The sequence below is a fragment of the Lycium barbarum genome, chromosome 5 (genome assembly GCF_019175385.1).
Source record: "Lycium barbarum isolate Lr01 chromosome 5, ASM1917538v2, whole genome shotgun sequence".
Lineage (NCBI taxonomy): Eukaryota > Viridiplantae > Streptophyta > Magnoliopsida > Solanales > Solanaceae > Lycium > Lycium barbarum.
The window spans coordinates 142,923,848-142,995,936 of NC_083341.1; the positions used below are offsets into that span (position 1 = coordinate 142,923,848).

General features: G+C 33.7%; 2 protein-coding genes and 1 long non-coding RNA gene across 3 annotated transcripts; 2 read left to right on the forward strand and 1 right to left on the reverse strand.

Annotated features, from left to right (window-relative positions):
- The first annotated feature begins 18,611 nt into the window (after positions 1 to 18,611).
- Positions 18,612 to 21,248, forward strand: LOC132642062 (cyclic dof factor 1-like). Its single transcript, XM_060359318.1, has 2 exons — positions 18,612 to 18,900; positions 19,955 to 21,248. Exons 1-2 carry the CDS (start codon positions 18,766 to 18,768, stop codon positions 21,023 to 21,025), a joined length of 1,206 nt encoding a protein of 401 aa, XP_060215301.1. The 5' UTR covers positions 18,612 to 18,765; the 3' UTR covers positions 21,026 to 21,248.
- A 4,230-nt stretch (positions 21,249 to 25,478) lies between these two features.
- On the forward strand, positions 25,479 to 32,821 carry LOC132642063 (uncharacterized). The gene is made up of 4 exons (XR_009583045.1): positions 25,479 to 25,665; positions 26,467 to 26,591; positions 32,343 to 32,423; positions 32,520 to 32,821. It is a non-coding gene; the product is annotated as an uncharacterized LOC132642063 (long non-coding RNA).
- A 6,268-nt stretch (positions 32,822 to 39,089) lies between these two features.
- Positions 39,090 to 41,544, reverse strand: LOC132642876 (transcription factor MYB86-like). Its single transcript, XM_060359890.1, has 3 exons — positions 40,850 to 41,544; positions 40,245 to 40,766; positions 39,090 to 39,639 (listed from the first exon to the last, which is right to left on the reverse strand). The coding sequence occupies exons 1-3, from the start codon at positions 41,292 to 41,294 to the stop codon at positions 39,314 to 39,316; spliced, it is 1,293 nt and encodes a 430-aa protein (XP_060215873.1). The 5' UTR covers positions 41,295 to 41,544; the 3' UTR covers positions 39,090 to 39,313.
- Positions 41,545 to 72,089: the final 30,545 nt, after the last annotated feature.

Consider the following 72,089-nt stretch of genomic DNA (forward strand, 5'->3'; position numbering starts at 1 on the left):
GTGTGATATTAAACTCATCAAGCTATTTTCAAAGAAACAAAAAAAAAAAGGAGAATGGCAAGGAGGAACCACTGCTCGTCCTCCCCTGTCACTGCCAAGAGCTCCGCCAGCCATGAAGGCGGAGGAGAATGGAGGTGGGGGGGAGCGAGGGTGGTGGTGGTGAAATGAAGAAGAAGGGTTTGGGGGTGGGGTAGGGTGGCGTGAAAGTGGAGGAGACGGGAGGGTGGGGTGGCAGTGGCGTGAAGCTGGAAGAGAAGGGGGTGGGGTGGGGTTTGGGAGGGGGGGGGGACAGTGGTGGTGGAGGAATTAGTTTTTTTATTATTTAAAAATTATTTTTTATTTTATTTTTGACTTCACTTGCCTATTTTTGAATTATAATTTTTGTTTTTGCCACATCAGTTTCTAGGGGTAAAAAATATCACTTTTAAATATATTAAGTGTGTAATGGATCGTCAGGATAGTTTAAGTGTGAAAATGACTTTTGGGGACAAGTTTAAGGGTCAATTTATGTCTTTTCCCAAAGGAAAATGAGCCTTAATTCTTGAAGTGGAGAGCTGCTATTTTTCTTTTAGGAAGTAAGGAGTTTTTTGGTCATCAATTATTTTTATTCCTTATCATTTTCCATGTGATTTGCATTCTTGTCCCTGCCAAAATATTTTATATTGATTTGCTTGATAGCTGACTTAACAGCTCTACTACAAAAGATGATTGACTGAGGTGAAAATAGACAAATTTTGATGTCATTCACCAAGAAATTGGTTGAAATAAAGGACAGAGGACAGAATCCAAAAGGTATGATGTATAGATTTGGTCTTAGACGTTTAACAATGCCTCCAAATTGAGCTGATCAAAATTGTCTTGGAAGCAAAAAAACTTCAAAAATATTTGTTACTTTAAAAAACCAAGAAGACAAGTATTAATTTTTCTCAATTTGACATTTAGTACTCCAAGAAGACTTACAGTCATTAATTAGTCATTTAAGGATGATATTAGGTAATTTAGTTAAACACTCTTTTGATCAATCATGAATTGACAAGTTTTTTATATTGATTGTTAGCTTACCGTAATCCTTCTCCTATATACGGGTTTGAGATCGGCAATATGAGCAAGCTACAATCACATAGGCGCAGTTGTTTAACGTATTTTTCATGTTTATTTTTATGTGGTATGATGATAACATGAGTCGTACTTAAATGGAAACATAGTTAGAGAAGATTCATATAGTCGCCCCAACTTATTTGGGATTTGAGGCTAATTATAACTTCAGCGGATCAGGCTAATGAACGGATTTCTTCAAAAACTATACTAGTTGAAAATTCAGATTGAATTCCTTAAAAAATAATGCAAGATATGTACTGTGATTCTAGGTATACATTTTGAGCACAAACAGTTGGGTAAAAATATGAAAAGGACTTAACAAGCAGTCCTAAAGTTCATTCACTCTTACATCTTCATGTGGTTTCTGTTTGGCCTTCTAATGTGTAGCTTCTCTAGTTCAAGAAATTGCAGTGTATCAGATTTTGAAACTTAACAGTTAACATCAAGTGAAAATAAGTTATTAGAGAATTCATTAGTCATTTCTAAGGCAAGACATTCATTGAATTTTGTCCAGACTCTCAAGTAAAATGACACAAAACTTGGAAAGTTTTACAACACTTTCACTATATGGTCATGTGTAAACGTGTTAACCGGTTTGAACCGGACCGGACCGGTAACCGGTTAACAAACTGGCCGATTTCCGGTTAAAAAACCGGAACCGGCCACCGGTTCCGGTTTACCGGTTAAAAATCCGAAACCGGAACCGGTCCGGTTCAAACACGTCCAAACCCTCTTTTTTTTTTCTATAGTATATATATATATATATTATAGTATTTATTAGTATATTGTAGGTATATTTACATATGTTATATAAGTTTATAAGTAAAGTTTATATATTTACTGACTAACAGGCTAACAGCAAGTCAGCAATACAGCATATACGTATATATATTAAGTTATATGCTTAAGTTATACTACATATACCTAAAATATAGTAACAATATACTTATATATATCAATATACTTAGGTTATATAACTTACATATATATATATATATATATATATATATATATATATATATATATGTGTGTGTGTGTGTGTGTGTGTGTGTTTAAGTTATATATAACTTATATTTAACTTATAACTATATATAGTATACATATAACTTAAACATATATATATGGGTGTGTGTGTTTAAGTTATATGTATACTATATATTATAAGTATATTCTTAGTATATTTCAGTTATTTTTCAAGTATATAACTTTCTAGTTTTTAATTTAAGTAGATGTATATTATAAGTATATTCTTAGTATATTTTAGATATATTTCTAACTTAATATAAGTAAAAATATGAACACAAGTAAATAGAAGAAAGCTCAATGAGCCATATATTTTATTCATTCTTGGATAACATTTATTTGCAAGTTGTAGTATTTTTTAACTTGCAAATAATACATGAGTTGCAAAGAAATAGTAGAATAATAAAATCACCAATTCTCAATCATTTGGTTAATTGCTATCAAATCTTCAATCTCTTCCTCTTCGCCTTCCTTCGCTTCTAAGTTTTGGTTGCGTCGCTCCGATCTAATCCAATCGCGAATGCACACTAGTACTTGTAAGCTAAAGCCGGATAATGAGTGTCTATGGTCTCCAATTTGTTGTCTTCCTTGGCTAAATGCACTCTCCGAAGCCACGGTTGATACTTGAACCGTAAGGATATCTCGAGTCATTCTTGAGAGTATCGGATGACTTGCCTTGTATTTCTTCCACCATGCTAAAACGTCCCACTCATCTAGTTCCTTGATATCCACATTTGGCTGCATCAAATAAAAGTGATATTCATCAAAGTTTGCACTACAAGAAAGAGTTAGATGTGAATGTAAAACTTTTAAACCCGACAAGCCTTTTTTGCTACTTTGAGAAGTAGTAGGGCGTGGAGCAACGGGTGTAGCATGTTCTTCCAAATTATAATAATGAGTAAAAACTTTTCTAAACTCGTCATCAATAGCGAGTTCGGCTTCAGCTAAAGATGGTTGAACTCCCTCTTCAATTTCTAAAAATGTATAAATTTGACCAACCAATGCTTTAGTATAAGACACTTTTAAACAAGGATTTAAAAGAGAACCCAATATAAATAAAGTTGGGATGCGAAAAAAATACTTTTTAAATTTTGTTGTCATATCAAAAATAGCCGCTTGATAACCGGGTTTATATTTATACTCTTGTAAAACTCTAGCTATTTCCGCTAAGTAGGCTAAAATTCTGGTTATCGTGGGATAGAATTGTTTAGAAAAAGCAAGAGTTGCATTATAAAAAATTTCTAAGAGTTCAACACATTCCTTAACATCTTCTCAATCCGTAAAATTTAACCAATCATCACTATTAATATTATATTTGTTGTGAACTTGCTGTATGGGAATTCTATACTCATATGCTTGTTATAGCATAATGTAAGTATAGTCCACCTAGTTTCAATTTCTACTTGAATTTTTCTAGGTCTAAGGTTATTTTCCACACAACAATTCTTAAAATCTCTAAGTCTTCCCCTATTAGCATTACAAAAAATAAACGCAACCGCTTCTTTAACTTTTTGAATAGAATCGTCAAAACGCACAAGACCATCTTTAACAATTAAGTTTAAAATGTGACAACTACATCTTACATGAAAAATATTTTTTAGCGGAGGGTTTAATTCTCTTTTTAAAAGACCAATCGCCTTTGTATTAGTAGAAGCATTATCTAAAGCAATACAAAGTGTTTTTCTATAAATGTTAAAAAATCTCATAATAGTAGACATTGAATTCGCTAAAATTTTTCCATCGTGACAACCTTTTTCTTCATCATATAAAAAAGATATAATTCTTTTTTGCATAACCCAATTGTCATCAACCCAATGACATGTAATAGCAAAAAAATCTAACTTGTTAAGACTAAGACCCAAATCAGCGGTAAGAGAAACATTACAATTTAAAGAATTAAATACATGGCGCAAATAAAATCTATATTTTTTTATACAAATCTATAACATCCGCTCTACAAGTACTTCTAAGAATACCCTCAAATAATGGATTATAACAACGTTGAATGTAAGTAACAAACCCCAAACCCGAAGGAAAGGAAAATGGTAAACAATCATAAGCTACCATTTTAGCTATTTCTACATGCTCTTTTTTCTTGTCATACTTAAAAATTTTACCGGTTCGTGGGTCTATCGTCATTTGAATACCCCCCACATTTGAACCCGTTTGCTCTCCCCAAACATCCATATGTTTCTTTCTCATATGAGCATTTAGTGTACCCGTTCCACCATCCTTACTAGTTTCTTACTTAAAAGTAAATACTTGTCCACATAGGGTACATTTAGCTGTTTGGCTTTCCCTATCCTTAGTCATAAATTTTCAAATTTTAGCGGTTGGCTTACGAGTTCTAGGCGGTTTGTCTTGTGTATGTGATTGTGCAGGACATGTATCTCCTATGGGATTTGCGGGGGCTTGTGTTTCATCATCATCAATTTCATTAAAAGTATCGGTATAATGTTGTTACATTGCCTAATGACCTAAAAGTGAATTATTTCCACCAACATCAATACCTAAATTAGGTGTTTCTTCCACAAATGTTTCCTCATTAAGCCCACGCCTAACAATACCACTACTACCGGCACCACGTCTAAATCTCTTCGCCATTATTAAATAAAATTAATTTAAATCACACTCAAATAAATCACAAGAAAATAAATTGCAACAAATTAAATTGCGAAAAATAAATATAGAGTTGGAACGAAGGTACCAAATTGCCGGACTAATTTCCAACAAAGTGAAGGCGGCTAGAATTGCAAATCCACCAAAGCTACTTCGAATTGTTGCAAAATCACCAACTCCACCAACAATATTATAATTGCAAAATTAATAATTGAAACTATAATAAGACTTTATAATATTTATTTGAGAGAAATTTAAAGTGGCTAATTGTTGCAAAGTAACTATAATTGAGAGATTGAGATTTGAGAGAAAAAAAAAGAGTGAATTGGTGTGGATTAAAATGGAAATGGAGAGGGGTTTATATAAGGGTGGGGGATGGGTTAAAGTGTTAAAAAAAAAAGTTTGGGGGGTTGGGGGGGGGGGGGGGGGGGAGGGGGCCAAAAAATGGGTTTGGGACCGTTTGGCAACGGCCATTTTTGCAAATGGACCGTTGCCCAACGGTCCATTGGGCAGCCCAACGGCTCTATTTAAAAAAAAAAAAAATTCCACCGGTTTAACCTGTCCGATTCCGGTTCCAAAAAAATTGAAACCGGACCGGTATATAATAAACGGTTAACCGGAACAGGTTAACCGGTTCAACCGATTCCGGTTCCGGTTACCGGTTTTACCGGTCCGGTTACCAGTTTGAACCGGTTGACGGGTTTAGTCATGTGCTTACAAAGAAATGCATAAAACCTCTGTTACACCAAAAATAGTAGAGGTGCGATGGCACAATAGTAATTAGTGGAAGCAGACTCTCTGTCTGGTTAGTAGGAATTTCATGCCTGCTAAGGAATTAGTTCAAGTTAGACAAGGAAGTATGTGTTTGTAATTGAAACAGGGGGAGCTGAATAGCTAAATTCTCTTCTCACGTAGTGCTAAGAAGCAAGTTTCCTACAATGACATAGCACAAAAAATGACTATAAGAATAACAGTGTTACCAGTTCGTGAGGCTAATTCACTGTAACACCATTCAGGTGGATTAGAATTAATAATTTCACTGTCGCGGGAATTGAATTCAAGCCTTCCTCAACCCTTTCTCATGAATTGACTCCTGACATATACAAAGGAGTGTGGTTCATTCAAATTTACCAGAACTCCATGAACATGCAAAAGAGAAATGATATCCCCATTCTGCCACGCGGAACAAGACAAAACTTTTTACTTTGTTGAAATAACAATTAAGGTGAACCAAGATCAGAAACGACGAATCTCTTTATAATTAACAGATTTATTTTGCGAGTTCATTGCTACGGGTAATTCTATAGAGGAAAGCTTCTTCTTTTCCAATTATAAAGCAAAAAAGTCGATTGTTTTTATTGAACTTTTTCTTAATTAACTTCCTTGAAATATATTGGTAATTATCAGTTACAGGTCATCCCTAAAAACTGCCATGGGACAAAGTTTGATGAGGAAAGAAGAGGTACTAATTTACTCCATCAAGATCACAAAAAAGAAGAAGAATAAAATGATGATGATGGATGAGAGCTAGTAATTGCATTATAAGTGGCTGACACCTCAGATCCACTTATTGCTATTATTATCTGCTTTCTTTCCCTCTTTGTGGAGTGTTCAGATGGTTTTACAGAAAGGGTCTTGCTTTTATATACTCTTTTGAATTATGTCAAAGATATTCCACCAATTTGATACCTGCCCCTGCTTCCCTTTTTCACTTTCTTTTCTCTTTTCTAGAGAAAGCAGAAAAAAGCTGAGGTAGTAAAAGGATCATAGATGTGACACAAATATGAACTCGACTTTGAACTATTCTTTCGTGTGACAAGTAAAAGAGTTGCTAAATTCATGTAAATAAATGGACTTTGAGCCTAATTCAACTCAAGATCTAGCTCATGAGAGAAGGATTATTCAAAACTATATCAGGAGACCATAATACATTTCCTCAACCTATATGTGACTTAACACCCCTTGCACGTTCAGACTTGGACAACTGCATATGGATAACATAACATGGAACGAAGCCCAACATTGAGAAACACAACAATAAGGATCAATGAGTCCGACCTTGATATAGGTGTTAGTAAAAAGAACTCTTGTTATGGAGGAATACCTACCCTAGTACTTCGATTACTGCCCTCCCTGAGAAGAACATATCATGAAGTGCACCAAAGATGCAATTTGTTGTTTTCATTGAGTTCTTTTGAATTTCTCTTAGTGGAGCACTTTGTCATTTTGCAACTGTCATTAGTTTCCAGCTTTCTGGTTTTCACTATTCATTTTGATTCTTTGGATCAATCATCAGGATGGAGGACTCACTGAAATACGGGATCACTGAAATACGGATGAAAGTGTTCATATATTTATTGGCCAATCGAGCCATTCATAACATACTCTCCGTTTTAGGCCAAGTCGCTTTCAAAAGGCCTCCCACTATTAAAACTATCCTATATCTTACAGTGTGTATCTTTTTTCTTATCAAATTTCAATGTAGGATTTTAATTGCACACTCCCAACAATATAATCATTCTTAGGAAATCAGTACCACGTTGCCCATCACCAAGATTCATGAACTTATCTGGAAATTCAATTTGTGCCGTTGGCCATGAAAGCCCACAAGCTTCTTCTTGTGTGTCTCCAAATTACAACAAAGGCAATAAAGCTACCCTCCACCATTTTCATGCTCGTCTTATCGAACCGTCGGCTCTAATACTAGTTTTGTAGGGATAAGTCAATCAAAGACAATCTTAAAATGTGCAATATAGTCCTCTCTGGGTTAAACAACACTGTTTTTTTTCTTTTTTTCGAAAGACCTCACCGTTAAGAGTATTTTTCGTATCGATCAATTTTCAATGTGTTACTTTATTCACACATATAATAATATGTATCATCTTAAGACTAAATTAAAACTGATTTCCTGTGAAGTTTCCTGGTTTTGACTTTTGAGCAACGGAAAATCAAACACTGGAGAATTATAGATCCAAGTTTGTCGGCCAACACCAAAAGCAGTATGTTTGTTTACAGACTATGAAGTTTCATATGAAGTACTAATTGATATCGCATGATGTCTTTTCTCGACTGAAAATTCCACTTCACTTGTTATCCACTGCAGGATGACATCGTTAATGGTCACTTTTCCTTTTCTCTAAGGTCCAAGAATTAGGTGAAGAAAAATCAAATGAAAAAGTAAGTCACTTTGGTTCATTTTACCCTTTTTTTTCTTGTACTTCTCCCCCAAGTAAATGCTGAATTTCTGCTTGAGTAAGTTATATATATCGTCAGTGTAAAAAAATTGTTTACACTATCTAAAAGGATATCAATATGTAGGCCTCTTTAGAATAGAAGGTTTGCAATTTTAAAAATAAGACAAGTTACTTGTCACAACAGGTAAAGATGATTTTATGGTAGCAAAATTTCTTGCACTGACTGTGTGTATAACTTAAATCTCAATGAAATGCATATTTACTTCATAGTAATTAATCCTTAGAACTCTGCCTAATTACAAGCTTTGGTATCTAGTCATGGAACCGGCTGGCATTCAAATTAAAAGAGTGTAGTTTAATTAATTCTTCTTCTTCTTCCGTGTTCTTATTTTCCTTTAGTCAATTTCACTATGGTTCAACACTGGCTTTGCCAAGAAAATCCTTTTTCCTAAACATCTGGCAACAGATATCTGTGTTTGGATGAAAGGGTAAATTAAAATGTAATCTCATGATAGACAGATATAAGATAATTATACAATTTACTTATATCCAACTGAAAATAAGTGACAGTGTGGGCAACCTTTTGGGCTGGTCAAGTTATACTGGTTAACAATCATTGTTGTTTACTAATTAAATCCTTAGCACTGGACTGGTTCGTGTGGCTAGTACTAAAATTAAGGGCCAGTCCTGACTCCTGGACTGGACTGAACTGGTTGCCAAGATATCTAAAATTTCTAGCTAGTTGCATTTTCCTATGGAATGTGTGTGAGCTCTGTTTATAGGTACTCTCTTCTTTCCGATCTATGTGAAGGTATTTGATTGGGCATCAAGTTTGAAGAAAAATGAATGACTATTGAAACTTGAATTACCAACCAATCAGAATGAAATAGTGACACGAGCACATTTGATTAGCCAGAACATGTCACTTGTACACGTGACATATTTTCGTTAGCCTTGTTATAATTTGACTTAGCACGTCATATTATTTTGGCAAGGGGCGTTATCCTATTAGCTTTTCAAAATATGTCATATCCTTTAAACGGACTGATAAGAAAATAGTTTAATTCCTCGTGAAATTGAGAGAATAATAAACTCTGAGTATTATTGTTCCCTTTCCTATTGCCTATATTCGTTCGTTTCTCCCCCAATGTAATAATACCAGTATCTTTTTGTTAGGAGAAAGAAGAAAGTATAATATAATAGCTCTAGAAAACTAGAAAAGATTGTGACTGGGATTGATCCCATTAAAGCTGTGTGCTTCTTGTCTACTCATTCATTGATTCAAACATGATGGCCTTGCCAAAAAGGTATATCTCTTATAACGTGATGTACACAAATCATCAACTAGTCTTTTTTACCTGCCTTTCAACTTTTAAGTTTTAACTTGCTAAGTTTTTTGAGTTGACCCCACTTTCTGAACTTGTGATCCACATTGTAAGGCATCTATATGTGCACTAACTTAAGTTGTTCGTTTCCCTCTTGTTACCTTTTATCAGCTTATTGGTTGTATCAGATTGGATTCACCACCTTAATTCAAACTTTTACTGATCCGGATATATTTTTAGGAAAAATATATTATCTATACTAAAACATGGGCGGATCTACTAAAACGAATCTTGTATGCTATCAAGTTAGCACTTCATTTTTTAATAAAAAATTAAGGTTTCCGATTGAACGCATTCATGTTATAATAAGTTAAATATTGGCACAATTTCTACGATTTTGTTCTTTTGAGATCTCTAAAAGCAAATAAGAGTAGTTGAGAAGAGTTGAGAAGAGTTCTTCAATAGCTGGATTCCAAATTACATGCTAAATCTAAGCAAACATTATTAGACACATCATATGACCGTAGGAAGAGCTATCTTAATTATGGGTTCAGCATAACCTCATAACTTTGATCTAGACCAGTATTTGTATTAAAAATCCACTTAATATATATAAATAATTTATTAGAACCTAAAAAATGGCTTTTTTATAATTCATGAACACAAAATTTTAGTTCCACCTCTATTCGAGACTAATATTGGACATAGTGCACGGTGTAACAAATGAAAATGCATTTATAAGTTGATATCAGTTAAAACTAGAAATTATGCAAGAACAATCAAGAAAAGTCTCAATTGTATTATCATGATTTCCAGTCCTAATAGATTCGTGACCAATTCATATTAGTTATGATCTTCGAGTTCCTTGTTAACTATCACTAATAAGAGAAAAAAAACCAAATTGAAAAGTATATACTCCTTCCTTCCGATTAATTATGTGGAGGTGTTCGTTAAAACAAAAACATTTTCAATTATTGTGGTTTAAAAATAATCACATAAATCTTATAAATTATCTCATTAAAATTATAATATGAAACTTGAAGTAAAATTGTTTCTGAATATAAAATTATGTCATTCTTTTTTAAATATAATAATAAAAAAGTGTGACACAAAAATTAGAATAGCGGATGAACTAATAATTAATCAATGACATTTCAATTCTAATAGAGCTAAGATCGATCATAGAATTCTCTACATCAATTCTACTATATACGAAAGAATTAGGGGTAATTTGATATGCTGAACAAGCAGATAAAAATTTAGTATTGTCTTATTCCTTATTTGGTTGCTAATCTAGCGATAACTTATATCAGGATTAGAAATAGAATCGGTATAAAATATTCCCACAAGATGGTGGAATAATAGTATCGGGACTAGTTATCTCTGTATAAAATAATGAAACTAACAAAAATATCCCTGAGGTATCTCAAAATTTTTTATTTTTTTTTACTAAATAAGGTGGAGAATATTTTTGTAAACAAACAACTTCGTCTTAAAAATTATTCAATACATATTAGTTTTAAGGGAAAAGGGTAAAAAATACCCCTCCCGTCATTAAAGTTTTTAAATATACCCCTGTCTTAACGGAAATTCCCAAAATAACCCGATTTCATTTTTAAACCGGCTCCATTTAAACTCGACCCAACTAAATAAAAGTTACCCGCTCCTGTGCCTAGTGGCTCCAAGTGTAAGACTCGAGAACAAGTTGGTCAAAAATGGGTGCTTTATGTAGTTGGATCGGGTTTAAATTGAGCGAGTTTAAATATAAAACCGGGTTATTTTGGGGAATTTGGGAATTTCCGTTAAGACATGGTTATATTTGAAACTTTAATGACGTGAGGGATATTTTTGAGCCAAATTTTTAACGAATGATATTTTTAGCCCTTTCCCAAAGTAGAGAAACATTTTTTACCCTTTTTCCTATTTTGTTTATACAATAAATCAAATAATCAATAAAAGATAGTAATAAAGGCGCCCAAGTACTATAACATAACTTGTTTGGTTGTCTTCAAACGAAATGATCCCTTAGAGTGAATAAAGGCACCCAAGTGAGTTCTTTTTGATACTATACTAAAATATAACAAAGTAGCTAAGGAACTAGTGGAAAAACTGCTAAGGGGAAAAAGAATAGTTAAGAAAAATGAAAAGTGAGCACTGGATAAAAGAAAAAGATACGATGATCCCAATTCTTATCTGTTAAAACACAAATAAATACTAAAATCTAGACAGCTGTCCGGTTGGCAAACAGCAGCCACGAAAACATTAGATTCTTCGTAGCTGGGCCCCACTGTCTTTTGGTATAACTTGGGAAATACAAGGTAATGGTTGTCTGTGCTACACGTGTCATTCACTGTGAGCTGGATTTTTCACTTTAAGCTTTTTATGATGATTGGGTCCCAGAATGCTGAGGTGGCAGGTACCCTCCTCTATGTTGGCTGGGTTTTTTCCACCTGAGCCATCTCTCACGAGCTATAATTATCCAATCCGCATGCCCCACGTGTTGAAAAAAAAAATCATATAATTAAATAAATACTTCCTCCGTCCATTTTTGACTTGTCATGTATTGACTTGACACGCTTATTAAGGAGTCAAAAATAAAATCATAATTTTAATACTCCCTCCGGATCAAAAAAGTGTCCACTTAGCCTTTTTTTCTTGGGTCAAAAAAATATCCACTTATTAAATTAAAAAATAATTAACCTAATCTTTTCAGATTTGCCCCTATTAAGTATGATGTGATCAAATCCCAATGTCTATTTAATTAGGGGTAATTTAGTCAATTTACATTTTTTTTGGAGTGAATAGTTTCTTAAGGGGCGTGCAAATAGCTAAGTGGACTTTTTTTTTTATCTGGAGGGAGTAGCTTATTATAATAAATGCAATGTTTTAGAAAATGCATTGATAATTGATTATAATAAATAAATAATAAGGTAAATTAGGAATTAAGTGTTAAATTCTGTCTTGATTTTCTAGGCCAGACAAGTAAAAGTGAACATCTATTTTTTATATATAGGACAAGTAAAATAGACGGAGGGAGTATAGTGCCCATTTTTAAGGGCATATTTGGTACTTTTTTTTATATTAATCATCTAATTAGGTTAATAGGTAGGTGCCGTAAAAATAAAAGCAATTTGGACCAAGAATTGGATAATAAGGGCATTTTTGTGCTCAAGTATCCGCCGGACATATTCCCTCAATTTCGCATAGTTTAAGAACATATTTGGCCCTTATCCATATTTCTTATAAGTACTGAATTACTCCCTCGATATTTATTTGTTATGATTATTAAAATACTTGTTATTTTAAGAAATTATAATTTTTTTTATTTGCACCTTTACGGTGAAAGAAAGAGTAGAATTAAATAGAAATCAAAATGAATAAGGACGATTCAATCAGATTATTATTTTAGTTAATATTTTTTCTAAGCATGTAAAAGCAATCATGACAAGTAAAATAAACTAGAACAAATATACTACTTCTCAATAATTCTGTATTTACTTATGAACATAAGATTTGGATACAAATAAATGAAATGTTGAAACTTGAAAGTACATTTCAAGTGAGATATTGATTTTCACTCATATTTCTTTTTTAATATAATTTAACTCTTTTCCCAACTGTAGTTTTACATCTAACACAATAATTTTGCTACAATATTTTTTCAACATTTCAACGCTAACTTAAATGTTGTCCATGGGCCGACCTCATAATTTCACATTAATTAGTCTTATCTAAAATAATCTCTAATTCAAACATTAGACAAGGAATGACGTGACAAAAAAATTATAGGATAGTGAAAGCGTGATAAGAAGTAGAAAAACTGAAAGAATATTAAATTTCAGAGGTCCCATCACTTTTAAACTTTTGGAAAAAGGAAAAGTCTACAATTTTTGTTCTCCATCTTCCATCTGTCAGAAAACGATATGAAATAGAAACTTATTAGGGAAAAGATAAACTGTTTTGGTTATATATTTTAAAGAAAGGAAGTACATTAATGCAATTGATTTAGTTTTCTATCTAAAATAAAGCTGTACTTTGACACGGAATTACGAGAAAACCAAAGGATAACATATTATCTAGATATTAAAGTATGAAAAAGGAATTGTTAAACGAGTACCGTTTTCTTGCTTTTACACTTGTATTTCGATTTTAACATGGGTATACAAAGAACAATATGAGCATTTTCTTTTGTACTTTGTCAAACATAGAGTCAATTAGTTAGATGGGAAAAGTTTAAAAGAATTAAAATAAGTTTTAAGCATTAACTTCACCCAAGTCATCAGAATTCTTTTTAGAATCAAATACAAAATTTCTTACTCAAAAAGTTTTATGATAAGGGTAAAATGTTCCCTGACAAAAGCATTTACACGAGTAAAAGGTGATAACTTCACCGTTAATAGTCAAAAACACTTCTCAAACATTTTCTTGTTACAATTAAATTAAGTCATTAAACAAACTTTCTAAATCCCATTTAATAACAGGTTAAGAACGTACTAACATTTTGGAGTATATTTCAGCCCATTCACAGCTCAAACTTTGGCCCTCTATATGCACCAAGACAGTACATTTTCTATATCTCACATGCTCTATATTTGGCCCTCTATATGCACCAAGGCAGTACATTTTCTAACTAATGACCAGTTCTCAGTAGGATGAGCATCCCGGGGTGCTAATACCACCAACTAAGAAACAACCACTAAATAGAAACTGTATGCCCATGTGTACTCAAGAGGTCTGTTGTGTTCCATGTGCTCAATCATTTGGAGCAGTAATTCCACTTCATGTCATTTGTCAAAAGTGCCTCCAACCAGTTGCAATTTATGCTGGTAAAACTTCTCAACATCCTGATTACACTGTGTTTCGCTGCTTGTTGGTATTCCTTCAGTGTGGTTGTTCTGTGGTACCTGTTGAATTAAAATCCTCCATTTATGTTAGTTTGTGTACCTGCAACCATTAGCAAACAGTTAGTGTAAACCAAATCCTTCACATTCTCCTCCCAAAGGATTTGAGTGTGAGGACCTCCTTTTCTCCCACCTTCCCCCTATATTCAGTCTCCTTAACATGATCTAATTCTTAGACAGGGCAGCTGTAATTTGTCACTGTTCACAATTCTTTTACAGTGGCTCTCCATGTCATGAAAGGAATTGAATTGTATGTCCCCTGTGTCCAAAGCTAAATTAGCCAAGTGATCTGCTAATTTGTTTCCTTCCCTATAAATATGCTCTATCACCACCACTTTTTCCTCACTTATTCTCCAAATTTCTTCCACCATAGTAATGATTTGCCAAGGAATTTCCCATGTCCTTTGAATAGAGTTCTTCAGCAAAAGTGAATCTGTCTCTATCCTTATTTGATCCCATTGACTGTCTTTTAAATACCTGAGAGCCTGTAAAATGGCTAGGGTCTCTGCCTCGGTGTTGGTGCTTTGAAGATCCTCTATTTCTCTGGCCTGTGCTTGTATCACATCTCCCCTTTCATCCCTTACACAAAAGACCCATGAACTCCTACCCGGGTTTCCTCTTGAGGCTCCATCAGTATTGACTTTTATCCATCCAATATCTGGAGTTCTCCAAGTCACTGGTGTTACTCTTATCTTTGGAGAATATCTCTGTAATGCCTCAACAATCACACTCTTATCCATGTTGGCTTGAACATCAGTCTCGGCAAATACTGAATTTTTGTAAGTGGATTATTGATAAAATGTTGACAGAATGACTTGAGGATTATTTCAAGGGAATCAATGATTAAGAAAATTTAGTAAAGTTCATATCAAAACAAAACTTTAACTTTTTTTTTTAAAAAAAAAAAAAACGACAGATTGTTGTCCAAGCATCTGCATTAATTGCAACTCGTCTTTATTATTTCAGTAGTTCAATTTCAACCTATCAAATTTTCGACGAACTTTAGGAGTTGTTGTCAAATGCTTTTTCTTCATGACTTAACACGTAAAGAAAGTACTTACGACAGTTTTAGTCAGACAAAGTGTCAAAACCTAAAAAGCAACTTTTCTTAGCTGTTTATCGGATATATCCTATTAAATGATATACAGTTCCCTTATGTAATAGTGATCCATTATTATTTGTCTTATCGCAATGTTATTCACCCGAATATCATTTAAGTTTTTATTGTCTCTTAATTTTCTTTCTGCGAGAAGCGAAGTTAATTACAGAAGGCTGGACGAACTTTTCTTTTTAAAACAAAAAAATAAAATAAAAAATCCATTACATTGGGGATTGGGAAAGGAGATAGGAAATAGTAAGGATCGAGCTCACACTTATTAGGTTTGAAGATCTCTTTACTGAAATATTTAAACTATATACTAGTCGAAATTTTCATCTACATACTCAACTACTTTTTTAAGTAAGTTTAACTACGATACATGACGACATCTTTGATGGGCACGTTTCTTTTATGGACGACTTATAGAATTTGACTTTACTCACATGGAACATGAAGTTAGTTTTTACGAACTTGGTCGATTGCTTCAATTTATAAGTTATTCATTTTGATCCTTTTTATCTATCAGTTTATTCAGAAAATATTCTGAAATATTTGTTATTTTAGAAAATAAAAAGGCATTGATTTATTTTACTTTTTCAATTCAAATCTTACTAAAAAGGTGTATAAGCATAATATTCATTTAAAAAAATATAAGAGTAATTTGCCTGATTTAGTATTACATAAATAACTATCTTTTAATGCTTACTTTCAATCCGTAGCTACTTTTTTGCTATTTACAATTTGTAGCTACATTTAGGCATTTTTCGTTGTATTTGATGTATTTCAGTATATTTGAATACGCTTTCAGTTGTATCCAACCTTATCTGATGTCACGTGTATTTGGTTGTATTCGGATACATGCAACCTTAATTTTCCTGAATACATGTGTATTCAAAATGATGTATTTAAGTGCATTCAAATACACGACGGAGCTGTGTATTTTATTGTATTTATATATTGATGTATCCTTTTGTTTTGGTTGTATGTGGCTGTATATATATCATTCAAACAACAAATACAGTCAAATACAACTAGTTTTCCCAAAAGTATAAGTTATTCATCAATATAATTTCTCTAAATACATGTGTATTCAAAATGATTTTATTCCTGTGCATGTATATACACGACGGAGCTGTGTATTTTATTGTATTTATATATTGATCTATCCTCTTGTTTTGGTTGTATTTGGCTGTATATAGATCATTCAAACAACACATACAGTCAAATGCACCGAGTTTGCCCAAAAATATAATCATCCAAATACATTAAACTTATATTTACACTCAAAAAATGATGAAAACACACTGAAATTCTAAGATACAAGGAGGAAGAGAAGCCATGGATTCCGGTCAAATGCAAAAAAATACACTCAAAAAATGACGAATACACTCAGATCTGATATATAAGAAGGAGAAGAAGCCATTGATTCCAGTAAAATCTTCGGTCAAATACAAAAAATACACTCAAAAAAATGACGAAGACTGTATTTAATCGAAAAAAATTAGTTAAGTGACCAAAAGGGGTTTGGGTTCATCACTCGTGATGATGGTAGTGAAGATTTGTTCGTTCACCAGTCTGGTATCAAATTTGAGGGTTTTCATAGCCTAGCTGAAGGTGAGGCTGTTGAGTTTGAGGTCGAATTTGGTGGTGACGGCCGTACTAAGGCTGTTGACGTCATTGACCCTAACGGAGCGGCTGTTTCAAGTGGTTCACGTAGCAACGGAGGCCGTGGTGGTGACCAGATCTGGCCGGAAAGGCACCAGAGAAAGGAAAAGAGAGAGAGAGGTGAGAGCCGAATGAGAGAGAGGGAACGGAGAGAGATGAGGGAGAAATATCCCATAAAACCTAATGTATTTGGTATAGCTACGAATGGTAATTTACAAAATCACTGTAGCTACTAAATATAAATAAATTAAAAAATAATTATTATCAACAATTACCTCTTAGAGGTAGTTATGTGTAGTAAAGTTTCTATCAAATAACTTATGGAATGCATTAAAAATAAGGAGGACTAACGGAATACTTTTCTACAACTTTCTTATTCATAGGAGTGATGAAGGAAAAATAAACAGAAATAGGTATTAGGACAAATCTTTTTCTCTTTTCTTCGGTATTAGGATAAATCTATTGAGAGGAAATTGGGAAAGAGCTGCTGACATGGACAAAAAAAAGGGAAGAAATAGTACAAAAAGCACTTGCCTTTTTTCTTTCTGTTGGTTGTGAACGGAATCAAAAAACCAACAAACAGACCACACCCACCCGAAAGAACAAAACTGTTCTACCATCAAAAGGTCGTGGCTGATAAATTATAACTTTTAAATCTCTCCGTTTCTGAATAAATAGTATTTTAGGCTTTTCATTATGATGTTTTAAAATTTTAAAAAGAAATTAATCTTATTTTTTTAAAATTACCTTTATTTACATAATTAAGAATTATTAAGTACTCTCTCCGTCTTAAATTATTTGTCGCTTTTTTGGTATATACACGCCCTTTAGGTTCGAATCTCCTTGCATGCATTTTGCAAAAAAAAAAAAAACACGCCCTTTAAGAAATATTAATTAGGAGGGGTACTTGACCTACTTTACTCTTATTTATGTCTAGGTTATAATCTCTCTCCGTTAAATGTTTACTCTATTTATGCGTCATTTCCATTAATGACAACGGGTAAAATGGAGAAAAAATTATTAATTATGCCTTGAACTTTTAAAACGATAAATAATTTGAGGCAATTGTTTTTAGTAACTGACAAATAATTTGAGACGGAGGGAGTAGCTTTTCTTTTATAGGCATTTAATTAGGGATAAGTTAGTAAAAATACTCCTAATTTTTTAGAAGTAAACACTTTTTTAAGGGGCGTATATAAGCTTAAAGAACCACTTATTATGAAATAGAGGGAGTATTTTATTTTTTTTTAATAAAAAATTTTGGATTGAGTTTTGAAATAATAATACAAAGAATAATTTTTGTAATGAACTTTTCATGATACCAATTTGAATTAATCGAAATTTAAAGACAACCGCGACATCTTTTTAACATTTCTGGAGTACTAATATTAGTCTTGTATTCTCTTATTCTTAAATTTCTATAACTATCTGTTTTTTTTTTTACGCACTACTCCTCTCCAAATTACACTTGTGAAATTATATTAGTATATTATTGTTGTCGACGATTAAAAAAGAAAATGTTCTCCCCTGGACAAAGGAATTAAGATTTGCCTATTGCCACATACAAATTTGTGGCTAGAAATCCTCTACCTTTAGTGACGTGTCAACCCCCAGCCCCCTAACTCTAATAGTACCTTTTTCATCTTTTATTCCTCTGTAGTCCAAAAGTCCAAACTTATAAAGACACCAAACATCAAACAAAAAAGAAGATAAAAGATTGTTTCCTCCTTACCATCTTTCAAAAAAAAAAAAAAACCCAACCAACAAGAAACACAAACAGAAACAAAAGTACTTTGTGTAAGAAGCAAAAACAGAGAAGAATATCAAGAAGTCATATTGGTATGTCTGAAGTTCGAGACCCTGAGATTAAGTTGTTTGGTAAAACAATTGGTATGACACGAGAAACCAATTGTATTAATCTTCATGATTATCATACAAGCTTCTCTCCTCTTTCAACTGCTTCATTTGATGATAAGGTAAATTCTTTGACCAAATTTGTTTACAAATATATGATGAGTTTAATGAAAATGGAAGTTAGGTAACTGATAGTACTAGTATGTGGTTGAGTTTGTTTTGTTGAGTAAATGCAACCTTTCTTGATGTCATGGCCTAAAATGGAAATCTCAAACCAGTTTTAGGAAACTTCCTGCTATTCTTTTTGGCCATAGTTTTGTCAATCACTTTTCTATTGGAATTTGGAAATTTTCAAGTTTCTTGGTGTTTGATCTGTTTTTTTTTTCCTGAGTCTCTTGTTCTATCTAGTCATCTTAATCAACATTTAAAAAGAATATAAAAATCTATCCTTTTTTTCTTTTCTCTTCCTTCTAGACTTTTCAATGAGTTGTGAGAGTGGAATTAACTCTTGAGGATGTTGATTCCTCTGATTATTGCTTCCAAAAGTTTAAGCATGTATGAATACTTTTTTTTTTAAATTTTTAAACCATATAGCACATCGCAATTTATTTAGGATTGAGGCTTAGTTATTGTTGTAAATTTTCCTTGGTGGGTTATCCAGCCAATTTCATTTAATTGCTTTTAGACAGCTACCCCAAATTTATAAGTCAAATTTGAATTTTCTGCTTTATCAATAGGAGGAGAAAGAAATTGGTACTACTTCAGAAATTGATCAATAAAACTTTCTGCAGTGACATAGTGAGAGTTTCAATTGCCTGTTACTGATTTCATTCTCTGTAAAGATTTTCTTCCAAATTTGCCTGTTACAAATTTAAAGGAACTGATGTTCTTTTTTTTGCTAAAATATCTTTTATATGTTTCTGGAATCAAGTATGTCAATGTTTATGTAAAAAACTTGTCTTTATGGTGATCATCATATAGTATGCCTTTCATCAAGTGGTACTGTTAACAGCTGCTAGAAGTGTATATTTTTTTAGGCTTAATTATTCAGATCCCTTACCTTGCCAATTGCTTATGTTATAAGACAAAAATTTATCATCTTCTCACCGATGAATAGTTTTGATTTGTTGTGATAGAGCTCAAATTAACCTTTTTTTTTCCTTTTCAACTGACCAGATCACTTCACAAGGAGAATCTACACAAAGCAAACAAGATAATGAACTTGTCGATCCAACTGCAGACTCATCGGTTGAACCAGAAGCATCATCTGGTATAATCGATGACCTCAAGATGCAGGACACAGATAAAGAAGCATCATCACCAAAATCAATCGAGGAGGAAGATTCGAGTGTGAAGGAAAAGACACTCAAGAAGCCTGACAAATTAGTTCCATGTCCACGATGTAATAGCATGGAAACAAAGTTCTGTTATTATAACAATTACAACGTCAACCAGCCCCGCTATTTCTGCAAGAGCTGCCAGAGATATTGGACAGCTGGAGGAACAGTGAGAAATGTGCCTGTTGGTTCTGGTCGCCGAAAGAACAAAAATTCTTCCACTTCAAATTATCATCATGGAATGCACCTTCCTGCTTTAAGGCCAAATGGGACTGTCCTTACATTTGGATCAGATAAAGTACCCTCTAGTGATTCAATGGTTTCTGTACTAAACCTAGCTGAGAAAGAAATTGGGAATGATCAATCAAATGGATCTTGTAGTACAGCTTCAAGTGTAACTGAGCAAGAACAAAATTCCAGTACTGATTGGAAGGATTTCCAGGCATTTCCTCCTCAAGTACCTTATTTTCAAGGTGCTCCGTGGCCTTATTCTGGCTTTCCGGTATCATTCTATCCAGCAACACCCTACTGGGGTTGCACAGTAGCAAACCCTTGGAATGTACCGTGGCTTTCGTCTGATCAATCAGCCCATAACACCGGTCCCACTTCACCGACGTTAGGAAAACATTCTCGGGATAATCCATCACAATCAGGGAGAGAAGGAGAGAGATGTGTACTGATTCCTAAGACGTTAAGGATTGATGATCCAAATGAAGCGGCAAAAAGCTCTATATGGTCAACACTAGGTATCAAGAACGAGAAGATTAATTCGGTTCGTGGGGCAACACTCTTCAGGGCCTTTAATCCAAAAGCTGATGAGAGAAACCATGAATCTGATGCTTCTTTAGTCCTGCAAGCTAATCCTGCAGCCTTGTCTCGATCACTTAATTTCCGCGAGTGCACACAATAAGTTAAGAGTTTCTTTAAGGTATAATTTTGCAGTATGTGTACCTTGTACATAAACCTGTAGAGTTTTAATAGATAGAGATAATAAGATGCAGCCAAAGTTCTGACTGACTTCTGATATTGGTAGTTTTTTGTTCTGGATACTTGCATTATTTTTATGATAGGTTTATCCTAATCATTATTGATTTTGTAGTTCTAGTAAAGATTCACTTTTCTTGTCTAAGGAATTAATGAATGAACTGTTCTTGAAATCCATGTTACTCGAATTTTCGAAAAATACCACCTAGCAGCATATTTTTGAAGGATCGGAGCAACAAACTTAAAACTGACACTAAAGAACATCAAAGGTGTTCCAAAGGAGTTTTCCTTGATGTATCAAACAAATAACCGTCGATTTCCCAAAAAAAATTACAAAGTGCATGACTTCCCCTGCATTCCATGATAGACTGAGTAGAAAATGTATTCGCATCTGGTGTATATCTTTCTAATTAATGCGAAAATATGTGTTTTTTCATACTGACAATTACCCTTTTAACCATACTCAGTTGATATGTGTTTTCACTTTAATTTGCGATCACTAAGATTAAATTTCTTAATTTGGCATAAACATTGGATACAGATAAGTATTTACCGCTGCATTTGATTCAAGTGTACAAGACTCAACAAAAAATAATCCGCTTTAGAAATCACCACTAAAAAGTATTGAACTTCAGCCACAAATCATGATATTTTTGGGGATAACCATTATGTTAGGCAGTGTATAAAGGGTCAACAAACAGACAGCTCGTGGGGGAAAAGAGAAACAATTGGCTATAAACTGGACATTTTAGGAAGAAAAATAACATAGGACATGGTAGGTCCCTCACATTTTGGGCAGATAGACTAGAATTTTATTTCTGTAAGAAAAGAGCCAATACACCTTTCACTTTCAAGGCAAAAAGGATCTATCCTTAATTCCTTACAGATGCTCAAAAGGTGGAAATTTGAGGATAAAGTTTTCTTTTTCTTCCACCCTTTTTGGTTCCTTTTTCCAAGTATCTTTATTATTTTTGGTTTCTTGGATTCAACCTATGAGAGACAGACATACATATTGTATTTATTAGCTGACAATATGGTAGATATATGTCATGATTTGGATAAAACTATACATTAAATATTTAAAGTTGGACCAGTGTCTGTTTTCCTGACTGTTCTTTCAAGTTAAGACACCAAGATTTTCATTACTCCCATCAGCTTTTTGAACCACATATTCTTTAGAAAATGTGTTGTTCTATGGGACCCCAGACCCAGTGCATGTAATCTTTAAATTGCTTTTCTTGGCTCTAAATTTACTTAACCTGCAGTTGGGACATTTGTTTGATTTTAAAGGGAGACTCATTTAATTAGCAATACTTAATTTAAGTGTAAATAGGAGAACCTTGGCTGTCTATTCTTTGATAAAAACTTATCACTTATCCGCATCAAATTAAATAATTTAAATTTAATAGTGTAAACTAAAATGAGAATATATATCATACAGTTGAGTGATTAATCATGCATGAAAAACACATATCTTGCATTCCTTGATATGGTATAAACATCAGATATAAAAAATACATATTTTGTATTTACTTATTTGGTGTAAACAGTCTTTTAAGATTGTTTATTAAGATAATGATAAAAAAAACCCTCATATTATCTTTTTTTGAATTTTCTACCTGAACTATCACCAACTAGTTTCCAACACACACCTTAACTATGAGTTGTTCACTTTTCCTATCTTAACTATCACTAACTAGTTTGCAAAACACACCTTAACTGTCAGTTGTTCACTTTTAATAAGGTGGGTTTTGCAAACTAGTTGGTGATAGTTTAAGTAGAAAAAGTGAACAACTAATAATTAAGGTGTGTTTTGCAAACTAGCTGGTAATAGTTTAGGTAGAAAACTCTCACACTTGATAGTTCAAGTAGAAAACTAAGAGAAGTTGATACTTGAGGTGTGTTTTTGATCCTTAACTCTTGTTTTTTTCTCAATCTTAAAAAAGTTATACAATCAGGGGCAGATTGTATCCCCTTGACACAAGGTTTTTTGTTTTTATTTTTAGTAATTATAAAGGGGTTCCGAAAAGTTATTTTAAATCACAAATTAAAATCTTAATTTGTATTTTTTGAATCCCTAATATAAATTTCTCTGATTTCGCACGGTATATAGTACCAATATGCTTAAACGTATAAAAAAGAAAGGAATTTTTACTTGTTGAAGCTTATTTTAAGATCTAATTATTAAGAATAACTACCCTTTCATTTAATTATAATTAGTAGCTACAGTGATTTTGTAACTACCATTCGTAGCTATATCCAAATACATATGTTTGAGTGGCTGAAGTGGTATTGGGCGAGGCTCTCCCCCCTGCCCGCCCAGGTTCGAACCCCCGCAACAACATTTATTTTCTTACACATACATTCAATACACAGTTCCTTCAAATACACAACAACAACAACAACCCAGTGGCATTTGAATGTATGTGTATTTGATTCGCAGTTCATCACACGAACAAATACACAGTTCCTTCAAATACAAATACACAAATTTGAATGTATGTGTATATTTGACATACAAATACTTACGAACAAATACAAAGTTCTATCACTGCTTCTAATACACATAAACATACATACGAACAAAATAGATATGACGAAAATACACTCAAAATACAAGGAGAAGAAGTTAGAAAAAATATGTATGAAAGTAATGGGCAAGGGGAGAACCTCGCCCAAATGCACGCAAATACACCCGAAAATACACAGCTTATACGTTTATGTTTGCTACGCCCTGTAATTTAGAAAATGTAGCTATGGTTGGTAAGTTCCACCTTTAAGCTAGTTATTCCTGTAAGTTTGCCAAGAAAGGAACTACTTTTGGTGAGACAATTTAAAAGGCATAGGCATGATATGGAGTTTTACATACCATAGGATGCAGTATTAGCTCCAAGGGCGCACGGGATAAGCAGACTTAATACGTAGATAGCCCCCTTACATCCACCAGCATAATTGTATGCAAGTTGTATGTAAGTTAAGTGTTTTGACCAGATTCTATACAATGAAAAGTTGTATGCAAATTGTATGTAGGTTGTATATTTTGATCGGATTATATATATATTTTGTGAAAAAAGACTTGCTATTTTTTGAAAAATAGATTCTATTATTAAATCAGGTAAATATTTATATAATTTTGCACACTCTGATAAAAAAACCCATAATAGAAGTAATTGCACGGTTTTCCCTTCAAATGTACTGGTTAATTTTTGCTCTTCAAGATCGAACTTATTCCTGTCGAAGCATAAGTTCTTTTAGGGCGCGGACATAACTTATGGATATTATAATGCGTAAGTTATGCCTCTTTAAGCTAAAGTTCGATTTTGAAGGACAAAAATTAAAGACCAGCTTATTTCAAGGACAAAAAGTGCAAATGATCCCCATAAATAATGTAAGGAAATGATCCAAGCCTAGCCTTTGAGTTTTTTTTTTTTTTTGCACGAATTGTCCTTCAAAGGCGCTGGTCTTTAATTTTTGTCCCTCAAATGGCTAGTCTTCAATTGTTGCTTTTCGCTTAAAAAAGTGACCGAAAATATCCTGAGGTTCTAGGGTCGAATCCCGGTTCAGTGAAAAAAATCGCAAAGCAGTTAAACAAAAGTCCTAACCCTAAAGAATCTGGGGGGACTAAGCCATGACTTTAAGCAAGGCTTCACGAAAATTCTGCCTTAAGGCTTAAGGCAGAAGTTTGCCTTACAAATTTTGCAAGGTGGGTTTTCTTTTTTACTCTGCTGGAATTTACAGGGCTTAACTTTTGTCCGAATAGACCTAATTTTGCTACGAAATTCTATCTTGCGATTTTTTTTTTTGATTGAGCCGGGATTTGAACCCTGAACCTCAGGTTATCTTAGGCTCAGGTCAAAAATTAAAGACCAGCAATTTAAGGGCCAAAAAGTAAAGACCATCCCTGAATAAGGCCAATCGTGCAAATTGGCCGCCTTTGAGCCCGATCAGCTCATGCTCCAGGAGTCCAAGACTTCAGTAAGGAGCCCAAATTTATTTCTGCCCAAATAATGAGCCCGATCAGCCCATTATTTTCTCTCTCCCCGTTTTGAGACATTATTTCCCTTCAATAATACTGGTCTTTAATTTTTGTCCATCATATCCGTGGTCTTTAATTTTAATCTTTGCTACTTATTTAAGACCTACTTCGTAACACATAATTTTTGTAATATTTTTATTTTTCGAAACTGAATCCTTTATCTTGTTCGGCACAAATTTTGTAGGAATTAAATTATGCGACATAAATTTTATATTATTTTTTAGATTATATAAAGTTATTATGCCGCGTAGTCAAAAATGCTGGAAAGGTAAAAATTAAAGAGCACGAACTTGAGCCCATTATTACTTTTTTTCCCTTTTTGAGAAACTTCAATCTTTCACCCATCTACAAGTCAGAAATTGCCCAACCATTTTTATGATAGCCTTCAGAGTCACATGCCTTTAATGATAGCCGTGGGATTGGTTTCTCGATCCAACGGCTATCCTTCTCCGTTGCTCCCTATTTATTACCGCCTCAAATCTTGAATTCCAAGAGCAACATAAACATTAAGGAATTTGGGCACTTTTGAGGTATATCTCTTTCACCATTTTCCCCTCTCTTTTTGCTATATTTAATTAGATTGGTGATTTGGATTGGCTTAGTTTAGGTGATTTTATGCTAAAATAGCTTTAAAGCATTTTTGCAAGTGTTTTGAATAAAATAAAAGAGTGTTTTTAACAGCTTGTTTTTAAGTTAAAATAACAAAAATAAGTCAAAAGCTGTGGGATTTCTAACTTATGGCTTTTGGCTTATAAGCCCCAAGTTATAAGTGCATCCAAACAGGCTCTTAGATTGGTGATTTAAATCTTGTTTAAAAGTGAGAAGATCGTTTCCTTTGAAATATTGTGCTTTTTGGGCATATATGCAGATATAATGTAAATATTAGTAGCATAGTTCCATTCAATATAATAGGGAGTGGTATTTTATCACGTTTTCTCAAGTTGCATAAAAATGTAATTGAGTAAATAAAAGCAGATCTGTGCTAGTATATAAGAGTCACACTGCCTCTAATGTTCATTCAAAATGAAGAAAGAAATGTAGCTGAAGGTTGACTTTACGTCTTTGAAGAACAAAAATCTCTCATTTTCAAATGCTTCATGTCTCGAGGAGTTAAAAATAATGAGTTGTTTTCTCTTATTATCCTACCTTTGCAGGACCAACATAAATCTAGGATATCTATTCATTAGTACAGTTAGTTTGTGATAATGGATTAGCTAATCTCTCACTTTCTCCATGCTTGGTTTTTTTTTTCCCCCTTTTGTCTTGTGAGTTATAGTTGTATTGGTTAGAAGATTCATATTAACAGTTTTTATCATATTCTTTTAATGAAGGATGACTAACCATGATGAAAGGATAAGTGATCTTTAAGAAGCTGCCAACAAGATTCATATTAACAGTCTTCGATAATGTTGATTCATTCCACCAACAAGAGGACAACACTGGTGAATAAATAAAGGTTAGTGTTATAGATTGGTATTTTTTTATTTTTTTTTCAAATTCAGGTTGAATGTTTTACTTTTTTTCTTTCTTGGTGCCGTTTTTGCACACCACTGCTCTCAAGTAATATAACCATGCATAATAGAACACTATAATAGATATTTGAAAACTCAAGGAACTGTAGTGCTAAAAAAGATGACCTGTTCACTTGTTTGGCGTAAAAAATCTACATTATCCTCAATATAAGCTTTTGTTGATGGATATTCAAAATCTTCCGCCGCAGTCTTAAAGTTGTCGATCATTTCAATCATAGTCACTGTTAATTGAAACTGTCAACAACACTTGGTTAGTTGTCCAACAATAATAAAGTAATAGGTTTATTCCACTAAAGCAAGATTAATTAAATAGGTACAATCTTCCGCCTATTTTTATATATTAAACCGGACACAAGATTCCCTCCCTCTTGCCCAACATCACATAAACTACTATGTTTGAGATAATCTAAAGTCTCCAGAAGTAGTATTTACCTTCTCAGTGGTATAATATTTGGAAGACATGATCTTGTCCAACTTTGATTTCACCCCAGAATCTGCAACAATACAAAAATATAAAAATTTCTAAAAGATATCTCATTTGCTAGAAAATAGGGGATATTGCACTCACAAATAACATTGGATTCTAGTCCGATGAGTTTATTAGAATTTTCTAGCCAGGGGCTTGCTCGATTAAGGACTTGCTTGTGTGAGACGGTAGATTCATTAGGTGAACAAATAATCAGGTCACTAAGATTACATATAAAGTTTATGTCCTCCAAACATGATCTTCAACAGCCTTCAAACAACACTTCCTATTTCGTTTAGCTTTTTCAATCCTCATCGCAGCAAACTCATCTCCATAACGAAGCAAGTGACAAAACTCATTTCCTACACGGAATCGGAAATGATGTTTGAAGGCTGTTGTAGATGTGAACGAGGGGTTCATAGACTATTTGTAAGCTTAGTGACCTGATTATTTCTTCACCCGATGAATCTACCGTCTCGCACAAGCAGACTATTGAACGTGCAAGCCTCCGACTAGAAAACTATGATAAGCTCATTGGACCAGAATCCAATGTTACTTGTGAGTGCAATATCCCCTATTTTTTGGCAATTTAGATGGCTTTTAGATATTTTTATACTTATGTAATATTGTAGATTCTGGGATGAAATCAAAGCTGGGCAAGATTATGTTTTCCAGATATTATACTATTGAGGTAAATGTTATTTTTGGAGACTTTGGGCTACCTTAAACATAGTAGTTTAGGTGATGTTGGGTTGGAGAGAGGGAATCTGGTGTCAAGTTTTACTATTTGAAAATGGGTGGAAGATTGTACCTATTTGCTTAATCTTGCTTTAGTTTAAATTAATTTATTAGTGTTGGACACCTAATCAAGTCATGTTGGCAGTTTCAATTAACAGTGACTGAGACGATTTTAAGATTACGGCAGAATACTTTGAATATCTATCAACAAAAAGCTTACATTAAGGATACTGCAGATTTTTTACGCCAAACAAGTGAACATGTCATCTTTTTTAGTACTTAAGTTTTCAAATATCTAATATGGTGTTTTGTTATGCGAAGTTATATTACTTGAGAGCAGTGGTGTGCAGAAACAACACTGAGAAGAAAAACAAGTAAAACATTAGACTTGTCTGTGAAAGAAAAAAAAAAGTAATCCGGTCAGTAATACTAACCTTTATTTATGCACTAGTAATGCCCATGGGTCCAAGCAAATTTAAATATATTACATACAACAAAGGAGAACTTTCCAACAATTTAGTCAAAGAATCGGTAAGGTACTAAGTCATTATGAAGAAAAAGCTGAATACATATGCAAGCCCTTAAACTTGCCCGGATTTTTCACGTAGAAACCTTAACTAAATGTATGACATATTGAACACTTGAACTATATTCAAATTGTGTATATTAAACATATATTGCTGACATGGCATTTCGTTTGTAATGCACCTCTACTTGGCGCGTTCAAGGCATAACTTTTAGAAGAAAAATAATTCTTTCTTCTTCTTCTTCATACTCTCTCCGTACCACCACAAATCGTGCTTTCACCCTTTACTTCTCTCTTCTGTCCACCATTATCCTTGATGCTGTTCCGAACATAGGAACCATTTCAATTTTTGGACTCAACTAATCATCTTTCACTCCAGCTTTATCTAATAGAATGGACCACCTTCTCTCTACCCTCCACTCATTATTACAACAGTGACTAATTTCATAAACATTTCTGTACGGTCTCGTTATAACATTATATTAATTTCTCAGAATCTAATTGAAAGAACCCAATTTTAGAGTTAGACACAATGGAAATTAAGATCCGGTTTCTTTAAATTAAAGCAGCTTATTGCAATAGGGATGAATTACTTGAACAAATGACATAATTTTAGAGAAGGGAAAATAACTGCGAGAAAGGAAAGAAACAGAGCTGAAGTTACATTCATCTTTAGGATTTGAGTAAGGCCAAAGGGCATGGCAGTAAATTCATAATGACAACGAAAGCTATTTATGGATATCGACAGGGTGTACGCAGAATTGATGGTAACCGAGCAAAGATCAATTGTGGAAAAAATTGATGCACCATGTAACTCATCCACGTTGGGTATGGGGTATTTGTCTGACACAGTAATCTAGTTGAGGAGTCTGTAATTAATGCACATGCGCCAGGTTTTATCTTTCTTTTGACATGAAGAACATGGCTGGTAAATGGACTGGTACTTGGCCTGATAAAACCTGAATTGAGCAAGTTAGAAACGTGTTTTTCACTTTCAAATTTTTGGAAATATGGATGGTGATAGGGTCGAATGTTTGGTGGTTTACAATAAGGAGGTAGGGGTGACATGATCTTCAAAAATTGATCCAAAATTTAGAATCAATTTTTGAATTGCCGTAGGGATCTGATTACGTGGTGGATCAGAATCTTTAGAAAGATAATGGAAGGCTGCTTCCTCTGATTTTGGTGGGACCCCTTAGAGCTTATAGTGCTTTCCGTTCAGGTTAAAAAATCATGAACTCGTTGTAATTGACTTAAACTGTATTCAAAGAAGCTAACCACTTGATTCCCAGCACTAAATCTGCACCACCAATGAAAAAAGGTAGTAATAATGAGTGATGGTGCACTCGGCCACTGAACCGCGAGATTAGGACAGAGTTTATTGCACTTGATCACCTGCCTGTTGTCGATTTGAACTCTAATTTTGGTACAATGGCTGTTGCAGTTCCTCCACAAGTTGATCAGGCACGAAACTGTGGGTAGATCCACTATCAACTAGGATGAGTACTTGTTGCCGATTGAGAGTTCCTTGCAACTTCATTGTCGCGCAAGAGGACCTTCCTAGGATTGCATGAAATGAGATTTCAGCAAGCGCAACATCTGCTTCAATAGGACCTGCCCAGTATTTGACGCGCAAAGGTGCTTGTCAGCATTTTGGAATTTCTCTGGCCCATCATTTTCCTGCAACGCCTTGACAAGTTCGTTCCAATACGAGAGGATTCATTTGCTATTGATCCGAGCAAAGAGGTCAAGTGCATCACCTTCCAAATACATGGCAGTAATGTCAACTTTCAGTTCATCGGGTGTCTGGTAATATCGAAAGTATTTTTCGGCCTTCAGGATCCAACCACGAGGATCTCCTCCGTCAAAGCGGAAATTCCATCTTGGTGTGAGGCTGGCGAGAGGGGTTTTTCAGCCACCACAGTAAGTTGTCATCGGCATCGATGTTGTCGACCTTACCTTTGTGGGGCTCTGTAACCTTCCCTTGGACTGAGCTTTTCATAGCGGCGTCCATGGCAGCCATTTGAGGGGTAAGGGATAGTTGCTCGAGAATGGCTTCATTGGATGCACGGGATGGTTGGGTGGGCGAATGAGTTGTTGGTGGAAGGGGAGGTGGTGGAGGAGGGTTGGTAGAGGCAGTGGAACGGGTAGAAACCATTTTTGGATTGTATGGGCTCTGATGCCAAATGTTAGAGTGTACAGAGAGAACTGAATGTAAAAGGAATTTTTAAATACAAATTTGAGCGCAAGAATCTTAAACAGTCAAAGGTTGTCTGTATTGAGAGGACAAGGCTCCAGTACAAATAGATAGAATGTTTTTTTGATAATCCAAAGTGTAGAACAAACTAAGTATTTAAACTAATGAAATCCTAACTGACTCCTATAACTTAGGAATTAATAACAAAGTGGTGCTGGAAGTGGAAATGATGTAGAAAAAGTACCCTTAATTTGTGCAAGACCCAAAAACTCCAGTTACTTAAGACTTTTTCTTTTCTTCTGACTTGTTCATCTGAGTTGCTGACCTGTTTCAAAATTATGTGACCTGCACATGCTCACTTATATTTCTTCCTAAAATAAGTATTCAAGTGTGGTGTCGTATCAGCCTATCAGGTATCTAATCATTTGTTCATTTCGTTAAATGTTGACTTTGCTTAGTAAAAGTTATGTGTATGCCATCGCAAGCAACTCTGTTCACTAGGCTTTGGCAGATGAAGAAAATGACCTAGCGTTTCTATCTCCGTTGAGAAAACATCGTTTAATTTGCAGTACTTTAATGTACATGAGAAGGAACTTTGGTACCTTCCATCTATGTGGTGGTTTGGGAAAGTAGATTGAGTTCTTTCTTTAATCTTCTCGTCTGTTCTTACGTGCTGTGGTATATATGTTCAAGTTTCAAACTTCTTTTTATTGATCAGCTAATTTAAGCCTTTTGACATAGTAGGTTCATTAACTGATCCAACATCTCCATCTTCTTTTGGTGCTTGGTTGACTCATGCCGGTGTTTACCATATTGGCGCAATAACATTTTTGTTTGCGGACCTTTTCATCCTTGTTAGCTTTTTGCATTGAAAATAAGCAGACCTTATTTTGACTTGGCTATAGTTTGGGTGGTGTATGTAATGGTATATAGTAATTGAAGGTTGAAAACAGAACGGTCTTTGGATATTTGGGAAAGAATGCGCTACATCGGATAAGTCCTTTTTCTATTAATTGTGTGATCATCTACTGTGTATGATAATCATTTCAGTGCCTGTATAACTGCATGAGATTTTAGGACTATACACCTGGATTTGGGCAATAACTAAACCAAGAAAAAGATAGTAATAAACTGGACTTAAACTTGACTAACTGTGGCTAATGACTGACTTTCGCACAACCTTATAGAAAACAATTATGCTTTCGAACTTCAACTTACTAGTATCTAGTGAAGGAAAGCAAAATTTACATCTGCATTATTATTTCTTCCTTTTTATGGAAGAAGTGCAGTGGCTTTGTAATTTACAACTGACCACTCCATATGGTCTGGTTGGCAATTAATAGTCTGCGACGTGTTAACATTTGGTGATTATTTCATGGGACTTCGTCGTATTTGTCCCAAGATAACCGTGTTTACATGACCTTGAAGTTAAGAATTGATTTATATTTTTCAAAGGACTTGCATTTTGAGTCGCATCTCCTGGCCAATAATTTGTGGAAATGCTTTGAGTTTATTGTCTCTTTCTCTTTGTTTTTACTTTTAAATGAGCTCAGTAGCCTAACTATGAGTACATATCGTTGAGAAACATATGTTCTGCAACTGATTCTTATTTGAGGAGTTCTCTTTGAAGAGTTATAAGAATGTACTATGTACTAGTTTTACTTGACCTATCAAAAAAGTTAATGTCTGCATTATATATTCTCGTATGTTCTAAGCCTACATTTGATGTGCTTTATCCTTAATTGTAGTATGCATTTGCATGTGTAAAATCTGAAATAGCGACAGTGGACCCTTGGCGATGAGTTCTTATCTCATGGATTCAACATCAGGTACAATTATTGATTTAGTTCATGGAACAAAAATAAACCAAATCAAACTTTAATTCATCTTTATGCAATTTTCTTCCTTTCTTATTGAACATTCAGTTTCAAGATTGCAGAAGGATGAAAAGGGTTGCAGGCGATGCTAGTCGTTGAGGAAGATGTGATTCTGGTGTTTGGAATGTGTTTGTAACCTGTATCATTTTGGTGTTTGGAACATGTGTTTGTGACCTATAGAAATAAACATATAATCCATTTATGATTATTAACTATGTGAAGCGTTTGCTTTTGTTAATATTTACTAGGACTTTGATTATTCCTAGTAAATGAATGTATTTGTTCCATTGTACCATAACATCTACCAGATGCTTCCTAATTCTAATTGAAACAAGGAAAATGCTTAATAAGGTTGCACCACGTTGCGGAAAACAAGAAGTGATGCTCAGCAGTAATTAGCTTCGTACATTTTGTCATTTTAATTCATGTATAATTAATACATGTAGTACTATTTCATATTATATCTCATAAATAATACATAGATTCCTACACAAGAGAGCCTCTGCTTATTTCATAATACTCTAATATACCATTTTTATGTTTCGAGTGCACATGTTTCCTCTTAACATTCTTTGTGTTTCGAGTGCACATGTTTCCTCTTAACATTCTGTGTACAGGTTAGTCGGAATTAGTTTCATAAATCATCAATATCTATTTCGCTCCATTTGGACCTGTTTCATTCGAATACTTAACAATATCGGGTTCTCTACACATTCTGGAGACATTTGTATACTGTATCTAATTAGACGAAAAAGGCTTATACCTAACCCTCGAAGTTAATGTAGGTTTTCAGTACCAGATATTTCACAGCTTACCAAAACCCTGCTGGCACAAGGATGAAAATTGGATGCATGGCTAGTAAGGATTCAGGTTTATAGCAGATGATTGTAAATCTGGTAACCTGAGTAGAACTAGAAGTCTGATACTAAAATATAGCAGATAACATGGAGAAAGCAAAACAGATCGTTTTTCAACTTCGGCAAACAAGAAAGAATAGTAATGTATCAGAATAAACTTCTAAAACAGAAATGTCAAGACATCATTCTTTCAGTCCATGCAGTCAACAAGTACGAATTAGTGTTTAACATTAGCTTCCATTACCTGAAATTCACTAGTACAAAACAAGTTGAGGTTGCATCTGACAAAATTTTCACATGATTAGTAAACAGTGTATAGCACTACAAAAATAGCCACCTAGTTTAAGCAAAAGCAACAGCATAGTAACCCTGCTGATAGAAATTACAACATATAAATAAAGGAGTGATGAAATTTACGAAGTGGGAGGAAAATTATGAGAGATCAAGGTTGAAATCGATTTTTAAAAACTAGGCAAGCTCTTCTCATCTGTCTAAGCCTTAACGTGCAGAATAAAGCAATATCTGTGCTAAATATCTCTTCCAACCATTTAGTTTCAAATATGTTTTCAATAGTAACCACATACACCAACAAATTCGCGCCCATGTATGGATGTGCTGCACCTCTCAAGTCTAAATTGTGTATACTTGCACATAATCCTGACATAGTTTTAAGCCAAACTTTTATTCAATATGTATTAAAGTTGTCTAAAATTTGGTAGTATCATTAGTGAACAATATATGGAATATGACCATATCTCCTCTTCTTTCATGGCCAATCTCAGATCCCGTCCAACAAGAAAAAGGAGCAAAGGATACAGGGTCCCTTTGCGCTTTATCCCCTTTGAATTTCAAAAGCTTCTACATGGTGTGTCATTTCGGTCTGATACATACATAAGATTCTAGCTCCGCCCCTACTCTTAGCTGTTTGAGTTGTAAAAAGATAAAGAAACAAAAGCAAATGAACCAATTAATAAAATCATTTTTTAATTGCTTATCAAATATTACTCTAGTAATATATTTTTCTAAACTAGTTACTAATATTGTCCTCATAAGACGACATATTTAAAACCTAAATGGACTTCAGTTTAACTACACGAAGCTGGCTTAATGCGATATAAAGCCCATAACAAGATGTTAAACCATAATTAGAAGTCCAGTTTATTAAGTGTCTTAGTTAGCCCAGGAAACTGGTTTTATGGGCTGACCTTTCATTTGTCATGAAACCTATTAGGACAAGGCTAATTTCTTTTGGGCAATTCGCAGAATTGCTCTTCTTTTGGGGTGGTCTTTAAATTTTGACCCTCATATTTGAAATCTTTAAATTTTGCCCTTCGGCTAAACCCATGAGTTCCAGGTTCGAACCCCCACACAGTCAAAATTGTTTGCGCTTTCGAATCCGCTTCTGTAAAGAAAGGAGAAGAGAGAGGCGTCGGCTAACTAAGGACGATGATGGAAACTCTTAAAAAAATATTCGCAAGGCAGAGTTTAAATTTCGCTATGCCCCCCACCGACATACACTTGTGAACGGATTACCAAAGTTATGCCGGACCTGACATACTTATGCCTTATGGGCAGACTTGGCATAAGTATGCTGGGTCCGGCATAACTTTTGTAATTCCTTCACAAGTTTACCCATTAAAAGTATGCCCCCACCGGCATAAACTTGTTAAGGAATTACCAAAGTTATGCCGGACCCGACATACTTATGCCTTATGGGAAGACTTGGCATAAGTATGTCGGATCCGGCATAACTTTGGTAATTCCTTCACAAGTTTATGTCGGGTCCGGCATAAAAGTTTGCCCATTAAAAGTATACCCCCACCGGCATAAACTTGTTAAGGAATTACCAAAGTTATGCCGGACCCGGCATACTTATGCCAAATCTGCCCATAAGGCATGAGTATGCCGGGTCCGGCATAAATTTGGTAATTCCTTAACAAGTGTATGCCTGGTCCGGCATACACACCACCCAAACCTTGCCTTGCATTTTTTTTTTTTTAATTAATGCTTGAGCAGGGGTTCGAACTCAGAACCTCATGATTTCTACGTGAACGCTCAGAGTTGCAATGCAATGCGCAAAAATTAAAGACCAGCAATATGAGGGGCATAATTTAAAGACCACAAATATGAGGGACAAAATTTAAAGACCACCCCAAAACAAGGGCAATCCGCGCAAAAAAATGATTTCTTTTTTGGCAAGTTACATATTTGGCCCAGCAGTCAAAATTAATTACATTCGCTAATCAAATATACAAAGTATATACGCTATTATGTATCAAAATTTATGTATATTATCCATTTATATACAACAAATATACATTTGATGGCTACTATTTTGGTGGACAACTATTTATGTTAATTTCTCTTTCTTTTTGGGTTTTATTTCCTGTAGATACAAAAATCGGACACAAATTATTCATTTTTACAAGTTTTTTGGATGTTTAAAAAATTAGCTAGAGTTTTTTCTTAATAAAATATATACAGTCCGATCAAACATACAACTTGCACAAATTTTTTGTTATATACAATTCGGTCAAAATGTACAACTTGCACAAATTTTTTGTTATATACAATTCGGTCAAAATGTACAACTTGGATTAAAAAAAAATAATTGTTGTATATAATTCGGTCAAAAGATACGGCTTGCGTATAATTTGCATACAACTATGTTGTTTATGTACTTTATATGTCGTTTGTTTGTAGTTTGTATATCGTGTGTATGTCACTTTATATCTAGTGCTACATTGACATAGAAATAACATACACCTCCAACAAAAATCTAATATAATCTTCACCGCTCCCTCATAATTGCTATATAAGGTGCCGTTTGGCCATAAAAATTATTCACTTTTTTTCTGGATTTGTTTTTCACTTTTTTTCACTTTTGGGCGTTTGACCATAAATATTCCGAATACAACTTCAAGCTGTATTCCGGAATACCAAAAACTCAAAAAACTTGTTTTTTAAAAAAAATTACTTTTTTACAACTACATTTCACCAAAAACTACAATTTCAAAAACTATGGCCAAACACAACTCCAACTTCAAAAGTTTAAAAAAAAAAGTGAATTTGTTTTTGGTATGTACGGCCAAACGCATACCAAACTCCATAGGATGTTTCCATTTGTATGAATAGTAATTTTGCGAAATCGATTTTCAAATTCAAAGCTTCGAAGCTTTTTGATGGCTATCAATGAAGCTTTTAATAGAGTTTATAACTTTGTAATCATTTCTTACAATTATTTTAAAAATAGGGGAATTTTGATTACTTAATTAGACAAAGATTTCTCTGAATTTATTGTAAGAGTTCGGTTATACATATCATGCTCATGTGCATACTCTAGTCGAGGCAATATTTTTTTATGGTAAACTAACAATATTTTTTAATTTAAGGCGAAGGTTACAAAATGAAGAAAGTTCACTGATCAAATATAGTGATAATCTCATTTTGCTGGCTAGGAGAGAAGAATTTTTCTAACCATTTTTTCCAGTTTGATAGCAAGCAATCACTCCTCAATAAACGCTAATTGAAAGCAACACCAGAGATTAAGTACCTATACATTGTAGGAATCAAACTTTGTGTTTTTGACAAGAAAGAATGATACCCTAACAACTGGACGAAAGCAAACAAAAGGACATCTATTCTTTATATACTATTGATTCATCTCAGAGCAGAAAGTAACAATTGATTTATAATTCTCATTAACCATAGAGAATATTACTGCGTGCAACCTTACATCTTTTTACAGATTGCTCTTTAATTAATTGTCAAAGTGCTTATGATACTAGTTCATATTTGGCTATAGGGGCGTATGCAATGTGTACAAATAATAGTTGATGGAAGTGGTAGAATTACGAATTTGAAATAATAAAGTTAAAATTGTAGATTTGCCTCTATTTGGCTACTCGAAATATATGTACATACACTTGCAGTTGAGAAAGTGAGAAACACTTTGTATAAATTAGGAGTAGCTTTAAAAAGCAAGTCCATAATTAGAGAATGTCATTGCATGCTTCCCTAGATAGCTTATGCTAGTATAGCTCGTCTTCCCTCAGATCTCACTTTCTAAGGATTTTTCATTATTTTTTATAATGACTCGGTTAAGATGCTAAATTGAATAAAAAAAGTGTGATTTTTACCTAAATTCCTTGTCATGTTCCTCTTCTTTGCGGGATAGGCCACATTCTAATTCGCCATAGCCATGTTTTTAAAACTCTATCAAACTCTCAAAATATTATGGTCATCATCACCAGTAAGCTTATAATTGTCCTCCAACAGACATTTGTCTTCTTTTTGTTTCCACGATAAGAATGCATATTGGATTGTCTACCCGGCCTGTATATTCCAAAATGGTTTTCTTTTTCTTTAACTATACGAATATGAATTATACAAAAATGTTTTTTCTAGTATAACTACTAAGTAATATATTATATGTATGTAACTTTTTTGTATTATATATTTAAACTCATTCATTCTTAAACATAGTAACATAAAAGTTCGCCGACCTATGTTTGCTTGAGTTGTTGCTATTAAAAACGTTGTAAATTTTTTTAAAATTTTCAAATCTAGTTTTTCAATCTTTTAAAAACTCAAAAACTAGTACTGCAATACTTGAAATTTTTGGAGAAAAAAAAAAACTGAGCTTGGAAATTTTAGAAAATAAAAGGGTTTTCTCCAAAAAAGCAAATTAACCAACTCAATCAATATCACAAAACTCAAATACTGAATTTGCTAAACTCAATTTTTTGAGAAACTTCAAACTAACGCCACCTTAGTTACTGCCTTATAAAACACTGTTTCTTGTAACAATTATATGATGTTCCTTTTTTATTTCCTGGTTGTTATGTTAATTGCAAGTAGCACAACGGTTTGTTTTGGGTAAACAAAACACAGCTCCCGTGTGTATGTAAGATGTAAGAAGATGATTAGGTCAGCAAAAGCATGTGTGTCAACTCATTTGTAACAGAAAGTTGAGACATGCACATATTGCAATCTGGTATGATGAGGGCATCTCCACAGTCACAGGTCCACCAAATTTTATGCGTATTACAGGGAACTAGCTCTACACATGTTCCCCCCCTTTTCACCCTTTTTCACTTCTCATTTATTATTTAGAGGAAGTTGGGTGGGGTTGTCCTTTTTTTTTCTTTTTTTTAACACTCTTTATGGAAATATCATAGCCTTTCTGTTTTTAACTTATGTAACATATTCAAATTACGTTAGATAAAATCAAAAGGAGGTCAAATAAGTATTATTTTCTTAGATATATAAACTATCTGAAAACCTGTAGCGAAATTCTTAGCTTCGTCACTAACAATATTCGCTGTCCTCTTTCTAGACTAATCCGAATTTGCATGCGTGGTATTTTGGTCTATGATGAGAAGTGTGCGCCGGGGGGGGGGGGGGAGGAGTTGTCTTGTATTGAACTGTTGGAACAGTTCCAAATAAGCGTTCTCATGTTGGTGACATAAAGATTCTGCTGAGGCCAATGGATGTTTAACAGTTACCATAATTGAATGCATAAGATAGCAAGTTATAAAAGTTTTTTGGTGTTCAGGACCCCTGAATTTCTGCCTGTTTTTTTGCAGGCTCATGAGAAAAGGATGTCTTCCTTTTCTATTGCTTTTTCCTTTTTTCCCCCTCCCACCATGAAGTTTTGCTTTCCTACTGCCTATGCCCAAAAATTATTAACTTTACTGTGATCACACAGTTTAACACTATTTGATCTCATGATGCAATAACAAAATGGCACTAAAACAAATAAAAGCAAGAAGTGACTGCACCTTGTTGTTAACACTGTTTGATACTACTAAGGACTCTTTTATCCCTTTTGATATTTCAGTGTCACAATCGACATATAATAACTGAATGAAAACTAATATACTACTGGTACTACTGGTTACATGCTAATACTGTTACCATTTCATTGGAGACTCAAATTGGGTACCTTTTTCTTGGTGATTTTCATGAAATTTTTTGCTTTATTCAAGTGGCTCCTACTCCAAGAAAATCTATAAATGGTGGTGCAATTGTGCTATTATCACTGTTGCTTTTTCTCCTGTCCTCTTTTACTAGTGCTGCTGCTGTTTGTGATGATGAAATTTGTGCTCTTGCTGTTGTTACATCTGAGAAACTGGAATAAGGAAACTGCACGTATTGTGACTGTTGTTGCATAGTACTATTCATCATCATCAATGAATTAGATGGGGTAGAATGGTAGTGATGAGTAATTATGTTGGATGATTCCGTTTGCCTGTCCCAAGATCTACCTTGCTGGTTGAGAATATTCATCACCTCATTCCCCCAATGACCTTCACAAAACAAGAAACTAACAATCTTACTAACCATAAAGAACAAAAAAAAAAATTCTCTTTTGTAAGTAGGGATATATATAGAGAGTACTTGCAAATCATGAAATATTATTAGTTAAAAACAATGTTTGTATTATTGTCCAATATTTCAACTTTAATTTGAATAGAATATTTGAAGCTGAAAAACTAGTTCGCAAAGTACTGAATTTTATTCACACAACTAACTTTTTTCATGTTGAAATTCATGTCCAAACACAATTTCCGATCAACTTCTAACTTCAATTATTCATTTTTTTTTCAACTTCGACCAGATATTGTCTAAATGGCAAGTAGGAAGACAAGGAGAAAGAAGAGTAATTTGTGTTATGCAACATTTGCTAAAAGTGAAATATGAAATGGAAAAAATTGGTTCGCAAAGTACTGATTTTGTTTTCACAAAACTAACTTTTTCTCCGTCGAAATTCATGTTCAAACACAGTTGACAACTTCGATTACTCGTTTTTTCAACTTCAACCAAATATTGTCAGAATGCGGGATAGAAAAGGAAGACAAGAGTTAATTTAAGTTAATGAAAAAATTGTTAAAAGTGAAAGACAGATATGTACCTGCAGGTGATGAGTCAAAAGGAGCAGCACAAAATGTTGAGTAAGGAGAAAGTAGAAGGACATTGGTGCTAGAGATTCCTGCTTCTCCAGCAGAAGCAGCCATGTGGGGTGAACCATTTGGTCCATAACCAACCCAACCATTTGGACCATCATTATTAATTTTCACACTAGTAGTACTGGCAGCAAAGTGGTTAACAGAATTTTGGCCACTGATAATTGGTGTTTGTGTTTCTCCTTTCATGGAATCTGCTTCTTCCACTACTGTTCTTCTGTAAACAAATTGTCCCATTTTCCTCCTCCTATAAGCACTTGATTGTTCTCTATATTTCCTAGCCATTATTACATGCCAATGGTTCTTTACTGCATTATCTGTTCTTCCTGGAAATAGCCTTGCTATCATTGCCCATTTGTTACCATACAATCTATGAGCAGCCATTAATCTTTCCTCTTCCTCTTCACTAAATGCCCTTCTGTTGATTCTTGGATCCAACTGGTTAAACCATCTCAACCTACAGCTTTTTCCTTCACATTCACAAGAAAATAGTGTAAACATCAAAGAAAAAACAAAAGAATCTTGAAAAAGATGAGATTTTTTTTTTGTTTACCTGATCTTCCTTCTAACTTTTCTGCTATAAGGTTCCAATTTTGAGGACCATAAATAGCAACAAGTTCTTTAAGTTTTGCATCTTCAGCTGGTCTCCAATGACCTCTAGCACAAAGCTTTGATTGTCCACTTTCAGTTTCCTTGCCATTATTAGTACCACTACTACTACTATTAGTACTGTTAAAAGTACTATGCATTGTAGTAATTGGTTTCTCTTCATTGAAGCAAGAAGCATTAAGATCAATGGTTTCATTATTTTCTTCACTTTTTTGGGCTTCATCTAAAGCCCCTTTATTCAAGAAATGAAAATCCCAAGTACCCCTCCCTTTACCTTCATCACTTGTTGCATAATTTTTGGCAGTGTTAATGGAGAGTGAATTCATATCAGCAAAAAACATCCCCATTGAAGTAGCACCCATAGGAGAACAAGAAGATGATGATGACATGGATTTTTATGCTAAAGCTTTGATCTTTAAAACATTCTTGAAGAAAAAATGAAAAAAAATAAGATGAAGGAAGAAGCTTAGTACTTTTTGTATATCAAGAAACCTCAAAATCTCAACCCATCACACACACCCTCTTTATTTTTTGCACAACCCCTTTTTTGCTTGCTTCTTCTCTGACTCTTTTGAGGGATTTTTGTTATTGTGTTTATGTTTGTGTTTGTGTGTGTTTTGAGAAGCGAAACACATAACAAACCTGATGCTAACTGACTTCCAAAACTTACCCCACTTATTTATATATATATAAGCTCATGGCTTTGCTTGAAATATATTAGATTTTTTTATGTCGACAACATTATTGATGCAGCATTTCTGAAATAAGCAAAATTAAAACGTTTGATATGTGTATATTTTAGTCACGAGAGGACATTAAATTATGTAGTCTTACCTAGGTTATATGAAAAAAAAAGGGCTTATAAGAATTAGTTGTCGGTGCATTTTTGACAAAAATATAATTAAGTAAATAAAATTGCATACTTAATTATTAACTTAAACGACTAAAGGGTATAGTTGAAAGGTTCAATGTGACATCAGAACATGCAGAGGTTCTAAGTTCTCGTGGATAAAACATAAGGAAATGGATAAAAATATTTTCTATTTAAAATTGTACACTTTTTGAAAAGATAATAATAACACATAACACATACTCAATGAATTAGTAGAGATGCGAACAAGTTGGTATGGACATTACCATATATATAAATGGTGTTTGACTAGATATGAAATTTAAGAAAAAAAGATATTTGAAAGGAGCGAGAATTTCAACTTTATGAATTTTGAATTTTAGAATGACGACTTCAAGTGTTAATAATTGAGATCTAAGCATGATACTTGTACATATTTAAAAAAATTCTTAACACAAAGTAAATACATTGGTTGAGCAAACGCTACTAGGTTCGCCCGAATACATACTTGGGCTTCTAGATCCGCCCCTAACTTGTGATCTAAAATAAGTCATAAATATTTGCGTGATGAATTTTTTTTTAGTTTTATGAGTTTTTTACAAGAGATCTTCTTTGTTTTTACACATAAAGGATCTGGAAACAAATAAGAGATTTGACAAGGTCATTTTCTTCTATTTAAATTGTAAGAGGACAAGAGATTTCATTTATTCAATATTTATGTGGCTATAAATTATGTCATTAAAGATATAGACATTTTAAAATATTATTTTATTAAATATAGAAAGATGTATTTTTGTAGTTGACTAAGAGCCTGTTTGGATGGGCTTATGCCTATCAGCTTATAAGGTAAAAAATATAAGTTAAGGTATTCTAACTTTTGTTTTTTGGCTTATAAGCTATTTTCAGCTTATAAAATGACTTTAAGCTGGCTAGCCAAACACTCAAAAAAATTGAAAACAGCTTATAAGCAACTTATAAGCCAATCCAAACGGGCTCTAATAGGGAAAGAGAAATACTTTACAAGAGGAGAATAAAATAGGAAAAAAAAGAAGCAAAAACATGTCACTTGCACGTGTGAGAGTGAGTCAGAATTTCCTATATTGTTTTTTGTTTTTCTAATTTGGATTTTATCCCTTATATTTATCGATGTTGTCACAGTCATACAGTGAGGGCGTTAGGGATAGAAGGGCTTTTAGGCTGTCTCATTCGATCCTGACATTAGGGTTGATAACTGCTAACCTGGTTTGTTACAGGTCTAAGACACATCAATTGTGAAAATGAAGCTTTGTCACACTCACCACCCCACCTCATGGACCACACCCCCGAACCCCCCCCCCCCCCCGGGCTCCTCTATTTCTTCCCTCCAGCTAAACACCAACTCAAACTTCCAGCTCAATCAATATATCCAATCAATGTCCTGCAGTTTGGTTAACTCTTATACGCTAAACAGTGTAAACTTATACTAAATCAATCACTTAAAAAGTAATTACAGATTCGATTATAGAAGGTGATATTAATGGTAAGGGCATAACACAATAACACGTCGTGTGCAAGTTAAGTGCATATCGTGAGTTTGATACTCTGTTGTAGATAAAAATCTAACGTATAGATGGAGAAGGATACATGGGCAGGCATATTATTCATCGAGTTTTACACTATGCGTCATAGTATTGATCGATTGGTGAGACGCGCAGTGAACGATAAATTGGAAGTTTAGAGACAGATCTTAGAGTGTAAGGGTCGTCTAGAAAGAAGATGAGTTATGAAGAGATTAGTAATACAGAGATTACTAATACAAAATTGTAATGCTAGAATTATTTTTTAGCAAATGTTTGATTTATTGCATTAACAATTAGATGTACATTGTAAAACCTAAGCTTGTGTTTGGTGTAAAGCTTTACATAATCTTCTTTATAATTATACTCTTGAATTTTTGTGTGATTTTATATTTCGTTTATATAAACGTGTAGTTTATGCATTTTAGTTGTCTTATCCAGGTATTGTCAAACCTAGTATATAAGTTATCCCATGATCCCCTCGGTATAAGATAAGACAGCCTATCGTGTATAAGTTATTTGAATTGAGCAACAAATAATGTATTGGCTGAACTAAATTTTAATACAAGAATTATTTTAAATAAAACAGCCTACCAAACAAATCAGTGTTTCAGATTAAGCAGAACTAAGACAGAATATCTTGAGTGTAGGTTTAGTAAAGTAACGCATGCGGCGGAGGAAATTTTTTGTATTCAGTAAATAATTTGCTGTTTTAGTGCAGTTGAGTGCTTTCCTCATTGACACATTTGGTAAAATTGAAAAGAGATTAGACTTATCAATATGGCTAAAGTAATCATAGACTCAGTTAGAACCTTTTTTCTTTTGGATAATCATGATCAGAATCTTTCCTTTGCTTTCACCATCTACTCTGCCTGAAAGGACTGAAATAGCAGCAAATGAAAGTGGGGTTGTTAAATGTTGGATATCCTTTAATTTCTCTAATTACTTAGTATTGGAACACAATTTGATACTAGTAGAGGAAATTCTTGAAATAATTTAGTTGCCAAATAAGGCAAAGCCAATAGATTATATGGGAGTTTACCAAAGGTTGATACAATCATTTTTATTCTTGTTGCTTCACTAGGATCATTTAGTAATAGTATCTTCTTCTTTTTTATGGGGAATTGGAGACTCTGTAGTTGTTGGGATCTGGAAATTTAATTAAATTCTAAGACCTTTAAGTGCCTACTCAATTATTTAGCCCATGGAAACACGCAAATGGAGGCATTTTTAATCAGATTATAACAAACTACTAGTAATATACTTGGTTCACATACTTGTACATGTTTACTGTTTTAAAGGAATATAATAATTTGAATGCAATCTTGAGTTCTCTCCAGTAATATAAAATAATATACCCCTTCTAGTCTTATGCTTGGTGCATCAAGTAATTATATTATATAGAGAAAGGCCACTTTTTTTTTTTTTTTTTGGTTATTTTGCAACTCCTCCACATTTTGCACTATCAGCATTTTTTACCCGTTTGGTCATTGCAGAGTCACCTTTATCCAATTTTATATTCTACACATTGAATTTCTTGATTTATTAGTTTGTTTAATGGTTTTATATTTTGATTCTTCGTAGTAAAAATCTTGATTTTGCCATTATTGTTGGGGTAACTCCTATGCTCAACGAAGCACGACGCCATGTAATGAATGTTATTAATTGGAAAAGGGTCAGATTTGTCCCTGTACTCTTCAAAAAAATTGATTTGCCCTTCTTTGTCCTTACCATCCAACTTTGAGCACATATTTACACTTGAACCGTTAATTTCCCTTGTCCCCGCTTTATTATCCTACGTGGCGCCTACGTGTATACTTTTTTCTCCCAATTTAATCTAGTCAATGCCTAAATTATTTTAACCCGTTTTAAAAGATTTGCTTAACAGTGTGAAATGCTCTATGCTAAGACAATGTTTGATTTACCAGCAAGAAATATGTCAGGCTAATTTAACAGAGCAATTTTGGTGATACAGCAGTGTCACAAGTTGGAGTAGATGATAATATAATAATTCATAAAGAGTTAAATGATAGTACTTGTTTCTCCTGTGCTAGTAATCTACTATCCCATAAATCATGATGAAATGTCACAACAAAGCAACCTAATCCATTTGTCTTGTTCCTGTTGATTATTATATTTTGTAATGCATCAAAAGTCTATTTGTGTGTAACATCTATCAGTTAAGGGACAGGTCCCTCCTACTTCTCTTTCTTAACTGGGATTCAAAAGTATCTAATTACTCTTCTCCCATTCCAATTTATGTGATATAACTTGATGAGACACAAAATTTAAGAATGAAAGAAAATCTTTTGAAACTTGTTGTCTAAAATAAGTCATAAATATTTGTGTGATTGTAAATCACTTCATTAAAGGTAAAATGAGAAGTTTAAAATTAAATTATTTTTAAATATAGAAATGTATCTATCACGACCCAAATTGAAGGACCATGACGGGCACCTGACCATATAAGTCAAGTACCATCTGACATACATCTGTGACAACAACATAAATATAGGTGGACCAATAGGGCCGTTATATGACTCTCAATAAACTCATAAGAAACATGCACGTATCAACTGCTCTGAAAGACTCGTCTGTGAAAATACTTAACATACTGTATAAGCTGGTAAGACTATGATAACCAACTGTGATGACCTATGAAATTTCAAGTCTGGACATCATCTGACTGTACATAACTGTCTACAAGCCTCTACTGGAAGGCATAACATAACGTAGTCGGGACAGGGCCCCGCCATACCGATACATCTATGTGTACATATCTACATATACATAAGACTATGCTGACTTCTGGCATCTCCGGAACAAACGGAGTGCACCAACTTCATCTGCTGAGCTGACATCCTAATAGATGAATCACTAACCTATATCTACAGACCTGCTGACATGAAACGCAGCTCCCCCCCTCCCGGATAATAGGGGAGTCAGCAGGAATAATGTACCAAGTATGTAAGGTAAGAAAATAGCATATACACAAGAAACATGAAAGGAATCTATGACACGAGAGTCAATCTGTAAATGTGAATGTATATGTATAACTTATATCTGAAAGTGACTGTATAACTCTGTATATCTGAAAGTGTCTCTGAGGGCGTATGATATGCATGCTTCCTTTCAAAAATCGTATACATATATCATAATTGTTAGTGCTGAGGAACGTACAGCCCAATCCATAAATGTCAGTGCTATGGAACGTACAGCTCGATCCATATATCATATCATCCTGTGTCCGGGGTATCATCATAATCTGTCCACTGCAGTGGTGTGCACATCTACGTGTTTGCCTAGCCGACTATAGCGCGGTACGGTGTAAAAAAATAGTTGTACATATATATAAATGCATGAAGGACTTATAAAGATGATATCTGAGCCTTTCGGAGTGACGTAAAGTCGGTAACCTCCGAATATCACTATGGAACTAACATCATCAATATCTCTTACCTCTACTGGATCTATGATCATGAGGTCAATTCAATAATCATAAGCATAAAACAATAACATTATCAAAAGTTCAAAGAAACATAAGCTTTCTAAGAATGGAATCATTATAGATAACGCTTGTTCGTTCTTTCTCATATGATTCATGCCAAATGAATAAAAGGGATAGCCTTAAAAATACCTTGGAGTCTATCTAATTTTCCAATGTCTATTTCCCGAGCTTGCAGCACTACAACCAAGATAACAAAATTCAGGCAGCATTTCCCCTATAATTCTTACTCCAATCCAACTCCCAAACAGCCCATAACATACACAACATCATCACCACCACCAACAATAATGTATATCAACATAAACAAGTAGAAATCTCTCCAAAACTTCAATCAAAACAGCCTTCGAGGCAGCCACATCAACAAACTAGCTTAGGCCCTTCATAACATATTTTTCTTCACTTTAAAATAAGGAATTCCTCTACAAATAACTTAATCAACAAGAGTAAGATGCATTACATACCTTAATGTCCAGGAAACCCAACTAAATCCTTAGCTTTAAACTCAAACTCACAGCCACGCATCCAAGCACCAATACTACAATGTCCTCCTAGCTAATTCCACGCTTTTAAGGTGAAAAGTTGCTTTGATTTGGTGGAACTTATCTTAGAGTGCTTAGGGAGCTCTTGGAGGGTTATTGGGTCTGGTTGAAATGAAAAATAAAGACCAGATCGTGATTCAAACATATATATCCATAGTTAAGGGTCTCTACCGCCTTAAGGTCGACGGCGGTGTCGACATGTCGACGGCCATCGATCTGCCGTTGTCAAAGTGCCACAACCCCTGATTTTTAGGGGGCTTGGCGTCAAGTTGCTCTGAGCGTCGTCGAAGTGTTGACGGCTTGTCAACTTGCGGCGTCAAGTCGCACAATGCATTCTTCCATCTGACGTCGTCTCGTTTAGCCTCCAATCCTTCTAATACTTGCAATACCTGTACTTAGGCATCTATAAACAAATGTTACACATATCCAATGTCTCATAATCTTGAAGGTAAACCTTAATGCTCCAAATCAAGGCGGCTAGTGCGCTTTATAATTCAATACGTCTATCTGGAAGATGTAGCACATAGAAGCTTACTCATGTCATAAGATAACAAAAATAATAATTTCCGGGATGTAACAATATCATTCTTTTTGGGACACACTAAAAAGAAAAGTATGTCACATAAATTGAGACAGATACATAATTTTTACACTATCAATACCTAGTTACATTAGGTTATTAGCTCTTTTACTGGATCACACTAATTAACTATAAACATTTACGTGTAACTAAAGGTGCACTTATAACCACCACACAAAATTATAACATGACTCTCTAATTCGTTTTTCTTTAAAACTCTATGTCCTGTTAAATAAGTACATATAAATTGAAATGGAATGTTTATTATGGAATCCACCCTCTAATTTCGTTCATAAGTAAAAACAGTATAAAATGATTATACATATATGACCCTTGATGTTAGGCGTATTTATGCGCTTAACCACTGTATTTTGCCCATATTTGTCTTGTTTAGAGGATGAATTAAGCTAAATACATCTAAATAATCATTAATCTTGCATTAGAAACTAATACGTGTGTGTTTGTTGCAATTAGGTACTTTGCGAGGAAAACGTGGTAATTCGAATGAAAATGGAAATTGCACGTGAAATCGTCTAAGTGTCAAATGGATGTTGTACCTCGCTGAGCTTAGTCCAAAGCGAGGTGGGTGGTTCAAAAATTGCAACGTGTCCAGAATTTTTTCCAAGTATAAAACAGGTCAAGGACCTTGCTGAGCTTAGCTCAAAGCGAGGCCCCCTTAGGCCTTGTGGCTCGCTCAACGGGCTTGAAGGATCAAAAAGTTACTTTGGCTAGTTTATGGACTCGTTTTTTATGGGCCTTATAGGGTTATTTCTCAACACTATAAATAGAACCCTTGGTCCTTTTTTGAAGAGAGAAACGTATTATTTCGCAGAGAGCAAGGCGCAAGGGTTATCATCGTAGGGTTACCTCTTTTACCTTCATTATTTCATCTTTTCTTAGATCAAACATAAAATTCTATTGTTGTAATCCAAATATGAGTGGCTAAATTCCCTTGTTATGGGGTTGTGGTCAAAGTAGGAGTGTCGTCATAAGAACTTGAATTGACGTTTATTATATTTATCATCTGAGTTATTTATTTAATCTTGTGATCAACTATTTTACTGCTTTGCGACCAGTAGGATATATCTTTGATTCTTAGATGGAACTCGAGAGATGAATACTAAGATAGGAGGAAGATTAAGTAGTGTAGGATCTTAACCCTGGACATCGGGGAGCGGATTTGCGTCTAGGATAGAGATATACCTAGTTCGCCCTATTTGGTTGATATACAGGAAATATAAATGCATTTGTGTGAATGTTCATGACCATAGAGATATAGGCATGAAAGTAATACGAATAGGTGACTAGAGAACTCGAGAGATTCGAGTCATAGTATCAACCCTGTCAATCAGTAACTCGATAAAGAATAAAGTCAATGAAGGGAATGCGCAACATGAATACGAAAGTGTCGTAATCCTGGAATGTTCTTCTTTATGTGATAAACTCAAATGTTAAACAAAAACCTTCGTTACATATTGTTCGCATAAATAGTTAGTTATTTACTTCTTGCATTAGTTTATAAAACAATCAAATATTCTCTTTTTCACTTGTATTATTAGTAGTATTTGAATTCTCGTTAAATCGTTGATCGTCTCGATGAGTACGATATCCGACTTTTACAAGTCACTATATAACTTGGCGACCAACCCTGCTGATTAAAAACTAAAAGAAATAGAACAAAAAAATTTTGGTAAATTTTTCAAACGAAAAAGGGTCAAAAATGCCCTTAATGTATTGGAAATGGTCTAAAAATGCCTCCATCCACTTATGGGTTCAAAATTGCCCCTAACGTTTTCTTTAGGTCTAAAAATGTCCTTTCTTTAACATGGCATTAGTGGGTCTTTTAATTAAACAAGTGGCATTAATTTATTAGTGAATGGAGGGTATTTTTAGATCATTTTCAATACGTTAAGAGCATTTTTTATCCTTTTTCGTTTTTTAAATAAAGCAGTAAAATACAAGTGAAGATTTCACCCACTCACTTTACCAAACCTAGTGGCAGACGTTTGGTATCATAAATGAAGGTAACAGGAATGTACTACATTTTCAATGAGACACAGACGATTTCTTGGTCAAAATCTTTGAAAACCTGACTTCATATTGGAAACTACCCAACTGAATAATATCACAAGAATAAAAGTCCTTACAAAGATCACCCCCCATTTTCAGTCACGTCCAACTTCAATAACTCTTCTCACAATATTACATTAGGGTCCCATCTCTTTAAGGTACTATAGCGTATACGCAAATAATTTTGTATTAATTACATCCACTTTATTACTATCAATGAAGTTGGTTTGAGGAGACACTTTTTTTTTCCTATGTACTAACCGTTAACTTGAGAGTTGGAACCACATATTCTAGTATGTGGAAAAATATTATTAAGATTTCTCCACATTTAAATTAGGACACCTAAAAAGAGGAGTATGTTAGAAAGCATTAATAGTTTATTCATCATGAATTAGGACATGAATACTTTAACTTGCAACTACTAATTAGTACAGGAGCTAAATGATTATCATGATGATAAAAAAAACTTTGAGAACTTGCATATATTTAAAGTACTCCTGTTCTTGATTATATTTTCCTTTTTAGTGTTTTATATAACCATAAAAAGACTCATTCAAGAAACGCAAGGTAGTTGGTTACCACAACAGGAACATTAATACCAGTTCACCTGTTTCATTGGTAATAGATTTTCAACTTCTTTTACAGAGGGGAAATAGTCCGTAGCGGGGGAATTAAAAATACCTGTCCAACTTTCTTGTTTTCCATAGAATGTCTTCAAAGTGAATTTGCTTTACAAGTTTCAAGAATGCCAGTCACATGAAAAGGTTAAAAAAGGGACATAAAATATTGATACACAGAACAACAATTAGTAAGTTTATACCAGTGCACGACTTCAGAACTATTCAATGCACCACCATAACCATTAAAACATAAAATAATAGAAAATAATAACAGGTCAAATTTTATTCAATTGTGTAGCCATCTCAATTAAAAGCTTAAATTGTTGTAAATACCGTACTTAAATCTGTTTAATTATATCCTCAACGTGCCTCCTTCTGAGCGAACTTGATTTGTTCAAAATAATTTTGTGTTTTGGCCAATGGAAAAATCAAGTTCACTCAGAAGAGGGCACGTTGAGGATATAATTAAACAGATTTAAGTGCAACCATCTAATTTATTAAATGTTAGAAAAACACTTTATTTGTTTAATTATTTTTTCAACAAATCTCATAATTCTTTATCACTTCATATCAAATGCATTATGAAATTGGCCAAAGATTGTTTGTGGGGTGTGGGATGTGGCGGTGGGGGTTGGTTTCTAAAGTGACATATGAAAATAATATTATTGTGATGAGGTAAAAAGGTAAAAGAGGTGCCAAAAGATGATGAGATGATTAGTTATAAGTGAAGACAAAGTTTGATGTAAGGATACAAGAAAAAGATGAGAGGTCCATGCGTGTGTGTTTTGTTGGATTGCGATTTTGATGGAAAGGACAATCTTTGTGTTATCTGGTCTTCTTCACTTTTTAGACTACTATATCCCAAATTTGAGTGAAAACGTGTGGGTGCCCTTTTTGACAGCTTATTTTGAAGTTTATATATTAGAATTATTTTATTTTTCAAATGTTACCCCAACCTTAGACAAGAGAATATGTAGTACTCTCATGCTTGTTTTTATATTTGCTAACTACTCATCAGAAGTTGGTTTTGTTTGTGTTCTCTTCCTTGCATTCAGTCCGTGCTTTCTTTGTTGTCTTCCTCTATTTTGTCTTCCTGCCTTGTGTCCTTACAATACACTCGTGTGTCCTCTGACCTCACACATGCACATGTATACTTGCCCACTGCTATCACATTTTTGGAGTCCGGAACCAAAATAACCCAAAAAAAAAAGGTATGAATCAAAATATCTCAGGAAAAAAAAAAGGTACAAAAGTACCTTTAACGCATGAAAATCATGCGTTAAAGGACTTAACGGAGACGGACCCGTTAAGTCCTTTAACGCATGATTTTCATGCGTTAAAGGTATGTCTTATTTTTTTTTCCTTTCATTCTTTTTTTCTTTCTTTCTTTCTTTCTTCCTTCCTTCCTTTCTTTCACACTTTTTTACATACTTTAGCCATAGATTAATCATGCTTCGAGACTCCAAAACTTGAATATTTTATATAGAACCCTATTTATTTTTGTGCAATTAATAAGGTAGGCTCAACACATCGAGGATACACAAAACTTCGGGTTGTCGTTTTAGTGGTTGAAAAGTGCTCGAAGTCCATTTTTGTTTGAAGACTTGTTGTCATTAACTTTAAGTTATTTATGTTTTAGGGTTTCGTGTTATTTTTATATTAATGCGTAATTTTATTTTTAGTGATTATAACTTTATTTTTATAATCAATTAACAAAATATCAATTCATGATCAATTATTTATGTGTGATTTTTTTTTTTTTTTGAGTTATACCCTTCAACCTCCAACTAGTTGGAGTCCGCAACTTAAATAACCCAAAAAGTGGATTTGAGTACCAAAATAACCCATTAAAAAACTTTTGCGCACTAATTTATTTGTAAGTTGGTGAAATTTTAAATGGTCATAACTTTGCGCTCGGATGTCCATTTAATGCGATTTTTTTTTTTTGATTTTGGGTATTTTTTTCAAGATCTATGCGTCTAAACTGCCACAAGACTGCTCGCCCACCCCGAATTTTCCAAAAACGTCCGCTGTCTCATTCAATTTCAATTTTCCCCCAAATTCGTGCGCAATTTTCATTTATTTCTTTTTTAAATCTAATGGCGAAAAATATATTTCAATTCCATAATCCCGTGCTAATGATGTTTTCAATGTCAATTTCAAGGTTCCAAATTCAATTTAAGAAAACAAGTTAGATAGCATTAGTGAACATACAAAATAATAAAAAGTGTCTGCATTGTTACTTTAACCAACTTGGCTTGGTGGTAAAGCCTTTGGCTTTTGACTTTTTTTTTCTCTGATCCACCGGGGATCAAACCTCGGCGGAAGCGTTGAGAAGATATTATTAGTAAAAAAACGAACTAATTTATTTAACGATTAACATGCGATAATCAAGTAATTAACATGGGAAAAACAATTTCAGAAATAAATATATTAACAATGAAATAATTAACAAATATTAACAATGCCATAACAACAAATAATTAACGGAGATCCATGGAGGTGTCGTATTTGTAAATACTAAATTATTCATTATTCTTGAAATTAACTAAAAAAAAATCTCTAATTAGAACTTACTTAACTAGGATAAGTTATGGAGGATTTAATTAGTTATTTTGAATAATTCATGATATTGTATTGTTGATTATAATTTACTTAACTCATGTAGTTAAAGTAATAACGAACAAAATTTTATATTAACTAACTAATCCTTCGTCAAAAAATTATGTTAACTAACTAATCCTTTTCGGAAATTCTGTTAATGTTAGCTTATCGTTTGTTATTCAGGATTTAGTTTATCGTTCGTTATTCGGGATTTAGTTTATTATTCGTTATTCGGGATTTAGCTTATTGTTCGTTATTCGTTAATGGATTGTTTTGGTACCCAAACCCACTTTTGAAGTTATTTAAGTTGCGGACTCCAATTAGTTGGGCGTTGAAGGGTATAACGCAAAAAAAAAAAAAAAAAAATACACAGAAATAATTGATTATAAATTAATATTTTGTTAATTGATTATGGATTATTAATTTGTTAATTTATTTATTTGTGAAATTGTCAAAATAAAGTTACGCATTAATATAAAAATAACACGAAACCCTAAAACATAAATAACTTAAAGCTAATGACAACCAGTCTTCAAACAAAAATGGACTTCGAGCACTTTTCAACCACTAAAACGACAATCCGAAGTTTTGTGTATCCTCGATGTGTTGAGGCTACCTTATTAATCGCACAAAAATAAATAGGATTCTATATAAAATATTCAAGTTTTGGAGTCTCGAAGCATGATTAATCTATGGCTAAAGTATGTAAAAAAGTGTGAAAGAAAGGAAGGAAAGAAGAAAGAAAGAAAGAAAGAAAGAAATAATGAAAGAAAAAAAAATAAGACATACCTTTAATGCATGAAAATCATGCGTTAAAGGTACTTTTGTACCTCTTTTTTTTCTGGGGTATTTTGGTTCATATCCTTTTTTTTTTTGGATTATTTTGGTTCCGGACCCCACATTTTTGTTCTACTTAATAAAATGTGTGATCATTTCATCAAAAAATTTACATACGTGGTTAGACAGAGGCGATCAGTCGCATACATCAATATAGTACTAAACATACACTATACTTTGATTTATAAAAAAGAATTAGGTCCACGTGTGAGTGAGTGTGTTGAAGACAATGGTGGAGTAATTCTTGTCTAGGGGAATCAATTGACACCATTCTTTAGAAAAATACACTGTCAATATTTTTAATATATATTAAATATATGTTTAATCTCCTTGAAAAGTGTAAATTATACTCCATTTTGATTCCCTTATGTGAAAATCTTGGGTTCAATATTACTAGTTGATGGCATAGTTAATAATAGAAATATACTATTTCTAATAGCTTAAACTTTTGAATGAAACTTTCACACATTTCAATCAACACTACCATGAATTAGAAGTTTAGAACTATTGTACAAAAGTTTAGAACTGTTTGGATGAGGTTATGACTTTTGACTTATAAGCCAAAAGTCATAAGTTAGAAATTCTAACTTTATTTTTATTATTTTGGCTTAAAAACAAGTGTTTAAAAGTACTTTTTTATTTTACTCAAATACCAAAAAAGTGCTTAAAAGTTATTTTGGCTTAAAAACACCTAAAATAAGCTAATCCAAACTGGCTCTTATTAATTACCTCAATGGTCGATCAATCAGTCATATTAGTGCAGACCGCGAACAGGGGCGGATGCACCAAGAGCCGAGGGTGTTCACCCGAACACCCTCGGCAAAAAATTACAGTGTATATATAGGGTAAATTTTCTGTATTTATGTGCATATATTAACTTTTGAACACCCTCAGCAAAAAATTACAGTGTATATTTAGCTTCTTCTTTTTTTCGAACACCCTGAATGAAAATCCTGGATCCGCCACTGACCGCGAAGAATTAGTCTTATCACTGAGTTTCGAATAGTATGATTCTACATATCAATAAAAGATTAATTGTTTTCTAAAAGTGCGAAATTCAAGCTTTCATTTTGGATTAATTATTCACGAATTCCATTTATCCGAAACAAGGGGAACGGAACGTGTGACAAAATACGTTATGAACATGAAATAGGCCCACCATATGATAATGTAGGACTAGTGCATGGGATCTGCTGGGAGTACTGTTCCCTTGGAGTTACATGAAATTGAGAGGAAGGATCGTGATGTTGCCCTCCTTGTGAATAATTTAGAAGGGAGTGGCTAAAAAGAGCTCACACAAATTAAAGACAAATGTCCCAACCAGTAACATGGGATTGCCAAGAAATAGCTCAAAGGATGCCTCGAGAATTACAGCGCTGAGGGTGTGGGGTGAGTTAAAGTGAAAGGGACTAAGCATGGTGGTCTAGTTGGGGATATCAAGCATGGAAGTCAGTTAACTTTGTCCTGATGGCACTAGACCAAAGTGAAAACAACTAGCTAGTAGTTAGCCAATAACATTTGTTGGTTTGACTATTCAGAATTTAGACGTCGGGGAGTTTCGAGTTGGAAGAATAGGTTCTGAAGCAATAAAATTGACAAAAATCGCCGTTTATGTTTGGAGGTATATTCAAAGTAACCCCTTAAATATATTCTTGAGCAATTTTGGTCCTTTAAATATGTCAAAAGTGAATATTTTGGGTTTCCGTTAAATATTTTAACAAGCTCCTTCGGTTATATATTTTTGAGAGTAACAGTAAGACAAAAGGATTTAATGGGAAATACAAGGAAAAATTCATATCCTAGAAACCACAAAACACACACACAAAAAAGAAAACCACTATACGCCAAAACAGAAATTGCACAATATAGACACCAAAAAGTATCTGAAGTTGCACCGCAAAAAGTTGCACCATACTCTACCAAAAAAAAAAAAAAAGTAGTAGAACTTACATAAATTGTACATTCAAATGTGAGTTTCTCTTATATATGTTGTTTTCATAGTTCCAGCCAAATCTAACTGACAAAGTTGAGAAAAGGACCAAAATCATCCATAATGTTTGGGTTTGGATCAAAATCATACATATTCTTTCACATGGAGCACTAATAGTACATTATGTTTGCATAAGTGGTGCACTTTTAGTCAAACTCCCAAATAAATTTAACGGAAAAGAACAAAAATGCCCCTGAACTTTTAGAAAAGGTATAAAAATACCCTATATTCATCTATTTTGCTAAAACTACCCCTCAATTCAACTTTTTGGCTCATTTATTCCCCTTGACTAACGGACAACACTAATTTAAAAAAATAAAAAATAAAAAATTGCACATGACATTTTATTACTGAAAAATTGATTTATTCTTTTAAAAAGAAATCTGAAAACTCGTTATTTGTAGAATAAGGAAAAATAATTTTTCAACATCCGTTTCTTTAAAAAACAAATGTAGTAAGCCTTATATATATATATATATATATATATAAAAACAGAATTGGATTTTCATTAAAACATGTGGAATTTTTTTAAGTTTGGAAAACTTTTTTTAACGGGTGGAAACCCCATTTTTTTTTTTAGAAAATTCAATTTTTAAATCTGAAAAACTGATTGTTTTTTTAAGTAAAATGTGCAAAACTAATACTCCATAATTTTCTTCTAGATTAAAAAAAAAATATATAGTTTTCTGGTTTTTTTTTAAACACAGTTTTTCCATAAAAAAATTAATTTTTTCAGATTTTTATAAAAATTCAATTTTTCACATTTTGAAAAGAAAAAAAATTAGTGTTGTCCGTTAGTCAAGGTTTTACTCGTTAAAAAAAAGTTTTCCAAATTTAAAAAAATTCCAAGGTTTCAGATTTCTTTTTAAAAGAATAAATCAATTTTTCAGTAATAAAATGTCATGTGCAATTTAATTTTTTTTTTAAAAAATTAGTGTTGTCCGTTAGTCAAGGGGAATAAATGAGCCAAAAAGTTGAATTGAGGGGTAGTTTTAGCAAAATAGATGAATAAAGGGTATTTTTATACCTTTTCTAAAAGTTCAGGGGCATTTTTGTTCTTTTCCGTTAAATTTATTTGGGAGTTTGACTAAAAGTGCACCACTTATGCAAACATAATGTACTATTAGTGCTCCATGTGAAAGAATATGTATGATTTTGATCCAAACCCAAACATTATGGATGATTTTGATCTTTTTCTCGATAAAATTCATAAAATATTAGGCAGACCAGAAGTGCTCGCTTCTGACAAACTTAAGGACCAAAACTGTTTAGAAGTATATTTAAGGAATTCTTTAAACCCACTCCTAACATATATAGAGGACCATATTTCTTATTTTCTATTATGGAACACTTATCTAACTCTATAATTATACGTATTTCACACATATTTATAGGATTTTATATCCCGAGGTTCTTACCAAGCTCGGGAACTCAATATTGGATCCACCACTATACTGATTGGGGATTAATACGTAAATTTAAATTTTTTTGGTCTGTCCAACGAAACCAAGATGCACTTAGTTGTGAAAAGCTTACCACAAAATAAATATATTCTTTTAAAATCAAAAGAGGATAAACGAAGAAAGCAAATATAGGAACCAAAGTCGGTCAGTGAAAGGGGTTAAAATAATGGCAAGCTATGAAATAAATGGTCGTACAATAATTTAAGTTCCTTCCTCCAATGTAACTGTTGCACAACGGAGAGACCATTAATGTACCATAATGAAACAAGTGAAAAGCACTGTAGTAGAATTAACAAAAAGGAGAAGATGGAAACTATAGATTTCATGGAGACTAAGCATATATAACAAGATTTGGCCATAATTCATTAATCGAATGTTGTTCTCCACTTCAATGAAAGTTTAGTTTTGAATATGATGCTATCCTTAAAAGTAAAAAAGAACATGACAGAAGAGTAACTATTCATGGTGTAAACTTTTTTGACACAATCTGATCATCTTGGTCTGTTATAGCATACTAATTAATAAGTAATAGCTTGCCTTATTTTCAATATGACAAGTTTTACTTTTCATGGAAGGTCAACAAGAAGGATCTTTTGAATAATTTGATTGTATAAAAGAAGTTTCCCGCGCTTATAAAACTGTACAAAGTAATTACCTTTGACTTGAGTTTATTCTTCTAAAAAGATTTACCACCAACGATGTGATGGAGTGAATGAGATCTCTTCATTCCTTAACGAGAGGTTTCAATTTTGAATCTTGAGTACGGATAAATTTATGTAACACAAATGTGAATTAATCGAACCAGTAAATCTTGAATATCAATTTATTAATTGATCTAAAAAAAAAATTAACTCCTGTTATGAAATTTAAATCATCAGATCAAACACTGAGCCGAAAAGGGGGATTTAACAAGACGTAGCTAGCCTCCTAGGCCAAGAAGTTGGCATCATGAACATTGAGCACATTATTACAAGTACTAACACTAGCACTAAAATTATCAAAATACTAAGATAAAGAGAGAAGTACTATTACAAGTTAATAACAGTGACCTGACAGAAAGCCGTTAGGAAGAAGCACCTAAATCATAAAAGAACACTAAGCTAAGACTTGTAGTGAGTAGTAAATAGTGAGTAGCTAGTTGTAATAGCCAATTGCCCATAGAGTGCTAGCTAGTAGTAGCAATAGACCAACTATTACTAACAATAGTACAACTATTGATGCATTTATCAATGAATATTTGCTATGGTTGTGGGGTTAATGTGTTCCTACATGTGAAAACCCTAAGACGCCGGCCCCTAATTTCTTTTCTATACATTAATAGGGGGACATAAAGTTGATCATGTGTTTTTTTTTTTTTTTCAAATTCTTCATCTACCACTTTCTAACACACGGCAAAGGGTACTGAGATTTTTCCTTCCTCAAGACATGTCTCATCAATCCTTTTGTGAAAAAATTTGACAAGACCTCCATAAATTGTGCATGCATGCCAATTTGCCATGCATCAATATGCACCCATCTTCCTCATGATCACCATCATAACCTAACAACAACATGCTAATAATTCAGCACCAATACTGTTACAAGGTCATGGCAACTTGGGAAATCTTGGTACAAGTATTTGGTTAGACCAGATTGAATCTCTTTTTTGTTAGTTACATAATACTACTATTTAAGCACTCCGAAATTTTTTGAAATGCTAAAATTCATTAAAAGATTTAATTCGAGCTAAATATTTTGTTTAACATGTCAATGGGGCCCACAGACGGGGATAATGCAGTAGAGAGGTATGGAAATTTTAACTATATAGAAGCATGGGTTTAGACCCATGCTTCGTCGTCCGTCCATTAAAAAAAAAGGGTGGGCTTCATACTAAACAACATCAATCAATATAAAAAAAAAACTCCATATTAACAAAATCAAGCAATATAAAAAAAAAGTGAACCCCATATTAAAAAAACAAACAATGTTAAAAAAAAGTGCAAAAAAAGGGTGGGCTTCATACTAAACAACATCAATCAATATAAAAAAAAAAACTCCATATTAACAAAATCAAGCAATATAAAAAAAAAGTGAACCCCATATTAAAAAAACAAACAATGTTAAAAAAAAGTGCAGACTTTGTATTCGTAGCAAACACTAATATAATAAAGTTTTAGATACGGAGTACAAACTAACAATGTTATATTAATCATTCTTTGAACATAGTATATATATATATATATATATATATATATATATATGCATAAAAACAGTGCAAACTAATAATGTCAAAAAAAGGGGTGGGTCTCATACTAAACAACACCAAGCAATATAAAAAATAAAAAAAGTGGACCCCATATTAACAAAATCAAGCAATATAAAATAAAAAAAATAAACCCCATATTAAAAAAGAACAATGTTAAAAAAAAAAAAAAGTGCAGGTTTTGTATTCGTAGCAAACACTAATATAATAAAGTTTTAGATACGGAGTACAAACTACAATGTTATATTAATCGTGTTTTGAACATAGTATATATATATATATATGCATAAAAACAGTGCAAACTAATAATGTCCCAAAAAAAAAAGTGCACCCCATATTAAAAAAACAAACAATATTCATGTAATTTCCAAAGTATCCCATTAAGTCAATAATTATGGATTCATTACCACATGCATATCAATCCATTAGTGGGAGCAAATGAAATTATTGTACAACAAAAAATATGGATCCCATATTATTGTTTTTCTTCAAAAGGTTAAGTAGCCAAACCATACAATTTTCTTTATTTTTTTATATTAGCCTGAGATCTAATCTAAATATTGAACTGTTGTATTTGCTATTCCGCCATGTCATTTATTTGTTATGTTTACTAAAATAAATATACTTAAAATATTCATATTTTAAAATAAAATAGAATTTAATTACTTTTTCATTTTTATTCTTACTCTAATAAATGTGAAAAGAGATTAATGTCGTAAAAAAAAATATATCAAATGAAGATCAAATAATGAATAAGATAAATTAGTCAAATTATAATTCTAATCGACGTTTTCTTAAAAAACCATGCAAAAGACAACATGACAAGTAAAATGAGCTAAACAGAGAATATTTACCATAAATTAAAAAATAGTATTTCTTTGTTTAAATAGAAAATCAATTTTTACTTTGTTTCGTTTTAAACATGTAAAATTAATTTAATAATTAGAATTAGAATTATCCAAATCAAAATTTGATAAAAAAATAATAAGTATTTTACACCTTTAAATTAATCGAATTAAAATTGAAAGTATCAATTGATACTTAAATATTGCTATTGTTTTATCTCAAAGAGAGGAAAATAGTTTTCTTTTAAACAAGTCTTCTCTTTTAAAAGATATTAATAAATTTTTACTGATTTTGTATTCGTAGCAAACACTAATATAATAAAGTTTTAGATACGGAGCACAAACTATAATGTTATATTAATCATGTTTTGAACATAGTATATATATATATATATATATATATTATCAGTATCTAAACACAACTACATATACATAAATATATTATAATCTAAAGTGTTGGGCCCATGCGCAGCACGGGCATAGACCGTCTAGTATTTAGAATGTGTTTGGAATTTTATTTTGCTTTTGAACTATTTGAAATAAATAACTTTTTCGGTCATTTCGTTTTCAGCACAAACCTCATCATTAATAAGCAGCTAAAAATACCCTCTTTGTTAGCTGTTCAAAATAGTTTTGAGGTAAAAGTGACTAGTTTCATCCAAACTGGACCGCCCGTTAGCGAAGAGGACATTTTTAAACTATTTGACTGATGATGAAGGTATTTTTTGCCAAAAATAAATTGGAGAAGAAAGTTATCTATTTTGCAAAATTGACCCTTTTTTAAAAAATAAAATAATTAATGAAATGTAAGATGACAATCTGTTGGTGGGGTTCAACAGCAGTAGGAGTCCACAGTGAGTCTAGAAGACCTAACTAGCTGAAGAAATTGATCAATATTTAGGTCATCACACACAAGAAGTAAAGGAGAAAGACCGATAGCTATCAACAAAATTGTACACTGACTTCCGTGAACTATCCAAAGATGGAGTTAGATTTACAACCCAACCATACTACATATAGCTATAAAAAGGGTTAGAAATTAAAGATCTGTGGCCATCCTCTTTACTAGTCAGTAAAAAGCAATCATAAAATTTAAGTACGTACCATTTTGCAGTGCTTAAAATAAAACATTACCTCATTCTCAATTTAATACACAAATGGTAAGTAAAGGTTTGTTATTTCACATCCCTCCACTTTTTCATGATTTGGTGGATGTTAACTACTCGTAGCCAAAAAGTTTCTGGATATATAGGGGAATTAGCCCTTTTATTATAGGATTTAAGTTTTAATGTTTTTTTTTTTAAAAAAAACCCATTACATGAGAGATGGGGATAGGGGCCGGAGAATCGAACACACACTTAATAGTATGAAAATTAACTAATACCACTAGACTATCCTCGATGGTAAATTTAAGTTATATACTCTGACGATATGTATATCTTTAATTTATGATAGTAGCTAGTAGTTGTGTGAAACCAGAGTTTTCATCAATGAGAGTCAAAATATAAAAAAGTAACGACACAAGCAAATTAAAACCAATTTTCCAGCGAAAGAATGTTCCCTTGGACAAGGGTGGCTATGCCACACGCAGCTAGTTATTATCTTTATCAGATTATCAATTCTTGTTTATCATATAAAATTAGTAACTATAATAACTTTATAAATAATCAGATAGTGATTTTTTATTTTATATATATTTTTTGGTATAATGTCAGTGCAAGAACATGAACTTTTACTAATTTCTAACATTTTCATGTACACAAAAGTGAGAAGACCTATTTACACTGTAAAGGACCTACTCTGAACCCTAGCTAACTAAACCCTAGCTTAGACCCCTGGTGGTCTTTTCATCAATCTATCCATCTACTGTCTGTTTGTGATATCTGACCTTAAACAGTAATCCCCATTCTACTAAATGAACTTATCTGCAGAAGAGTGAAGAGACTGAGACATAAAAAAGGCTAGTAATACCTGAGGGGTGTGAAATAAGGAATAATAATTCTAGAATAAAATGTTGCATTGTTTTATTCCATGTTTGATTATAGGAATTAGCAATCTCGGGATTAGTCATAACGAAATTATAATATTATTTTTATACCACTTTCAATGCGGGATAATAATCTCAGAATTAAACACCAAAATGACCATGATACTCTTCTTCAGGATTCTTATCTCAAAGTCATTTAAACGTATAAGGTTAAAATTGAAAACAAAAGTGTATCCCTACTTATATAGACCAAACACATGTATATCCCATATTTAATCTAATAAAACAATCTATCAAAAATCGTATATCTACTAAATAATTCCGTCATTACACAATTCTCGTACTATAATATCACCCGTCATTACATAATTCTCGTACTATAATATCGTCCGTCATCATATAATTCTGTCATTATAATTCAGATATTACTTGTTAGCCAACCAAACGACCCTTAAGAGATAAAGGGTTATTCTTGGAATATTGCACAAAGATAGTACAAGAGGTGTAACTATATACTGGTGGGCAAGAAATAATACAAACTGTGCATGGTGCTGATATCTGTTAGGGCATATGGTGTCAGTAATGAACAAATGTAAATATTGAAGAGAGAGGGGCTTTTGTTATGATAACTCTAGTAGTTGTGAGGGCGGGGAGGGGGGGGATAGGGGGTAGTACCCCTGCAATTAAATAAGATGAAAAAAGGACAGTCTTTGATTTCGTTTGAGATTTTCTTTCATTGATTGGGGTTGGAGACACTGCTTTACAAACAGAGAGGAATCGTCCGCACTTGCATTTCCAATTTCTTACTCTTCTTGTTTGTTTGTATATATGTACAGTCAGATAAAAGATTTAACTTTTATATATTGTACAGTTTAATATGCTGTAACATATAACCTGTCATGTTTTAGGAGTTAATCATCACATTTTTAATGAACAGTTATATGTTAGGACTTAGGAGTGTGTGATTTGAAAACGGAAAAAGTTGTTTGACCAACTATTAAAGACGTGTTCGTTGAAACTTTATGAGAACTACAAAGGCTTATATTTTTACTACAGTATATGGACAGTGGTGCTCTCATGAGCTAGTATTAGATACTATGTATAATGATTACTCTGTGTACGTAGCACATTTACCTTTGGAGTGAAGTTTAGTTTTGGAGGAAAAGAAGTAGCTGGCAATTAAGGGATGGCACCAGAAGAGCGGAAGGGGCGTTTTAAAATTTTGTTCGTCAGAAAATTAAAATTAAAGAATATTATATACGATTAAGTTTTTTTATGTATTTATAATTATGAAGAACACCCTAAACTCTGTCTTTGCCGCTGGCAATACTGCTTCTATTGTCCTATTCAGTCAAAAGGCATTGAAGTCATTATATCTGAGTTAATTTGAACGTTTTTGGACACGAATAGTTTGAAGGAAAAGCTATATTCATGTAAAATTTGCTCTGAACTATGTGAAAAAGTTTATATTACCATTTATTTAGAAAATTTAATATTTAATTTCATGACATGTGACATTACCGGGTGCTAAGTTTCCACTATTTAGAAATTGAAGCTCATTTGTTCCATATCGTATAATTTAAGGATAAATTTGACCCCAACTAATAATGATAGAGCATATTTAACGTAACCCTACTATTAGCAGAGGATAAATTTATTCAATTTTGCATACATCAGTAAGTAAATTTGAACCTTTGCCCTATTATGAATGTACTCCTATAAAAGTTAATTAAAAAAAAGGAAAAGAAAAGGAGAATGGACAAAAAATGAAAGAGATTAGGTATATGTCCACGTGCGTAGTCATTTCTTATCAGCTGTGTTAAACAGACAGAAGAAGACGCAAACGGTTTGCATAAAACCGTACTATGTACTCGATCGTTATCATTTAACAACAACAATCATATATATAGGCTAGCCTCCTTCGTTTAAAGCTGCTTATATATTGCTTTAGCTAGCCACTTGATTTTGAATACAACAATACCAGAGATAAGTACTATTTGATGTTGTAACAAGTGGCACGCAATGGTGGTGGACGGATAGTATTATTATTAGGAGTAGTTTTTTTTTTTTTTTTTTTTTTTGCGAATTTGTACCACTAGATCGAGTGTCTAGCGATATTTTATTAAAAAAATAAAAAGTTCTCAACAGGAAGAAGTACAATCAATGGGGGGTTATGACTTACGTATACCAATTCTAATGAAGTGACGAATCTCTACGAGCATGTCAGTTATTCAAAATGATGAACACTTAAGCTATTTTTTATCCCGTGAAAAGAATTTTTGGTTTTAATGATAAATGTTTTGATTAATTGTGGTAATATGATGCTTGTATCTGATTACAGATCAAGAATACATGCAACTTATCCTTTCAGTATTCAATTTCTCATGTATATAGATATAAATAAGGGCAAGTTTGGGATTGCAATATATGAAAATAATTTGTGATTGCTATCTAATTGTGAACCGGAGAGGAGGACCATATATAGCAAGCTCACGAGTTAGTAGTTGGTATTTATTAGAAATGATTAAAATTTAATTGTAACTTTTGGAGAACACAAAATATTTTGTGAAAAGGTATTACTCCCATCTAGCTATTTCTGAAAGGATACACATACTTTTTTTTTTTTCCAAAAAACCTCGTCCATAAATTTAAACTAACAGTTACACCATATTGAAGGGGGACTTAATACCTTACCTCCTTTGAATTTTAGGACAGCCGAAGATCTTACACAGATCCTATGCTAATGCATTGAAACTTATCATAAGCTAATGCATCCTACAGGTGAATAACTTAAGGAGGTTCAAAGTACCAACTGGTATTCTTCTTTACTCTTCTTCTAAAGGATGGGAAGTCTAGTTTATTCATCCTTAAGGCACCTCTAACCACTGTGGGTAGGTCTCCTTCATTCAAAAAAATCATTTGGCCCTGAATTTGTGTAGCATGTTTGGCTAGAGCATCTGCCACCTCATTTCCTTCCCTATAGCAATGCTTGATAGAGATGTTTCTATGATTCATCTTTGTTTTTATTTCATCAATGATGCTTTGTATCCTCCATGGAGGTTTGAAAGTACCATTTAACATTTGCACCACTAGCATGGAATCCAATTCTACTTCAAGAGCCTCGAATTGATGATTAACACACCAAGATATTCCAATTAAAGCTGCATAGGCTTCATTGTAATTGTTAGTGTAGAATTGAGAAGGATATGAGAAAGCCATTATCATGTTCCCAATTCTGTTCCTAACAATACCACCTGCACCCGCTTTGTTTTGATTCTTCATGTAGCTTCCGTCAGTGTTGAGTTTCCAAGTGTTGCCAGTTGGTTTGACCCATCTGATCATCCTGCTTGTAATGACTGCCTTGAAATTTTCTGCCATAAGACAGACTTTGCTCCAGTTCCATGTGTAATCAATGAATTTGAACTTCTTTCCAATGGCCACCTTGATCTGAAAAATAGATTGAAAACATATATTAGAGGCAGTGATCTTTTTTTTCTCAAATTTTATTGTACATCTTGCTTTCCAAATCTCCCAGCATACTATCACTGGTGTGATTAGTAGAAGGAATTTGTGCACTATATTTCTTGGTTTTTGTCTCCACCATTGCCATATGATTGCTTGGACAGTGTTTCCAATCATGTTCATTCCCAACGGTCTTGTAATAATTTGCCAAGTTTGTTTTGCTAGTTCACTTGCTACAAAAACATGATCTCCTGTTTCGATGCATGCTATCCTGCAACAACAACAACTGGGACCTTTATCAATGTGAAATCTCAATAATGAAGCATCCAAGGGAAGATTTTTCTTTAAAAGTTTCCACATGAAAAAGGAAATCTTGAAAGAAATTTCTTTTATCCAAATGAAATTGTAAATAGGGGTTGCCACCTGTTTGTTCCTGAGGAATTCAAAGGCTGTTGCGCAACTAAAATTACCATCCCTACTCAAATTCCAAATAGCCTCATCCCTTTTTCCTTCATTACCAATAGGGATATTCCTGATGAGATTCAAAATATCCCTTGGTATTGAAGGCTCCATATTATCCAACTCCCATTGTTGGTTCCATAAAAAATTGTTGACTTTTATATTACCAGGTTTGGGAGTTGGGTTAATCATCTGATAAATGGACCCTTGGAAGGTCCAGTTATCCCACCAAAATAAAATATTACCTGAGTTAATATGCCAGTTGATATTGGTCTCTATTTTATCCCTGATGTGAAGCAGATCCTTCCAGGCAGCAGAGTCTTTAGAAGCTATCACCTTAGAGTTGGGATTACTTCTTTGACAATACTTAGCTTTTAGGAACTGGGCCTAAAGCGAAGGTTCTGTCCTTAATCTCCACCATCTTTTAGCAGTAAAAGTGTGGCAGATATCCAAAAGGCTCTTGAACCCCAAACCCCCTTCTTTGGTTGGAAAACTCATGTTCTCCCAGGAAGACCAATGATAGCTATTATTGCCATCTTTTTCCCCCCACAAAAAAGTAGCAAATTTCATTTCAATCTCATAAAGAACTGTGACAGGAGGCATTAAGGCGGCAAATATATGTAAAGCCTGAGATTGTAAAACGTGTTTAATAAGCACAGCCTTACCTCCAGGGGATAGGAATTTACCTTGCCAACCTGCAATCTTATTAAGAATCTTTTTTGAAATGTCCGAGAAATAAGAAATTCTCTTTCTACCACAGTATATAGGACAGCCTAAATAAGTAAAGAGGAAGGAAGCTTGCTTGTAACCAGTCCACCTTCTAATCCTCCTATTATAGATTCTGTCGGTCTTACTATGTGTGAGAAAGAAAGTTTTTTCGTTGTTGATTACCTGTCTTGACGCGTGTTGATACAACTTCAACTATTTCATAATAAGCTTAATAGAGTATTTATCAGCAGAAGTGAACAATACCAGGTCATCTGCATAGCTTAGATGATTAATCAGTGGCCCTTTTTTATGCATAGAGAAGCTAATGAACCTATTATTATGACGAAGATAATTCAAGGCTCTGGAAAGAGTTTCAGCAGCAATTATAAAAAGAGCAGGAGATAAAGGATCACCTTGTTTTAAACCTCTAGAAGATTTGAAAAAATCATATCTAGTACCATTAATGATTACTGAGTACCAATTGTTAGAAATCAGTCTAAAAACCATTTGTATAAAAAACTCGGCAAATCCCATCTTCTTAAGGACATAAGTAAGGAAATTCCAAGAAAGTTTATCGTAAGCTTTAGACATGTCAAGTTTGATAACAACATTGCAACTGTCAGATTTAGATCTAATACCTTGAATAATCTCTTGTGTTAGGAGAATATTCTCGGTTATCTGTCTACATTTGACAAAGCCAGATTGATTTTCAGAAATGATCTTGGGTAAAATGGTGTTGATTCTCAAGGCAAGGATTTTTGATAATATCTTGTTAGAAAATTTACTTAAACTGATAGGTCTAAGTTTAGAAAAACAGTCCGGAGAAGTAACCTTAGGAATTAGAGTTAAACAGGAATGAGTATAGAACTTAGTAAGATCAGCTCCGTGGAAGAAAGAAAGCACAAAAGATACTACCTCTCTTCTGATGATATCCCAGCAATGTTGAAAAAAAAGGCCATTGAATCCATCTGGACCTGCACAACTGTTTGAATCCATAGAATCTATAGCTATCTTGATTTCCTCTTCTGTTGGGATTTTAGTCAAATGAGAGTTGTCCTCATCATTAATCAAATTATCACAGTCTCTTACAAAATTCAGGTTCACTATCCTTTGATTTTCGGTGAAGATACCACTGAAGTAGTCAATCGCAGCCTATGAAATATTAACATTTCCTTCTACCCACTGACCCTGCTGATCTTTGATTTTGTAAATCTGGGCTCTTCTTCTTCTAGCCCTTATAGTGCTATGAAAGTATTTTGTGTTGGAGTCTCCATCCTCAGCCCATTTTATTCTTGCTTTTTGCCTGATGATGGAGTCTTCCATTTTCAACCACTTGATGTATTCAGCTTTGGACTTATTGAGAAGCATTCTGTCAGTATCAGAGTCTGAGGTCAGATATGTAGTTTCAGCAGCGGAGACTTCCTTCTCCATTTCCTTGACTCTCTGAAACACATCTCCAATACTGTCTCTAGACCATTTACTAAGTTCTTTGGCCACCATTTTAAGCTTTTGATGAAATCTCCACATAGGATTACCATATACTTCGGTTTCCCAAACTGTCCTAACCAATGGAAGAAAATCTTCTTGGTCAGTCCAAAAATTAAGAAACTTAAAGTATTTGATTACCTGTTCGTTATCGTTGGTGCAGGTGACCAGGAGTAAGTTATGGTCTGATCCTGTCTTTGAGAGGTGCTCCACAGTGATATTTGTGAATGTAGAAGCCCATTCCTCATTGTGAAAAAGTTTGTCTAGTCTCATATGGATTCTTTCAGTACCTCCTCTGCCATTACACCAAGTGTGAATATTACCTACAAAACCAGCATCCGTCATACCACAATCATCCATACAATTTATAAAGTCTAGACAGGTACTTAATTTAAAAAAGACACCCCCTTTTTTCTCTTCTGCTTCCATTATAGAGTTGAAATCCCCACCAATGACCCATGGACCATCAATGATAGAATTTAAGTCTCTTAATTTCTGCCAAAGATGTTTCCTCTTGTTAGCTCGTGATCGAGCATATACAATAGTTATCCAAGACATATCTGTGCTTCCCTGCCATTTAACCTGCAAGGTAACCTGTTGTCTAGTCTTGGAAATCACTGAACAAACAATGTTAGAATTCCAGAAAATCCAGACTTTACTATGTGAATTGGAGATGGCATGGTCAAATCCTAACCTTCTCCTAAACTTATCAACTTTATTACTTTTAAAGAAAGGTTCTTGCAAAGCAACAAAATCAATTTTATAAATTTTGACTACCTTGGTTAGTCTTTCAAGAGCACCTTTGGAGGTCTTCCCCCTAATATTCCATATTATGAACTTAATCATAAAGAAATCTTAGGTGGTGGAACAACCTTTCCAGATTGTTCAAAATTTTCTAGGAGTACAGTATTGTCTTCCTTATTAATGTTCTTACCTTTTTTGTTTTTGTTACCTCTCGGAGATAAACCTTGTTGTTGTATGATTTCTTCCATTTCTTGTGCGATAGGGTCTTTGTTGTCCTTTGGGCTTGGGACAAATATTTCCGTCAAACTGTCCAGAATCTGTGCCTCTTCTTCTTTAGTAACATCTAAAAAACTATCTGGCACTTCTTCATCAGATGATATTCCTTCTATTTGATCTTCACTAGTGTCATCACAATGCTCCTGATCAGAGTCATGCTCTATATCTGTGCCATGTCTGTTATATTTTCCTGGGGGAATGTACTCAAGGCTTCCCAAATCTATCACCAAAGTACCACCTTTTTGTTGCAAGCACTCGGTATCTGCAGTGATAGGGGACATGTGTCCCTTATGAACTCCCTCAGAGCTGCTGCCTTGGCTGTCAGGATCCTCATCTTCGTTTATCCCTCGATTAACTTTGATGATGTTCTGAGCTACCTCTTTTGCCGTGATGTTTTCAGGTATGTCTTTGTTCCTAGATTGCTCTGGTTTATTAAGAATATCCTTGATATGGCCCTGTTTTGATTTCTGTTTCGCCCATAGCATGTTCTTGAGGAATCTAGCTGCAGGTATGTTCTTTTTGCTTTTTGCTTTTTGTTTCTTTTTGTCTTTTAGGTCCAACACCCTTGTTATTTTGCTCTCTATTTTCGACTGTACAATGTTGTTGTTGCTCATTTTCGGTTGTATCATGTTGTTGAGGCTGCACGTTTTCAGTTGTAAGATCCTGCTGTCGTTGCACATGTTGCTGTCGTTGCACATGCAGTTGTTGTTGATTCCCATGCTGTTTCTGCCCGTGTTGCTGCTGCTGTTTCTGAACGTGCACATGCTGCTGTTCCACGTGTTGCTGCTGGCCATTTTGTTGTTGCTGCTGCGCGTGCTGCCTCGGCTGCTGCTGCCCATGCTGCCGCGCCTGCTGCTGCACATGCTGCTGGGCTTGTTGCTGCCCACGCTGCTGCACATGCTGCTGGGCATGTTGCTTCCCACGCTGCTGCACATTCTGCTGGGCATGTTGCTGCCCATGTTGCTGTTTCTGCTGCACGTGTTGCACATTTGAGGATGCTGCTTGAAATATTTTATTTCCTTGTTTTTCTGTTTGTTGATTTATTGGCTTAAAAGAAGCCTTCTTATTCTTTCTCCTGGTGACCTCTATGAAACCATCATCATCATCATGCATTTTTTTTTCTTCCACTCCTTCTCCCTTTAATTGTTGTGCTTCTCCTTGTTCCCCCTGTTCTTGCTTGCTCGACCCTTCCTCTGTTACAACCTGTTTTCCTTCCCGTTGGTTAACATTCTTTCTAGCTGCAACTTTACAATTAATTTGATCATGTCCTTGTAATCTACATATTCTGCAAAATGCCGGGACACCTTCGTATTCCAATCTTTGATAATAACCTTTCAAACCAGCCCCTTTCTTTTCTATTCCAACAAAAATAGAATTTGGGAGATATTTTTCCAGATCTACCTCTATCCTTACCTTGGCTAAATTTGGCCTAGTTCTTAGATTAGTAGCATGATCTTCTTTTAATGGAGTTCCTACTTGCTGAAGAATTTGGCTAATATAATTCCATTGGAACAAGTGATACTTCAATTCCGGTAACAAGACCCAAATTGGGGCTAAAGAGGTTTCTTCATTTGGATCGAAATCCGGAGACCATTTGAACATTCTCATCAAAGCATTATCAGTAGAGATAAATCTCCTAAAGTATACATCATTTAGGTCGGCTTCATTGTCAAAATCTAGAAAAATATGGCGATAGTCATACACACCTATACGCACCTTACCTTTTAAAGGAATCTGCTCTTTGAATTTAGTTCTAATCAAATCGATTTGGGGTCTGCCATACGTGTATTTTCCAACTAGAGTCCATTTACACTGTTCGGTCATTACCCCATAGTAATTATCAGCATCGAAAATCGCCGCCGGAGTGCCGTTATGTACTGTTTGTCTGACCACCACTGGATCGTTGATAATGTTATAGCCCGTATCTTGTACGATTGGAAATTCCGGAGTCATCGTGAAAAGTCAAGGGCGAGACCATTTTTGAAAATTATTTTAATGCACAAATTGGTTATGAATATTATTTATGAATATTATTGCATGGAAATATTGAGAAAGGTTAAGGATAAAAATGGGAATTCGCAAAGTGGTCAATGGAATAATGTGGAAGGCTAGGGGTAAAATGGTAATTTCACAAGTATTCAAGAAAATGGAAGAATTCTCTAGGAAATAAAGAAAGAAGCATGTGGCCATTTCATATTAAGTGAGGGGCTAAAGTGTACCATGGAAAAATGTTTGGTCTTCTTTGACCAAATAAGGCAAAAAAAAAAGGGGAGAAGACACTTGGTCTTCTTTGACCAAGTAAAACAATTCAAGAAAAATCAAGAAATTGGAAGAAAAGTCTAGAAGAGAAAGAAAGGGG

Coding starts and splice junctions, on each gene's coding strand:
- LOC132642876 (XM_060359890.1), bottom strand. CDS start 41,294: ATGTCATCATCATCTTCTTGTTCTCCTATGGGTGCTACTTCAATGGGG. Junction 40,767..40,849: donor AAAGTTAGAAGGAAGATCAG/GTAAACAAAAAA, acceptor GTGAATGTGAAG/GAAAAAGCTGTAGGTTGAGA. Junction 39,640..40,244: donor TTTTGACTCATCACCTGCAG/GTACATATCTGT, acceptor TGTTTTGTGAAG/GTCATTGGGGGAATGAGGTG.
- LOC132642062 (XM_060359318.1), top strand. CDS start 18,766: ATGTCTGAAGTTCGAGACCCTGAGATTAAGTTGTTTGGTAAAACAATT. Junction 18,901..19,954: donor CTGCTTCATTTGATGATAAG/GTAAATTCTTTG, acceptor TCAACTGACCAG/ATCACTTCACAAGGAGAATC.